The 72,089-nt window shown below is 40.0% G+C and overlaps 1 pseudogene; it reads right to left on the reverse strand.

The window, feature by feature from the left end:
• Positions 1-27,208: 27,208 nt before the first annotated feature.
• Positions 27,209-29,016, reverse strand: LOC144129110 (uncharacterized; annotated as a pseudogene).
• Between the last annotated feature and the right edge of the window lie 43,073 nt (positions 29,017-72,089).

The following is a 72,089-nucleotide window of genomic DNA, read 5'->3' on the forward strand; positions in this document are numbered from 1 at the left end:
GCGCACCTTACGAGTTCAGCAGAGGTAGAATAAACAGGCCGCAACAAACGTTTTTTACTTCAAACGCGCACCTTACGAATTCTGCGGATATATATAAAATAGGCAACAACAAACTTTATTTTACTTAAAACGCGCACTTATGAATTTATCGGATGAAGAATACTTAGGCCGCAACAATGTTTTTTTACTTCCAACGCTCACCTTACGAGTTCAGCGGATGTAGATTAAAGACCGTAAAATTTTTTTTAACTTCAAACGCGCACCACGCGTTCAGCGGATGAAGAATAAATAGGCTGCAACTAACATTTTTTTTCACTTCAAACACGCACCTTACGAGTTCAGCGGATGAATGTTAAATCGGCCGCAAAATTTTTTTTACTTCCAACGCTCACCTTACGAGTTCAGCGGATGTAGATTATAGGCGGTACAAACTTTTCTTTACACCAAACGCGCACCTTACGAGATTTGCGGATGTAAATTAAACAGGCCGCAATAAACTTTTTTTTACATAAAATGCGCACCTTAGAGTTCAGCGGATGTAGCATAAGTAGGCCGCAACAAACTTTTTTCTACTTCAAACGCGCACCTTACGAGTTCAGCGCTTGTATATTAAATAGGCCGCAACAAACGTTTTTTCTACATCAAACGCGCACCTTACGAGTTCAGCGGATGTAGAATAAATAGGCCGCAACTAAAATTTTTTTTACTCCAAACGCCCACCTTATGATTTCAGCGGATGTAGATTATAGGCCGCAACAAATTTATTTTTTACTTCAAACGCCAGCTTAAGAGTATAGCAGATGTAGAATAAATAGGGCGCAACAAACTTTTTTACTTCTAACACTCACCTTACGAGTTCAGCGGATGTAGAAAAAATACGCCGCAACAATCTTTTTTTACTTCCAAAGCGCAACTAACCATATCTTCATATGTAGAATAAATACGCCGCCACAAACTTTGTTTACTTCAAACGCGCACCTTACGTGTTCAGCGGATGTAGATTGAATAGGCCGCAACAAACATTTTTTACATCAAATGCGCACCTTACGATTTCAGCGGATTAAGAATAAATAGGCCGCAACAAATATTTTTTTACTTCAAACACGCACCTTACAAGATCAGCGGTTTTAGATTATATAGACCGCAACAAACGTTTTTCTTACATCAAACGCGCACCTTACGTGTTCAGCGGATGTTGATTAAATAGGTCGCAACAAACGTTTTTTACATCAAACGAGCACATTACGAGTTTAGCGGATGCAGATTAAATACGCCGCAACAAACTTTTTTATTCAAACGCGCAACTTACGAGTTCAGCGCATGTAGAATAAATGCGCCGCAACAAACTTTTTTTTACTTCAACGCTCACCTTACGAGTTCAGCGGATGTAGATTAAAGGCCGTAAAATTTTTTTTAACTTCAAACGCGCACCTACGAGTTCAGGGGATGAAGAATAAATAGGCCGAAAGTAACATTTTTTTCACTTCAAACGCGCACCTTACGAGTTCAGCGGATGAATGTAAATCGGCCGCAAAAAGTTTTTTTTACTTCCAACGCTCACCTCATGAGTTCAGCGGATGTAGATTATAGGCCGTAACAAACTTTTCTTTACTCCAAACGCGCACCTTACGAGATTTGCGGATGTAAATTAAATAGGCCGCAATAAACTTTTTTTACATAAAACGCGCACCTTAGAGTTCAGCGGATGCAGAATAAGTAGGCCACAACAAACTTTTTTTCTACAACAAACGCGCACCTTACGAGTTCAGCGGATGTAGAATAAATAGGCCGCAACAAGCTTTTTTACTTCAAATGCGCACCTTACGAATTCAGCGGATATAAATAAATAGGCAACAACAAACTTTTTTTTACTTCAAACGCGCACCTTACGAATTCAGCGAATGAAGATTACATAGGCCGTAAAAATTTTTTTTAACTTCAAGCGCGCCTACGAGTTCAGCAGATGAAGATTAAATACGCCGCAACTAACATTTTTTTACTCCAAATGCGCACCTTATGATTTCAGCGGATGTAGATTATAGGCCGCAACAAACTTATTTTTTACTTCAAACGCCAGCTTACGAGTTCAGCAGATGTAGAATAAAAAGGCCGCAACAAACTTTGTTTACTTCAAACGCGCACCTTACGAATTCAGCGAATGAAGAATACATAGGCCTTAAAAATTTTTTTAACTTCAAGCGCGCCTACGAGTTCAGCAGATGAAGATTAAATACGCCGCAACTAACATTTTTTACTCCAAATGCGCACCTTATGATTTCAGCGGATGTAGATTATAGGCCGCAACAAACTTATTTTTTACTTCAAACGCGCACCTTACAAATTCAGCGGATGAAGATTAAATAGGCCGCAACAATGTTTCTACTTCCAACAAGCACCTTACGAGATCAGCGGATGAAGAATAAATAGGCCGCAACAAATATTTTTTACTTCAAACCCGCACCTTACAAGATCAGCGGTTTTAGATTATATAGACCGCAACAAACGTTTTTCTTACATTAAACGCGCACCTTACGTGTTCAGCGGATGTTGATTAAATAGGTCGCAACAAACGTTTTTTCTACATCAAACGCGCACCTTACGAGTTCAGCGGATGTAGAATAAATAGGCCGCCACAATGTTTTTTTTACTTCCAACGCTCACCTAACGAGTTCAGCGGATGTAGATTGTAGGCCGTAACAAACTTTTTTTTACTTCAAACGTGCACCTTATGAGATCAGCAAATGTAGAATAAAAAAGCCGCAACAAACCTTTTTTACTTCAAACGCGCACTTTACGAGTTCAGCGGACGTAAAATAAATATGCCGCAACTTTTTTTTACTTCAAACGCGCACCTAACGAGATCAGCGGATGTAGATTAAATTCCATAAAAAAAATTTTTCACTCCAAACGCGCACCTACGAGTTCTGCGGATGTAGAATAAATAGGCCGCAAAAAGCTATTTTACTTCAAATGCGCACCTTACGAATTCAGCGGATATAAATTAAATAGGCAACAACAAACTTTTTTTACTTCAAACGCGCACCTTACGAATTCAGCGGATGAAGATTATATAGGCCGCAACTAACATTTTTTTAACTCCAAAGGCGCACCTTATGATTTCAGCGGATGTAGATTATTGCCGCAACAAACTTCTTTTTTACTTCAAACGCCAGCTTACGAGTTCAGCAGATGTAGAATAAATAGGCCGCAACAAACTTTTTTTTACTTCTAACGCTCACCTTACGAGTTCAGCGGATGTAGATTAAATACGCCGCAACAAGCGTTTTTTTACATCAAACGCGCACCTTACGAGGTCAGCTGTTGTAGATTATATAGGCCGCAACAATCTTTTTTTTTACATCAAACGCTCACTTTAAGAGTTCAGCGGATGTAGATTAAATAAGCCGCAACAAATTTTTTTACTACTTCAACCGCGCACCTTACGAGTTCAGCGGATGTAGAATAAATAGGCCGGAACAAACTTTTTTACTTCAAACGCGCAACTTAAGAGTTCAGTGGAGGTAGATTAAACCGGCCGCAACAAACGTTTTTACTTTAAACGCGCACCTTACGAATTCTGCGGATATAGATAAATAGGCAACAACAAACTTTATTTTACTTCAAACGCGCACTTACGAATTTAGCGGACGAAAATTACATAGGCCGCAACAATGTTTTTTTACTTCCAACGCTCACCTTACGAGTTCAGCGGATGTAGATTAAAGGCCGTAAAAGTTTTTTCAACTTCAAACGCGCAACTACGAGCTCAGCGGATGAAGAATAAATAGGCCGCAACTAACATTTTTTTCACTTTAAACGCTCACCTTACGAGTTCAGCGAATGAATGTTAAATCGGCCGCAAAAAGTTTTTTTACTTCCAACGCTCACCTTACGAGTTGAGCGGATGTAAATTATAAACCGTAACAAAATTGTCTTTACTCCAAACGCGCACCTTACGAGATTTGCGGATATAAATTAAATAGGCCACAATAAACTTTTTTTTACATAAAACGCGCACCTTAGAGTTCAGCGGATGTAGAATAAGAAGGCCGCAACAAGCTTTTTCACTTCAAATGCGCACCTTACGAATTCAGCGGATATAAATTAAATAGGCAACAACAAACTTTTTTTTACTTCAAAGGCGCACCTTATGAGATCGTCGGTTGTAGATTATATAGGCCGCAACAAACGTTTTTTTTTTACATCAAACGCGCACTTTACGTGTTCAGCGGATGTAGATTAAATAGGCCGCAACAAACTTTTTTTTTACTTCCGATGCTCACCTTACGAGTTGAGCGGATGTAGATTAAATACATCGCCACAAACTTTTTTTACTTCAAACGCGCACCTTATGAGTTCAGCGCATGTGGAATAAATAGGCCGCAACAAACTTTTTCACATCAAACGCGCACCTTACGAGTTCAAAGGATGTAGAATAAATAGGCCGCAACACTTTTTTTTTACTTCAAACGAGCAGCTTACGAGATCGTCGGTTGTAGATTATATAGGCCGCAACAAGCGTTTTTTTAACATCAAACGCGCACCTTACGAGTTCAGAGGATGCAGATTAATAAGGCCGCAACAAACTTTTTTTTTTACTTCAAACGCGCACCTTACGAGATCGTCGGTTGTAGATTATATAGGCCGCAACAAACGTTTTTTTTACATCAAACGCGCACCTTACGAGTTCAGCGGATGTTGAATAAATGGGCCGCAACAATCTTTTTTTTACTTCAAACGCGCACCTTATGAATTCAGCGGAAGTAGATTATAGGCCGTAAAAAACTTTTTTTACTTCAAATGCGCACCTTACAAGTTCAGCGGATGGAGAATAAAAAGGCCGCAACAAACATATTTTTACTTCAAACGCGCACCTTACGAGTTCAGAGAATGTATATTAAATAGGCAGCAACAAACTTTTTTTACTTCCAATGCTAACCTTACGAGTTCAGGGGATGTACACAAAATAGTCTGCAACAAACTTTTTTTACTTTAAACGTGCACCTTACGAGATCAGCTGTTGTAGATTATATAGGCCGCAACAAACGTTTTTTTACATCAAACGCGCACTTTAGGTGTTCTGCGGATGTAGATTTAATAGGCCGCTACAAACTTTTTTACTTCAAACGCGCACTTACGAGATCAGTGGATGTAGAAGAAATAGGCCGCAACAAACTTTTTTACTTCCAACGCTCACTTTAAGAGTTCAGCGGAAGTAGAATAAATACGCCGCAACAAATTTTTTTACTACTTCAAACGCGCACCTTACGAGTTCAGCGGATGTAGAATATAGGCCGTAACAAACTTTTCTTTACTCCAAACGCGCACCTTACGAGATTTGCGGATGTAAATTATATAGGCCGCAATAAACTTTTTTTTACTTCAAACGCGCACCTTACGAATACAGCGGATATAGATTAAGTAGGCAACAATAATGTTCTTTTACTTCCAACGCTCACCTAACGAGTTCAGCGGATGTAGATTATAGGCCGTAACAAACTTTTTTACTTCAAACGCGCACCTTACGAATTCAGCGGATAGAGAATAAACAGGCCGCACAAGCAATTTTTTACTTCAAACGCGCACCTTACGAGTTCAGTGGATGTAGATTAAATAGGCTGCAACAAACTTTTTTTACCTCAAACGCGCACCTTACGAGAGAAGCGGTTGTAGATTATATAGGCCGCAAGAAACGTTTTTTTACATCAAACGCGCAGTTTATGTGTTCAGCTGATGTAGATTGAATAGGCCGCAACAAACTTTTTTTACTTCAAACGCGCACCTTACGAGTTCAGCGCAGGTGGAATAAATAGGCCGTAACAAACGTTTTTTCTACTTCAAACGCGCACCTTACGAGTTCAGCGCTTGTATATTAAATAGGCCGCAACAAACGTTTTTTCTACATCAAACGCGCACCTTACGAGTTCAGCGGATGTAGAATAAATAGGCCGCAAAAAGCTTTTTTACTTCAAATGCGCACCTTACGAATTCAGCGGATATAAATTAAATAGGCAACAACAAACTTTTTTTTACTTCAAACGCGCACCTTACGAATTCAGCGGATGAAGATTATATAGGCCGTAAATTTTTTTTTTAACTTCAAGCGCGCACCTACGAGTTCAGCGGATGAAGAATAAATAGGCCGCAACTAACATTTTTTTAACTCCAAAGGCGCACCTTATGATTTCAGCGGATGTAGATTATTGCCGCAACAAACTTCTTTTTTACTTCAAACGCCAGCTTACGAGTTCAGCAGATGTAGAATAAATAGGCCGCAACAAACTTTTTTTTACTTCTAACGCTCACCTTACGAGTTCAGCGGATGTAGATTAAATACGCCGCAACAAGCGTTTTTTTACATCAAACGCGCACCTTACGAGGTCAGCTGTTGTAGATTATATAGGCCGCAACAATCTTTTTTTTACATCAAACGCTCACTTTAAGAGTTCAGCGGATGTAGATTAAATAAGCCGCAACAAATTTTTTTACTACTTCAAACGCGCACCTTACGAGTTCAGCGGATGTAGAATAAATAGGCCGGAACAAACTTTTTTACTTCAAACGCGCAACTTAAGAGTTCAGTGGAGGTAGATTAAACCGGCCGCAACAAACGTTTTTACTTTAAACGCGCACCTTACGAATTCTGCGGATATAGATAAAATAGGCAACAACAAACTTTATTTTACTTCAAACGCGCACTTACGAATTTAGCGGAAGAAAATTACATAGGCCGCAACAATCTTTTTTTACTTCCAACGCTCACCTTACGAGTTCAGCGGATGTAGATTAAAGGCCGTAAAAGTTTTTTCAACTTCAAACGCGCAACTACGAGCTCAGCGGATGAAGAATAAATAGGCCGCAACTAACATTTTTTTCACTTTAAACGCTCACCTTACGAGTTCAGCGGATGAATGTTAAATCGGCCGCAAAAAGATTTTTTACTTCCAACGCTCACCTTACGAGTTGAGCGGATGTAAATTATAAACCGTAACAAAATTTTCTTTACTCCAAACGCGCACCTTACGAGATTTGCGGATATAAATTAAATAGGCCACAATAAACTTTTTTTTACATAAAACGCGCACCTTAGAGTTCAGCGGATGTAGAATAAGAAGGCCGCAACAAGCTTTTTCACTTCAAATGCGCACCTTACGAATTCAGCGGAAATAAATTAAATAGGCAACAACAAACTTTTTTTTACTTCAAAGGCGCACCTTATGAGATCGTCGGTTGTAGATTATATAGGCCGCAACAAACGTTTTTTTTTACATCAAACGCGCACTTTACGTGTTCAGCGGATGTAGATTAAATAGGCCGCAACAAACTTTTTTTTTACTTCCGATGCTCACCTTACGAGTTGAGCGGATGTAGATTAAATACACCGCAACAAACTTTTTTTACTTCAAACGCGCACCTTATGAGTTCAGCGCATGTGGAATAAATAGGCCGCAACAAACTTTTTTTACATCAAACGCGCACCTTACGAGTTCAAAGGATGTAGAATAAATAGGCCGCAACATTTTTTTTTTACTTCAAACGAGCAGCTTACGAGATCGTCGGTTGTATATTATATAGGCCGCAACAAGCGTTTTTTTAACATCAAACGCGCACCTTACGAGTTCAGAGGATGCAGATTAATAAGGCCGCAATAAAATTTTTTTTACTTCAAACGCGCACCTTACGAGATCGTCGGTTGTAGATTATATAGGCCGCAACAAACGTTTTTTTTACATCAAACGCGCACCTTACGAGTTCAGCGGATGTTGAATAAATGGGCCGCAACAATCTTTTTTTTACTTCAAACGCGCACCTTATGAATTCAGCGGAAGTAGATTATAGGCCGTAAAAAACTTTTTTTACTTCAAATGCGCACCTTACAAGTTCAGCGGATGGAGAATAAAAAGGCCGCAACAAACATATTTTTACTTCAAACGCGCACCTTACGAGTTCAGAGAATGTATATTAAATAGGCAGCAACAAACTTTTTTTACTTCCAATGCTAACCTTACGAGTTCAGGGGATGTACACAAAATAGTCTGCAACAAACTTTTTTTACTTTAAACGGGCACCTTACGAGATCAGCTGTTGTAGATTATATAGGCCGCAACAAACGTTTTTTTACATCAAACGCGCACTTTAGGTGTTCTGCGGATGTAGATTTAATAGGCCGCTACAAACTTTTTTACTTCAAACGCGCACTTACGAGATCAGTGGATGTAGAATAAATAGGCCGCAACAAACTTTTTTACTTCCAACGCTCACTTTAAGAGTTCAGCGGAAGTAGAATAAATACGCCGCAACAAATTTTTTTACTACTTCAAACTCGCACCTTACGAGTTCAGCGGATGTAGAATATAGGCCGTAACAAACTTTTCTTTACTCCAAACGCGCACCTTACGAGATTTGCGGATGTAAATTATATAGGCCGCAATAAACTTTTTTTTACTTCAAACGCGCACCTTACGAATACAGCGGATATAGATTAAGTAGGCAACAATAATGTTCTTTTACTTCCAACGCTCACCTAACGAGTTCAGCGGATGTAGATTATAGGCCGTAACAAACTTTTTTACTTCAAACGCGCACCTTACGAATTCAGCGGATAGAGAATAAACAGGCCGCACAAGCAATTTTTTACTTGAAACGCGCACCTTACGAGTTCAGTGGATGTAGATTAAATAGGCTGCAACAAACTTTTTTTACCTCAAACGCGCACCTTACGAGATAAGCGGTTGTAGATTATATAGGCCGCAACAAACGTTTTTTTACATCAAACGCGTAGTTTATGTGTTCAGCGGATGTAGATTGAATAGGCCGCAACAAACTTTTTTTACTTCAAACGCGCACCTTACGAGTTCAGCGCAGGTGGAATAAATAGGCCGTAACAAACGTTTTTTCTACATCAAACGTGCCCCTACGAGTTCAGCGGATGCAGATTAAAAAGGCTGCAACAAACGTTTTTTACTTCAAATGCGCACCTTACGATATCAGCGGATATAGATTGAATAGGCAACAACAAACTTTTTTTACTTCAAACGCGCACCTTATGAGATCAGCTGTTGTAGATTATATAGGCCGCAACAAACTTTTTTTACTTCAAACGCGCACCTTATGATTTCAGCGGATGTAGATTATAGGCCGCAAAAACTTATTTTTTACTTCAAACGCCAGCTTACGCGTTCAGCAGATGTAGAATAAAAAGGCCGCAACAAACTTTGTTTACTTCAAACGCGCACCTTACGTGTTCAGCGGATGTAGATTGAATAGGCCGCAACAAACATTTTTTACATCAAATGCGCACCTTACGATTTCAGCGGATTAAGAATAAATAGGCCGCAACAAATATTTTTTTTACTTCAAACACGCACCTTACAAGATCAGCGGTTTTAGATTATATAGACCGCAACAAACGTTTTTCTTACATCAAACGCGCACCTTACGTGTTCAGCGGATGTTGAATAAATAGGTCGCAACAAACGTTTTTTACATCAAACGAGCACATTACGAGTTCAGCGGATGTAGATTAAATACCCCGCAACAAACTTTTTTATTCAAACGCGCAACTTACGAGTTCAGCGCATGTAGAATAAATGCGCCGCAACAAATTTTTTTTTCTTCAACGCTCACCTTACGAGTTCAGCGGATGTAGATTAAAGGCCGTAAAATTTTTTTAACTTCAAACGCGCACCTACGAGTTCAGGGGATGAAGAATAAATAGGCCGAAAGTAACATTTTTTTCACTTCAAACGCGCACCTTACGAGTTCAGCGGATGAATGTTAAATCGGCCGCAAAAAGTTTTTTTTACTTCCAACGCTCACCTCATGAGTTCAGCGGATGTAGATTATATGCCGTAACAAACTTTTCTTTACTCCAAACGCGCACCTTACGAGATTTGCGGATGTAAATTAAATAGGCCGCAATAAACTTTTTTTTACATAAAACGCGCACCTTAGAGTTCAGCGGATGCAGAATAAGTAGGCCACAACAAACGTTTTTTTACTTCACACGCGCACCTTATGAATTCAGCGGATGTAGATTATAAGAAGTAAAAAACTTTTTTTTACTTCAAACGCGCACCTTACAAGTTCAGCGAATGGAGAATAAAAAGGCCGCAGCAAACATATTTTTATTTCAAACGCGCACCTTACGAGTTCAGCGGATGTATATTAAATAGGCCGCCACAAACTTTTTTACTTCCAATGCTAACCTTACGAGTTCAGCGGATGTAGACAAAATAGTCGGCAACACAATTTTTTACTTTAAACGCGCACCTTACGAGATCAGCTGTTGTAGATTATATAGGCCGCAACAAACTTTTTTTACATCAAACGCGCACTTTAGGTTTTCAGCGGATGTAGAATAAATAGGCCGCAACAAACTTTTTTACTTCAAACGCGCACTTACGAGATCAGTAGATTTAGAATAAATAGGCCGCAACAAACTTTTTTACTTCCAACGCTCACTTTAAGAGTTCAGCGGATGTAGATTAAATACGCCGCAACAAATTTTTTTACTACTTCAAACGCGCACCTTACGAGTTCAGCGGATGTAAATTAAATAGGCCGAAACAAACTTTTTAACTTCAAACGCGCACCTTACGAGTTCAGCAGAGGTAGATTAAACAGGCCGCAACAAACGTTTTTTACTTCAAACGCGCACCTTACGAATTCTGCGGATATATATAAAATAGGCAACAACAAACTTTATTTTACTTCAAACGCGCACTTATGAATTTAGCGGATGAAGAATACTTAGGCCGCAACAATGTTTTTTTACTTCCAACGCTCACCTTACGAGTTCAGCGGATGTAGATTAAAGACCGTAAAATTTTTTTTAACTTCAAACGCGCACCCACGAGTTCAGCGGATGAAGAATAAATAGGCCGCAACTAACATTTTTTTTCACTTCAAACACGCACCTTACGAGTTCAGCGGATGAATGTTAAATCGGCCGCAAAATTTTTTTTACTTCCAACGCTCACCTTACGAGTTCACCGGATGTAGATTATAGGCGGTACAAACTTTTCTTTACACCAAACGCGCACCTTACGAGATTTGCGGATGTAAATTAAACAGGCCGCAATAAACTTTTTTTTTACATAAAATGCGCACCTTAGAGTTCAGCGGATGTAGCATAAGTAGGCCGCAACAAACTTTTTTCTACTTCAAACGCGCACCTTACGAGTTCAGCGCTTGTATATTAAATTGGCCGCAACAAACGTTTTTTCTACATCAAACGCGCACCTTACGAGTTCAGCGGATGTAGATTGAATAGGCCGCAACAAACATTTTCTACATCAAATGCGCACCTTACGATTTCAGCGGATTAAGAATAAATAGGCCGCAACAAATATTTTTTTACTTCAAACACGCACCTTACAAGATCAGCGGTTTTAGATTATATAGACCGCAACAAACGTTTTTCTTACATCAAACGCGCACCTTACGTGTTCAGCGGATGTTGATTAAATAGGTCGCAACAAACGTTTTTTACATCAAACGAGCACATTACGAGTTCAGCGGATGTAGATTAAATACGCCGCAACAAACTTTTTTATTCAAACGCGCAACTTACGAGTTCAGCGCATGTAGAATAAATGCGCCGCAACAAACTTTTTTTTTACTTCAACGCTCACCTTACGAGTTCAGCGGATGTAGAATAAAGGCCGTAAAATTTTTTTAACTTCAAACGCGCACCTACGAGTTCAGGGGATGAAGAATAAATAGGCCGAAAGTAACATTTTTTTCACTTCAAACGCGCACCTTACGAGTTCAGCGGATGAATGTTAAATCGGCCGCAAAAAGTTTTTTTTACTTCCAACGCTCACCTCATGAGTTCAGCGGATGTAGATTATAGGCCGTAACAAACTTTTCTTTACTCCAAACGCGCACCTTACGAGATTTGCGGATGTAAATAAATAGGCCGCAATAAACTTTTTTTTACATAAAACGCGCACCTTAGAGTTCAGCGGATGCAGAATAAGTAGGCCACAACAAACTTTTTTTCTACAACAAACGCGCACCTTACGAGTTCAGCGGATGTAGATTAAATAGGCCGCAACAAGCTTTTTTACTTCAAATGCGCACCTTACGAATTCAGCGGATATAAATAAATAGGCAACAACAAACTTTTCTTTTACTTCAAACGCGCACCTTACGAATTCAGCGAATGAAGATTACATAGGCCGTAAAAATTTTTTTTAACTTCAAGCGCGCCTACGAGTTCAGCGGATGATGATTAAATACGCCGCAACTAACGTTTTTTTTACTCCAAATGCGCACCTTATGATTTCAGCGGATGTAGATTATAGGCCGCAACAAACTTATTTTTTACTTCAAACGCCAGCTTACGAGTTCAGCAGATGTAGAATAAAAAGGCCGCAACAAACTTTGTTTACTTCAAACGCGCACCTTAGGAGATCAGCGAATGAAGATTAAAAAGGCCGCAACAATTTTTTTTACTTCCAACGCTCACCTTCCGAGTCAGGGAATGAAGAATAAATAGGCCACAACAACTTTTTTACTTTCAACGCGCACCTTACGAGTTCATTGAATGAAGAATAAATAGGCCGCAACCAACTTTTTTTTTACTTCAAACGCGCACCTTACGAGTTCTCTAATTGAAGAATAAATAGGCCGCAACGAACTTTTTTTACTTCTTACGCGCACCTTACGAGTTCAGAGGATGTAGAATAAATAGGCCGCAACAAACTTTTTTTTTACTTCAAATGGTCACCTTCCGAGATGGTCGGTTGTAGATTATATAGGCCGCAACAAGCGTTTTTTAACATCAAACGCGCATCTTACGAGTTCAGAGGATGTATATTAAATAGGCCGCAACAAACTTTTTTTTTACTTCAAACGCGCACCTTACGAGATCGTCGGTTGTAGATTATATAGGCCGCAACAAGCGTTTTTTTTTTACATCAAACGCGCACCTTACGAGTTCAGCGGATGTTGAATAAATAGGCCGCAACAAACTTTTTTTTACTTCACACGCGCACCTTATGAATTCAGCGGATGTAGATTATAGGAAGTAAAAAACTTTTTTTTACTTCAAACGCGCACCTTACAAGTTCAGCGAATGGAGAATAAAAAGGCCGCAGCAAACATATTTTTATTTCAAACGCGCACCTTACGAGTTCAGCGGATGTATATTAAATAGGCCGCCACAAACTTTTTTACTTCCAATGCTAACCTTACGAGTTCAGCGGATGTAGACAAAATAGTCGGCAACACAATTTTTTACTTTAAACGCGCACCTTACGAGATCAGCTGTTGTAGATTATATAGGCCGCAACAAACTTTTTTTTACATCAAACGCGCACTTTAGGTTTTCAGCGGATGTAGAATAAATAGGCCGCAACAAACTTTTTTACTTCAAACGCGCACTTACGAGATCAGTAGATGTAGAATAAATAGGCCGCAACAAACTTTTTTACTTCCAACGCTTACTTTAAGAGTTCAGCGGATGTAGATTAAATACGCCGCAACAAATTTTTTTACTACTTCAAACGCGCACCTTACGAGTTCAGCGGATGTAAATTAAATAGGCCGAAACAAACTTTTTAACTTCAAACGCGCACCTTACGAGTTCAGCAGAGGTAGAATAAACAGGCCGCAACAAACGTTTTTTACTTCAAACGCGCACCTTACGAATTCTGCGGATATATATAAAATAGGCAACAACAAACTTTATTTTACTTCAAACGCGCACTTATGAATTTAGCGGATGAAGAATACTTAGGCCGCAACAATGTTTTTTTACTTCCAACGCTCACCTTACGAGTTCAGCGGATGTAGATTAAAGACCGTAAAATTTTTTTTAACTTCAAACGCGCACCCACGAGTTCAGCGGATGAAGAATAAATAGGCCGCAACTAACATTTTTTTTTCACTTCAAACACGCACCTTACGAGTTCAGCGGATGTAGATTATAGACGGTACAAACTTTTCTTTACACCAAACGCGCACCTTACGAGATTTGCGGATGTAAATTAAACAGGCCGCAATAAATTTTTTTTTTACATAAAATGCGCACCTTAGAGTTCAGCGGATGTAGCATATGTAGGCCGCAACAAACTTTTTTCTACTTCAAACGCGCACCTTACGAGTTCAGCGCTTGTATATTAAATAGGCCGCAACAAACGTTTTTTCTACATCAAACGCGCACCTTACGAGTTCAGCGGATGTAGAATAAATAGGCCGCAACTAAAATTTTTTTTACTCCAAACGCGCACCTTATGATTTCAGCGGATGTAGATTATAGGCCGCAACAAATTTATTTTTTACTTCAAACGCCAGCTTAAGAGTATAGCAGATGTAGAATAAATAGGGCGCAACAAACTTTTTTACTTCTAACACTCACCTTACGAGTTCAGCGGATGTAGAAAAAATACGCCGCAACAATCTTTTTTTACTTCCAACGCGCAACTAACCATATCTTAATATGTAGAATAAATACGCCGCCACAAACTTTGTTTACTTCAAACGCGCACCTTACGTGTTCAGCGGATGTAGATTGAATAGGCCGCAACAAACATTTTTTACATCAAATGCGCACCTTACGATTTCAGCGGATTAAGAATAAATAGGCCGCAGCAAATATTTTTTTACTTCAAACACGCACCTTACAAGATCAGCGGTTTTAGATTATATAGACCGCAACAAACGTTTTTCTTACATCAAACGCGCACCTTACGTGTTCAGCGGATGTTGATTAAATAGGTCGCAACAAACGTTTTTTACATCAAACGAGCACATTACGAGTTCAGCGGATGTAGATTAAATACGCCGCAACAAACTTTTTTATTCAAACGCGCAACTTACGAGTTCAGCGCATGTAGAATAAATGCGCCGCAACAAATTTTTTTTTTACTTCAACGCTCACCTTACGAGTTCAGCGGATGTTGATTAAAGGCCGTAAAATTTTTTTAACTTCAAACGCGCACCTACGAGTTCAGGGGATGAAGAATAAATAGGCCGAAAGTAACATTTTTTTCACTTCAAACGCGCACCTTACGAGTTCAGCGGATGAATGTTAAATCGGCCGCAAAAAGTTTTTTTTACTTCCAACGCTCGCCTCATGAGTTCAGCGGGTGTAGATTATAGGCCGTAACAAACTTTTCTTTACTCCAAACGCGCACCTTACGAGATTTGCGGATGTAAATTAAATAGGCCGCAATAAACTTTTTTTTACATAAAACGCGCACCTTAGAGTTCAGCGGATGCAGAATAAGTAGGCCACAACAAACTTTTTTTCTACAAGAAACACGCACCTTACGAGTTCAGCGGATGTAGATTAAATAGGCCGCAACAAGCTTTTTTACTTCAAATGCGCACCTTACGAATTCAGCGGATATAAATAAATAGGCAACAACAAACTTTTTTTACTTCAAACGCGCACCTTACGAATTCAGCGAATGAAGATTACATAGGCCGTAAAAATTTTTTTTAACTTCAAGCGCGCCTACGAGTTCAGCAGATGAAGATTAAATACGCCGCAACTAACATTTTTTTACTCCAAATGCGCACCTTATGATTTCAGCGGATGTAGATGATAGGCCGCAACAAACTTATATTTTACTTCAAACGCCAGCTTAGGAGTTCAGCAGATGTAGAATAAAAAGGCCGAAACAAACTTTGTTTACTTCAAACGCGCACCTTAGGAGATCAGCGAATGAAGATTAAAAAGGCCGCAACAATTTTTTTTACTTCCAACGCTCACCTTCCGAGTCAGGGAATGAAGAATAAATAGGCCACAACAACTTTTTTACTTTCAACGCGCACCTTACGAGTTCATTGAATGAAGAATAAATAGGCCGCAACCAACTTTTTTTTTACTTCAAACGCGCACCTTACGAGTTCAGCGCTTGTATATTAAATAGGCCGCAACAAACGTTTTTTTTACTCCAAACGCGCACCTTATGATTTCAGCGGATGTAGATTATAGGCCGCAACAAATTTATTTTTTACTTCAAACGCCAGCTTAAGAGTATAGCAGATGTAGAATAAATAGGGCGCAACAAACTTTCTTACTTCTAACACTCACCTTACGAGTTCAGCGGATGTAGAAAAAATACGCCGCAACAATCTTTTTTTACTTCCAACGCGCAACTAACCATATCTTCATATGTAGAATAAATACGCCGCCACAAACTTTGTTTACTTCAAACGCGCACCTTACGAGATCAGCGGATGAAGATTAAAAAGGCCGCAACAATTTTTTTACTTCCAACGCTCACCTTCCGAGTTCAGGGAATGAAGAATAAATAGGCCGCAACAAATTTTTTACTTTCAACGCGCACCTTACGAGTTCATTGAATGAAGAATAAATAGGCCGCAACCAACTTTTTTTTACTTCAAACGCGCAGTTTACGTGTTCAGCGGATGTAGATTGAATAGGCCGCAACAAACATTTTTTACTTCAAACGCGCACCTTACGAGTTCAGCGCAGGTGGAATAAATAGGCCGTAACAAACGTTTTTTCTACATCAAACGTGCCCCTTACGAGTTCAGCGGATGCAGATTAAAAGGGCTGCAACAAACGTTTTTTACTTCAAATGCGCACATTACGATATCAGCGGATATAGATTGATAGGCAACAACAAACTTTTTTTACTTCAAACGCGCACCTTTCGAATACAGGGGATGAAGATTACATAGGCCGCAAAAATGTTTTTTTATTTCCAACGCTCACCTTACTAGCTCAGCGGATGTAGATTAAAGGCCGTAAAAATTTTATTAACTTCAAACGCGCACCTACGAGTTCAGCGGATGAAGAATAAATAGGCCGCAACTAACATTTTTTTACTTCAAACGCGTACGTTACGATTTCAGCGGATGTAGATTATAGGCCGCAACAAACTTATTTTTTACTTCAAACGCGCAGCTTACGAGTTCAGCGGATGTAGATTAAATAGGCCGCAACAAACATTTTTTTACTTTCAACGCTCACCTTACGAGTTCAGCGGATGTAGAATAAATGCGCCGCAACAAACGTTTTTTTACTTCAACGCTCACCTTACGAGTTCAGCGGATGAAGATTAAATAGGCCGCAGCAAACGTTTTGTTTACTTCAAACGCGCACCTTACGAGATCGTCGGTTGTAGATTTTATAGGCCGCATCAAGCGATTTTTTACATCAAACGCGCACCTTACGAGTTCAGCGCATGTAGAATAAATAGGCCGCAACAAACATTTTTTTTACACCTAACGCGCACCTTGCGAGTTAGCGGATGTAGAATAAATAGGCCACAACAACCATTTTTTTACTTCAAACGCGCACCTTACGAGATCGTCGGTTGTAGATTATATAGGCCGCAACAAGCGTTTTTTACATCAAACGCGCACCTTACGAGTTCAGCGGATGTGGATTAAATAGGATGCAACAAACATTTTTTTACTTCAAACGCGCAGCTTACGTGTTCAGCGGATGTAGATTAAATAGGATGCAACAAACATTTTTTTTACTTCAAACGCGCACCTTACGAGGCCAGCGCATGTAGATTAAATAGGCCGCAAGAAACGTTTTTTTACACCAAACGCGCACTTTACGAGTTCAGCGGATGTAGATAAAATAGGCTGCAACAAACTTTTTTTTACTTTAAACGCGCACCTTATGAGATCAGCTGTTGTAGATTATATGGGCCGCAACAAACTTTTTTTTTACTTCAAACGCGCACCTTACGAGTTCAGCGCATTGTAGATTAAATAGGCCGCACCAAACTTTTTGTTATATCAAAGACGCACCATAGAGTACAGCGGATGTAGAACAAATAGGCCACACCAAACTTTTCTTACATCAAACGCGCACCTTAGAGTTCAGCGGATGTAAAATAAATAGGCCGAAAAAAAGTTTTTTTCTACTTCAAACGCGCACCTTACGAGTTCAGCGCATGTATATTAAATAGGCCACAACAATGTTCTTACATCCAACGCGCACCTTACGAGTTCAGCGGATGAAGAATAAATAGGCCGCAACAAACGTTTGTCTTACATCAAACGCGCACCTCACGAGTTCAGCAGATTGAGATTAAATAGGCCGCAACAAACTTTTTTTACTTCAAACGCGCACCTTATGAATTCAGCGGATATAGATTAAATTGGCCGCAACAAACGTTTTTTTTACATCAAACGCGCACCTTACGAGTTCAGCGGATGTAGAATATATAGGCGGCAACAAACGTTTTTTTACTTACAACGCGCACCTTGCAAATTCAGCGGATGAAGATTAAATAGGCCGCAACAATGTTTTGTACTTTCAACAAGCACCTTACGAGATCAGCGGATTAAGAATAAATAGGCCGCAACAAATATTTTTTTACTTCAAACACGCACCTTACAAGATCAGCGGTTTTAGATCATATAGACCGCAACAAACGTTTTTCTTACATCAAACGCGCACCTTACGTGTTCTGCGGATGTTGATTAAATAGGTCGCAACAAACGTTTTTTACATCAAACGAGCACATTACGAGTTCAGCGGATGTAGATTAAATACGCCGCAACAATCTTTTTTATTCAAACGCGCAACTTACGAGTTCAGCGGATGTAAAATAAATGCGCCGCAACAAACGTTTTTTTTACTTCAACGCTCACCTTACGAGTTCAGCGGATGTAGAATAAATAGGCCGCAACACACTTTTTTTACTTCAAACGCGCAACATACAAGGTAATCATATGTAGAATAAATACGCCGCCACAAATTTTTTTTAATTCAAACGCGCACCTTACGAGATCAGCGGATGAAGATTAAATAGGCCGCAACAAACGTTTTTTTTTACTTCAAACGCGCACCTTACGAGATCGTCGGTTGTAGATTTTATAGGCCGCATCAAGCGATTTTTTACATCAAACGCGCACGTTACGAGTTCAGCGCATGTAGAATAAATAGGCCGCAACAAACGTTTTTTTACACCTAACGCGCACCTTACGAGTTAGCGGATGTAGAATAAATAGGCCGCAACAACCATTTTTTTACTTCAAACGCGCACCTTACGAGATCGTCGGTTGTGGATTATATAGGCCGCAACAAGCGTTTTTTACATCAAACGCGCACCTTACGAGTTCAGCGGATGTGGATTAAATAGGATGCAAGAAACATTTTTTTACTTCAAACACGCACCTTACGTGTTCAGCGGATGTAGATTAAATAGGATGCAACAAACATTCTTTTTACTTCAAACGCGCACCTTACGAGGCCAGCGCATGTAGATTAAATAGGCCGCAACAAACGCTTTTTTTACATCAAACGCGCACCTTTCGAGTTCAGCGGATGTGGATTAAATAGGATGCAACAAACATTTTTTTACTTTAAACGCGCACCTTATGAGATCAGCTGTTGTAGATTATATAGGCCGCAACAAACTTTTTTTTTTACTTCAAACGCGCACCTTACGAGTTCAGCGCATTGTAGATTAAATAGGCCGCACCAAACTTTCTTTTATATCAAACACGCACCATAGAGTTCAGCGGATGTAGAACAAATAGGCCACACCAAACTTTTCTTACATCAAACGCACACCTTAGAGTTCAGCGGATGTAAAATAAATAGGCCGCAAAAAACTTTTTTCTACTTCAAACGCGCACCTTACGAGTTCAGCGCATGTATAATAAATAGGCCACAACAATGTTCTTACTTCCAACGCGCACCTTACGAGTTCAGCGGATGAAGAATAAATAGGCCGCAACAAACGTTTGTTTTACATCAAACGCGCACCTCACGAATTCAGCAGATTGAGATTAAATAGGCCGCAACAAACGTTTTTACTTCAAACGCGCACCTTATGAATTCAGCGGATATAGATTAAATTGGCCGCAACAAACGTTTTTTTTTTACATCAAACGCGCACCTTACGAGTTCAGCGGATGTAGAATATACAGGCGGCAACAAACGTTTTTTTACTTACAACGCGCACCTTGCAAATTCAGCGGATGAAGATTAAATAGGCCGCAAAAATATTTTGTACTTCCAACAAGCACCTTACGAGATCAGCGGATTAAGAATAAATAGGCCGCAACAAATATTTTTTTACTTCAAATACGCACCTTACAAGATCAGCGGTTTTAGATTATATAGACCGCAACAAACGTTTTTCTTACATCAAACGCGCACCTTACGTGTTCAGTGGATGTTGAATTAATAGGTCGCAACAAACGTTTTTTACATCAAACGAGCACATTACGAGTTCAGCGGATGTAGAATAAATACGCCGCAACAAACTTGTTTGTTCAAACGCGCAACTTACGAGTTCAGCGCATGTAGAATAAATGCGCAGCAACAAAGTTTTTTTTTACTTCAACGCTCACCTTACGAGTTCAGCGAATGTAGATTAAAGGCCGTAAAATTTTTTTAACTTCAAACGCGCACCTACGAGTTCAGGGGATGAAGAATAAATAGGCCGAAAGTAACATTTTTTTCACTTCAAACGCGCACCTTACGAGTTCAGCGGATGAATGTTAAATCGGCCGCAAAAAGTTTTTTACTTCCAACGCTCACCTCAATAGTTCAGCGGATGTAGATTATAGGGCGTAACAAACTTTTCTTTACTACAAACGTGCACCTTACGAGATTTGCGGATGTAAATTAAATAGGCCGCAAAAAACTTTTTTTTACATAAAACGCGCACCTTAGAGTTCAGCGGATGCAGAATAAATAGGCCACAACAAACTTTTTTCTACTTCAAACGCGCACCTTACGAGTTCAGCGCTTGTATATTAAATAGGCCGCAACAAATATTTTTTTTCTACAACAAACGCGCACCTTACGAGTTCAGCGGATGTAGATTAAATAGGCCGCAACAAGCTTTTTAGTTCAAATGCGCACCTTACGAATTCAGCGGATATAAATAAATAGGCAACAACAAACTTTTTTTTACTTCAAACGCGCACCTTACGAATTAAAGCGATTGAAGATTACATAGGCCGTAAAAATTTTTTTAACTTCAAGCGCGCACCTACGAGTTCAGCGGATGAAGATTAAATAGGCCGCAACTAACATTTTTTTACTCCAAATGCGCACCTTATGATTTCAGCGGATGTAGATTATAGGCCGCAACAAACTTATTTTTTACTTCAAACGCCAGCTTACGAGTTCAGCAGATGTAGAATAAAAAGGCCGCAACAAAGTTTGTTTACTTCAAACGCGCACCTTACGAGATCAGCGAATGAAGATTAAAAAGGCCGCAACAATTTTTTTTACTTCCAACGCTCACCTTCCGAGTCAGGGAATGAAGAATAAATAGGCCACAACAAATTTTTACTTTCAACGCGCACCTTACGAGTTCATTGAATGAAGAATAAATAGGCCGCAACCAACTTTTTTTTTACTTCAAACGCGCACCTTACGAGTTCTCTGATTGAAGAATAAATAGGCCGCAACGAACTTTTTTTACTTCAAACGCGCACCTAACGAGTTCAGAGGATGTAGAATAAATAGGCCGCAACAAACTTTTTTTTTACTTCAAACGGTCACCTTCCGAGATGGTCGGTTGTAGATTATATAGGCCGCAACAAGCGTTTTTTTAAATGAAACGCGCACCTTACGAGTTCAGGGGATGTAGATGAAATTGGCCGCAACAAACTTATTTTACTTCTAAACGCGCACCTTACGAGATCGTCGGTTGTAGATTATATAGGCCGCAACAAGCGTTTTTTTAACATCAAACGCGCACCTTACGAGTTCAGAGGATGTAGATTAAATAGGCCGCAACAAACTTTTTTTTACTTCAAACGCGCACCTTACGAGATTGTCGGTTGTAGATTACATAGGCCGCAACAAACGTTTTTTTTTACATCAAACGCGCACCTTACGAGTTCAGCGGATGTTGAATAAATGGGCCGCAACAAACTTTTTTTTACTTCAAACGCGCACCTTATGAATTCAGCGGAAGTAGATTATAGGCCGTAAAAAACTTTTTTTACTTCAAATGCGCACCTTACAAGTTCAGCGGATGGAGAATAAAAAGGCCGCAACAAACATATTTTTACTTCAAACGCGCACCTTACGAGTTCAGAGAATGTATATTAAATAGGCAGCAACAAACTTTTTTTACTTCCAATGCTAACCTTACGAGTTCAGCGGATGTACACAAAATAGCCTGCAACAAACTTTTTTTACTTCAAACGCGCACTTACGAGATCAGTGGATGTAGAATAAATAGGCCGCAACAAACTTTTTTACTTCCAACGCTCGCTTTAAGAGTTCAGCGGAAGTAGATTAAATACGCCGCAACAAATTTTTTTACTACTTCAAACGCGCACCTTACGAGTTCAGCGGATGTAGATTATAGGCCGTAACAAGCTTTTCTTTACTCCAAACGCGCACCTTACGAGATTTGCGGATGTAAATTAAATAAGCCGCAATAAACTTTTTTTTACATAAAACGCGCACCTTAGAGTTCAGCGGATGTAGAATTGGTAGGCCGCAACAAACGTTTTTACTACTTCAAACGCGCACCTTACGAGTTCAGCGCTTGTATATTAAAAGGGCCGCAACAAACGTTTTTTCTACATCAAACGCGCACCTTACGAGTTCAGCGGATGTAGATTAAATAGGCCGCAAAAAGCTTTTGTACTTCAAATGCGCACCTTACGAATTCAGCGGATATAAATTAAATAGGCAACAACAAACTTTTTTTACTTCAAACGCGCACCTTACGAATTCAGCGGATGAAGATTATATAGGCCGTAAAAATTTTTTTTAACTTCAAGCGCGCACCTACGAGTTCAGGGGATGAAGAATAAATAGGCCGCAACAAACTTCTTTTTTACTTCAAGCGGCGCACATTACGAGATCAGCGGATGCAGATTAAATACGCCACAACAAACTATTTCTTACTTCAAACGCCAGCTTACGAGTTCAGCAGATGTAGAATAAATAGGCCGCAACAAACTTTTTTTTACTTCTAACGCTCACCTTACGAGTTCAGCGGATGTAGATTAAATACGCCGCAACAAGCGTTTTTTTACATCAAACGCGCACCTTACGAGATCAGCTGTCGTAGATTATATAGGCCGCAACAATCTTTTTTTTACATCAAACGCTCACTTTAAGAGTTCAGCGGATGTAGAATAAATACGCCGCAACAAATTTTTTTACTACTTCAAACGCGCACCTTACGAGTTCAGCGGATGTAGAATAAATAGGCCGGAACAAACTTTTTTACTTCAAACGCGCAGCTTAAGAGTTCAGTGGAGGTAGATTAAACCGGCCGCAACAAACGTTTTTACTTTAAACGCGCACCTTACGAATTCTGCGGATACAGATAAAATAGGCAACAACAAACTTTATTTTACTTCAAACGCGCACTTACGAATTTAGCGGACGAAAATTACATAGGCCGCAACAATGTTTTTTTACTTCCAACGCTCACCTTACGAATTCAGTGGATGTAGATTTAAGGCCGTAAAAGTTTTTTCAACTTCAAACGCGCAACTACGAGTTCAGCGGATGAAGAATAAATAGGCCGCAACAAACATTTATTTCACTTTAAAAGCGCACCTTAGGAGTTGAGCGGATGTAAATTATAGACCGTAACAAAATTTTCTTTACTCCAAACGCGCACCTTACGAGATTTGCGGATGTAAATTAAATAGGCCACAATAAACTTTTTTTACATAAAACGCGCACCTTAGAGTTCAGCGGATGTAGAATAAGTAGGCCGCAACAAGCTTTTTTACTTCAAATGCGCACCTTACGAATTCAGCGATATAATTTAAATAGGCAACAACAAACTTTTTTTTACTTCAAAGGCGCACCTTACGAGATCGTCGGTTGTAGATTATATAGGCCGCAACAAACGTTTTTTTTTACATCAAACGCGCACTTTACGTGTTCAGCGGATGTAGATTAAATAGGCCGCAACAAACTTTTTTTTACTTCCGATGCTCACCTTACGAGTTGAGCGGATGTAGATTAAATACACCGCAACAAACTTTTTTTACTTCAAACGCGCACCTTATGAGTTCAGCGCATGTGGATTAAATAGGCCGCAACAAACGTTTTTTACATCAAACGCGCACCTTACGAGTTCAAAGGATGTAGAATAAATAGGCCGCAACACACTTTTTTTTTACTTCAAACGAGCACCTTACGAGATCGTCGGTTGTAGATTATATAGGTAGCCACAAGCGTTTTTTTACATGAAACGCACACCTTACGAGTTCAGAGGATGTAGATGAAATAGGCCGCAACAAACGTATTTTACTTTAAACGCGCACCTTACGAGATCGTCGGTTGTAGATTATATAGGCCGCAACAAGCGTTTTTTTAACATCAAACGCGCACCTTACGAGTTCAGAGGATGTAGATTAAATAGGCCGCTACAAAGTTTTTTTTACTTCAACGCGCACCTTACGAGATCGTCGGTTGTAGATTATATAGGCCGCAACAAACGTTTTTTTTACATCAAATGCGCACCTTACGAGTTCAGCGGATGTTGAATAAATGGACCGCAACAATCTTTTTTTTACTTCAAACGCGCACCTTACAAGTTCAGCGGATGGAGAATAAAAAGGCCGCAACAAACATATTTTTACTTCACTTCACTTCACTTCACTTTATTACCTTAAAGACCCCACTTTGGGGGTGTTACATAAGGGGTGGGAGTACAAATATGGGTTGAATATGGTTGCTTACATGATATTTATGAAATGCATATTTAAATTGTTCACAAAACTTGATTGGCAGGTGATGGCATCAACGTCGTGGGGAAGGCCATTCCAGTCTTTAGCAGTGCGAAGAAAAAAGGATGCGGAAAAAGTGACGGTGCGGGAGCGTTGGCATGACACTTGCAGTGGATGGCCGGTGCGATGAGATATGCGAGCGGGCGGTGTGATGTAGGGTGGTTGTCCGAGGGAACTGTAAAAAAACTTATGAAACAGAATAAGAGAAGCAATGCGACGACGATGGGCAAGAGTTGATAAACCTGATTGTCGTTTAAGTGACGATACACTGATGTCGTATGAATAGGCAGAATGAATGAACCTCGTGGCGCGATTTTGGACAGATTCTAGTGAACTGATGAGATATGCTTGTTGCGGGCTCCAGATAGCAGATGCGTATTCTAGTTTTGGTCGAATGAGTGATTGGTAGGCGAGAAGTTTAATACTTTGAGGGGCGTGCCGTAGGTGACGTTTCAAAAAACCCAATGACCGGTTAGCTGATGCGACGATGTTCGTTACATGAGAGCGCCAGGAGAGATCCTGGCACAAGGTGACACCTAGGTACTTGTATGAGTATACAGATTCTAGTGGAACGTTAGCAACGGAGTAAGAGAAAATATGGGGGTTACGCCGGCGGTGAAAAGATACGAGTTTACATTTATTAGGATTAAGCGACATTAGCCAGTCATAGCACCAGGCATGCACTGTGTCAATGTCGTTTTGCAGCTGTGATTGGTCAAAGGTGTTGGAAATCGTGTGGTAAATAACGCAGTCGTCTGCAAACAGACGAACATTGCAAACCAGGTTTGAGGGTAAGTCGTTTATGTAGATTAAGAATAGGAGGGGAGCAAGTACAGAACCTTGGGGTACGCCTGATGTTACTGGAAGAGGGTTGGAACTCTGTCTGTTAACGAGAACAAACTGGGAGCGCTTAGAAAGGAATTCTTCGATCCACAATAAGACGTTAGGATGCAGTTTTAGCATGGTTAGTTTTAGCAGTAAACGCCTGTGGGGAACTTTATCAAATGCTTTAGCAAAGTCTGGAAAAATAGCGTCAGTTTGTAAATTTAGGTCGAGGTTAGAGTGAACGTCATGAAGAAAGACGGCCAGTTGAGTTTCACATGACAAACCCTTGCGAAACCCGTGTTGTGAGGGATGAAAGAAGTTGATAGCGTCAAGAAAGTCCATGATTTGAGAATAGATGACGTGTTCCATGATTTTGCAAGGTATGCTGGTTAATGATATCGGACGGTAATTTAAAGGAGAATCTTTGTTACCGGACTTAAAGACGGGAATGACCTTTCCCACTTTCCAGTCATCCGGAATGGAACCTGTAGAAAGCGACTGTGAAAACAATAACAATAAGTACATTGCAGAAATATTATTAGTGTTGCGCAGTATTTTGGAGTTCATTTCGTCGACGCCGGCCGATGATGAAGTTTTAAGGTGTTCAATGAGCGAGGTAATGCCGGCTTCAGAAAACGCGATAGCAGGCATGCTGGACTCTATATTGACGGCGAAAGTTGCAGTTGGTGGGTGAATTTCATTAGTGAACACAGATGAAAAGGCGTTATTAAAAATGTCAGCGCACTCAATGTCATCAGCTTCCTCTCCAGACTCTTTAGTTAGAGTGATGGTATGTGCCGGGTGCTCACTTATGACCTGCCAAAACTTTCTGGGATTGGAAGTCAACAATTTGGGGAGGTCGTTGTGAAGGAAAGAGTATTTTGCGTAGCGAATTTCTGATAGGTAGGTGCGTTCGGCTGTATAGTATTTTTCCCATGCGCACTCGTCGTATTGCTTTATTTTGCCGCACGGAAAAGGCGCTTCTTTTTATTGTCGAGTCTTTTTATCGTTTTGGTATACCATGGTTTCTGGCGGTCCGAGTGGAAGCTTATTTTGGGGATGTATCTATCGGTTAGTTCGCTAACCTTTTTCTTAAAACGGGACCAATTGTCATTTACTGAATTATCGTGAAAAGATGCTTCAAATGTTGTGAGATATTGGTTTAATTCAAGACTAAAGGCTTCATAGTTTCCTTTGTCGTAGAGGCGAATAGTTTTGTTTTGATTCTGGCGTCGTGATGGGTGGAACTCAAATGTGGCGTGGATTACTTTATGGTCGCTGATTTCGCGTAGATAAGTGATAGATGAGAGGGCTTCCGGGTGGGTAGTCAGGATTAGATCTAGGATGTTTGCACCGCGGGTCGGTTCAGATACCACTTGAGTTAAGTTGAAGTTTAGGCAGACCTCGATAAAATCATTCGCTTCCCTGTTGCCGACATCTGTCTGTGTCTGCCAGTGGATTTCTGGAAAATTGAAGTCTCCAAAAAGAATGATATGCGCTTTTGGGTATTTCCTCGTTAATTGGCTGATCACCTCGTTAAGAATTCGAGAGAAATCGGTGTTGGTATTTGGCGCTCTATAACAAACGTCCAGCAGTACGGTTTGGGGCGCAGCGCGACAAAGTAGCCATACTATCTCAAGGTCTGATGGAATATTAATAACTGTACACGAGAACTGATTGCTAACTGCAATGAAAACGCCTCCACCTCGAGCGGATGTGCGATCTTTGCGAAGAAGGTTAAAATTCGGTAAGTCAGCAAGAACTTCAGTATCGGTGATGCCATTAGTGAGCCATGTTTCGGTAAGTATCAGCAAGTTACTAGCAGATGAACACACAAGATTGGAGATGATTTCACGTTTCGGAAGAAAACTACGTATGTTTGTGAAAATCGCCGAAAAGGAAAGATTAGGCTGGGGGGTGGTAGGTACATGAGCGGCTGGGGGCTGGCGGCGCAGCAACCGCTATGGTATCTCTTTTACAGATTGCGATGGTTCGTCGAAGATATATCGTCGGGAACCGATGAACAGGGTTTTGTATCGCAAAGAAAAACGGTTAGCCTTGCTTTTGGCAAATGTAACTAGATGTTTGCGCACATTGCGAACGCGGCGTGAAAAATCTTCACCGACGGAGTAGTCAGTGTTCTTGAATTTGCGGCCATTAGCTAGAATTTCGTCCTTCGTTTTGAAAAGTGCGAATTTGGCAATTAACGGACGGCAGCGATCAGGTTCGTGGCGCCCAAGACGGTGAGTGCGGTCTATTGTTTTGGGGTCGAGGGTGATGTCCAAAAATTCGGAGCAATGGCGAATTAGTAGCTTTTCAGAGTCGGCCCACGTTTCAGATGGGTCAGGGTCCGGAATGTTGTAGAATATGAGGTTGTTTCTTCGTGATTGGTTTTCTGCTTCGTCTATGCGATCCTCGAGATCACAGAGCTGGCGAGTTGCCTGTGTGGTGTGAGTGCTTAGGCCTTCTATCTCTGTGCGTAGTGACTGTATGGTTTGGTAATGACCTTCAAGAGCGCTGATGCGCCTGCTTAGATCAGAATAAGGTTGTCTGTTGTTAGTAACTGGTTTTTGAGGTCTGTAACTTCCGCGATTAATGTCGACTGACCGGCGGACAATTTTTTAAGTTCCGTAACTTACAGTTTCGAGTGAGGCAGGGCTGGGTTAGTCTCTATGTCGCCGGACAACAAAAGCAAGGAAATAATGACATCAGAACACTCAGTAACAATGGCAAGGCAGCATTGCGGGCTCGGCAGCTGTATCAAAAAGTAATCACTAGATTTCTTAGCGTAAAGACAACATGGCTTACTAACCTGCATGGCGAGGCAGAACGGGTTAAGCGACCGCATCGTGGCACAGCCACCGAGCCCACAAAGCGACGCCGGTGGCCGAAGCTGCTTAAAAGCTGGAGCGGGAGAGGATGTTGATGGCGATGGTGTTTCCAACTGTCTGTCGAGGGTGCAGTGCACTGGTGAGGTCAGAGCACGATCGGGCGAAGCGGTGATGGCGCAAGGCTGGCACATATCGGTTCGGTTGAGAGCGGGCGTCCATTCCGGCGAGATGTCCGGTGGACAGGCAGCAAGAGGGGCGGGGAAAAGCGTGGTAATCCAGAGGGGAGCGATCACCTGCATGGCGAGGCAGAACGGGGTAAGCGACCGCATCGTGGCACAGCCACGCGCACCTTACGAGTTCAGAGAATGTATATTAAATAGGCAGCAACAAACTTTTTTTACTTCCAATGCTAACCTTACGAGTTCAACGGATGTATACAAAATAGTCTGCAACAAACTTTTTTTACTTTAAACGCGCACCTTACGAGATCAGCTGTTGTAGATTATATAGGCCGCAACAAACGTTTTTTTTTACATCAAACGCGCACTTTAGGTGTTCTGCGGATGTAGATTTAATAGGCCGCTACAAACTTTTTTACTTCAAACGCGCACTTACGAGATCAGTGGATGTAAATAAATAGGCCGCAACAAACTTTTTTACTTCCAACGCTCATTTTAAGAGTTCAGCGGAAGTAGATTATATACGCCGCAACAAATTTTTTTACTACTTCAAACGCGCACCTTACGAGTTCAGCGGATGTAGATTATAGGCCGTAACAAACTTTTCTTTACTCCAAACGCGCACCTTACGAGATTTGCGGATCTAAATTATATAGGCCGCAATAAACTTTTTTTACTTCAAATGCGCACCTTACGAATACAGCGGATATAGATAAAGTAGGCAACAACAAACTTTTTTACTTAAAACGCGAACCTTACGAATTCAGCGGATGAAGATTAAATAGGCCGCAACAATGTTCTTTTACTTCCAACGCTCACCTAACGAGTTCAGCGGATGTAGATTATAGGCCGTAACAAACTTTTTTACTTCAAACGCGCACCTTACGATTCAGCGGATAGAGAATAAACAGGCCGCCACAAGCAATTTTTTACTTCAAACGCGCACCTTACGAGTTCAGTGGATGTAGATTAAATAGGCTGAAACAAACTTTTTTTACCTCGAATGCGCTCCTTACGAGATAAGCGGTTGTAGATTATATAGGAAGCAACAAACAATTTTTTACTTCAAACGCGCACCTTACGAGTTCAGAGGATGTAGATTATATAGGCCGCAACAAACTTTTTTTTACATCAATCGCGCACCTTACGAGATCGCAGGTTGTAGATTATATAGGCCGCAACAAACGTTTTTTTTTACATCAAACGCGCACCTTACGAGTTCAGCGGATGTTGAATAAATGGGCCGCAACAAACTTTTTTTTACTTCAAACGCGCACCTTATGAATTCAGCGGAAGTAGATTATTGGCCGTAAAAAACTTTTTTTACTTCAAATGCGCACCTTACAAGTTCAGCGGATGGAGACTAAAAAGGCCGCAACAAACATATTTTTACTTCAAACGCGCACCTTACGAGTTCAGAGAATGTATAATAAATAGGCAGCAACAAACTTTTTTTACTTCCAATGCTAACCTTACGAGTTCAACGGATGTACACAAAATGGTCTGCAACAAACTTTTTTTACTTTAAACGAGCACCTTACGAGATCAGCTGTTGTAGATTATATAGGCCGCAACAAACGTTTTTTTTACATCAAACGCGCACTTTAGGTGTTCTGCGGATGTAGATTTATTAGGCCGCTACAAACTTTTTTACTTCAAACGCGCACTTACGAGATCAGTGGATGTAGAATAAATAGGCCGCAACAAACTTTTTTACTTCCAACGCTCGCTTTAAGAGTTCAGCGGAAGTAGATTAAATACGCCGCAACAAATTTTTTTACTACTTCAAACGCGCACCTTACGAGTTCAGCAGATGTAAATTATAGGCCGTAACAAACTTTTCTTTACTCCAAACGCGCACCTTGCGAGATTTGCGGATGTAAATTAAATAAGCCGCAATAAACTTTTTTTTACATAAAACGCGCACCTTAGAGTTCAGCGGATGTAAAATTGGTAGGCCGCAACAAACGTTTTTTCTACTTCAAACGCGCACCTTACGATTTCAGCGCTTGTATATTAAATAGGCCGCAACAAACGTTTTTTCTACATCAAACGCGCACCTTACGAGTTCAGCGGATGTAGATTAAATAGGCCGCGAAAAGCTTTTTTACTTCAAATGCGCACCTTACGAATTCAGCGGATATAAATTAAATAGGCAACAACAAACTTTTTTTTACTTCAAACGCGCACCTTACGAGTTCAGCGGATGAAGAATAAATAGGCCGCAACTAACATCTTTTTAACTCCAAACGCGCACCTTATGATTTCAGCGGATGTAGATTATTGCCGCAACAAACTTCTTTTTTACTTCAAACGCCAGCTTACGAGTTCAGCAGATGTAGAATAAATAGGCCGCAACTTTTTTTTTTACTTCAAACGAGCACCTTACGAGATCGTCGGTTGTAGATTATATAGGCCGCCACAAGCGTTTTTTTTACATGAAACGCACACCTTACGAGTTCAGAGGATATAGATGAAATAGGCCGCAACAAACGTATTTTACTTTAAACGCGCACCTTACGAGATCGTCGGTTGTAGATTATATAGGCCGCAACAAGCGTTTTTTTAACATCAAACGCGCACCTTACGAGTTCAGAGGTTGTAGATTAAATAGGCCGCAACAAACTTTTTTTTACTTCAAACGCGCACCTTACGAGATCGTCGGTTGTAGATTATATAGGCCGCAACAAACGTTTTTTTTACATCAAACGCGCACCTTACGAGTTCAGCGGATGTTGAATAAATGGGCCGCAACAATATTTTTTTACTTCAAACGCGCACCTTATGAATTCAGCGGAAGTAGATTATAGGCCGTAAAAAACTTTTTTTACTTCAAATGCGCACCTTACAAGTTCAGCGGATGGAGAATAAAAAGGCCGCAACAAACATATTTTTACTTCAAACGCGCACCTTACGAGTTCAGAGAATGTATATTAAATAGGCAGCAACAAACTTTTTTTAATTCCAATGCTAACCTTACGAGTTCAGCGGATGTACACAAAATAGTCTGCAACAAACTTTTTTTACTTTAAACGCGCACCTTACGAGATCAGCTGTTGTAGATTATATAGGCCGCAACAAACGTTTTTTTACATCAAACGCGCACTTTAGGTGTTCTGCGGATGTAGATTTAATAGGCCGCTACAAACGTTTTTACTTCAAACGCGCACTTACGAGATCAGTGGATGTAGAATAAATAGGCCGCAACAAACTTTTTTACTTCCAACGCTCACTTTAAGAGTTCCGCGGAAGTAGATTAAATACGCCGCAACAAATTTTTTTACTACTTCAAAAGCGCACCGTACGAGTTCAGCGGATGTAGATTATAGGCTGTAACAAACTTTTCTTTACTCCAAACGCGCACCTTACGAGATTTGCGGATGTAAATTATATAGGCCGCAATAAAATTTTTTTTACTTCAAACGCGCACCTTACGAATACAGCGGATATAGATTAAGTAGGCAACAACAAACTTTTTTACTTAAAACGCGAACCTTACGAATTCAGCAGATGAAGATTAAATAGGCCGCAACAATGATCTTTTACTTCCAACGCTCACCTAACGAGTTCAGCGGATGTAGATTATAGGCCGTAACAAACTTTTTTACTTCAAACGCGCACCTTACGAATTCAGCGGATAGAGAATAAACAGGCCGCCACAAGCAATTTGTTACTTCAAACGCGCACCTTACGAGTTCAGCGGATGCAGATTAAAAAGGCTGCAACAAACGTTTTTTACTTCAAATGCGCACCTTATGATATCAGCGGATATAGATTGAATAGGCAACAACAAACTTTTTTTACTTTAAACGCGCGCCTTATGAGATCAGCTGTTTTAGATTATATAGGCCGCAACAAACTTTTTTTTTACTTCAAACGCGCACCTTATGATTTCAGCGGATGTAGATTATAGGCCGCAACAAACTTATTTTTGTACTTCAAACGCCAGCTTACGAGTTCAGCAGATGTAGAATAAAAAGGCCGCAACAAACTTTGTTTACTTCAAACGCGCACCTTAGGAGATCAGCGAATGAAAATTAAAAAGGCCGCAACAATTTTTTTTACTTACAACGCTCACCTTCCGAGTCAGGGAATGAAGAATATATAGGCCACAACAACTTTTTTACTTTCAACGCGCACCTTACGAGTTCATTGAATGAAGAATAAATAGGCCGCAACCAACTTTTTTTTTACTTCAAACGCGCACCTTACGAGATTTGCGGATGTAAATTATATAGGCCGCAATAAACTTTTTTTTACTTCAAACGCGCACCTTACGAATACAGCGGATATAGATTAAGTAGGCAACAACAAATTTTTTTACTTAAAACACGAACCTTACGAATTCAGCGGATGAAGATTAAATAGGCCGCAACAAGGTTCTTTTACTTCCAACGCTCACCTAACGAGTTCAGCGGATGTAGATTATAGGCCGTAACAAACTTTTTTACTTCAAACGCGCACCTTACGAATTCAGCGGATAGAGAATAAACAGGCTGCCACAAGCAATTTTTTTACTTCAAACGCGCACCTTACGATTTCAGTGGATGTAGATTAAATAGGCTGAAACAAACTTTTTTTTACCTCGAATGCGCTCCTTACGAGATAAGCGGTTGTAGATTATATATTAGGCAACAAACAATTTTTTACTTCCAACGCGCACCTTACGAGTTCAGCGGATGAAGAATAAATAGGCCGCAACAAACGTTTCTTTTACATCAAACGCGCACCTCACGAGTTCAGCAGATTGAGAATATATAGGCCGCAACAAACTTTTTTCTTCAAACGCGCACCTTAAGAATTCAGCGAATATAGATTAAATTGGCCGCAACAAACGTTTTTTTTACATCAAACGCGCACCTTACGATTTCAGCGGATTAAGAATAAATAGGCCGCAACAAATATTTTTTTACTTCAAACACGCACCTTACAAGATCAGCGGTTTTAGATTATATAGACCGCAACAAACGTTTTTCCTACATCAAACGCGCACCTTACGTGTTCAGCGGATGTTGATTAAATAGGTCGCAACAAACGTTTTTTACATCAAACGAGCACATTACGAGTTCAGCGGATGTAGATTAAATATGCCGCAACAAACTTTTTTATTCAAACGCGCAACTTACGAGTTCAGCGCATGTAGAATAAATGCGCCGCAACAAACTTTTTTTTTACTTCAACGCTCACCTTACGAGTTCAGCGGATGTAGATTAAAGGCCGTAAAATTTTTTTAACTTCAAACGCGCACCTACGAGTTCAGGGGATGAAGAATAAATAGGCCGAAAGTAACATTTTTTTCACTTCAAACGCGCACCTTACGAGTTCAGCGGATGAATGTTAAATCGGCCGCAAAAAGTTTTTTTTACTTCCAACGCTCACCTCATGAGTTCAGCGGATGTAGATTATAGGCCGTAACAAACTTTTCTTTACTCCAAACGCGCACCTTACGAGATTTGCGGATGTAAATTAAATAGGCCGCAATAAACTTTTTTTTACATAAAACGCGCACCTTAGAGTTCAGCGGATGCAGAATAAGTAGGCCACAACAAACTTTTTTTCTACAACAAACGCGCACCTTACGAGTTCAGCGGATGTAGATTAAATAGGCCGCAACAAGCTTTTTTACTTCAAATGCGCACCTTACGAATTCAGCGGATATAAATAAATAGGCAACAACAAACTTTTTTTTACTTCAAACGCGCACCTTACGAATTCAGCGAATGAAGATTACATAGGCCGTAAAAATTTTTTTTAACTTCAAGCGCGCACCTACGAGTTCAGCGGATGAAGATTAAATACGCCGCAACTAACATTTTTTTACTCCAAATGCGCACCTTATGATTTCAGCGGATGTAGATTATAGGCCGCAACAAACTTATTTTTTACTTCAAACGCCAGCTTACGAGTTCAGCAGATGTAGAATAAAAAGGCCGCAACAAACTTTGTTTACTTCAAACGCGCACCTTAGGAGATCAGCGAATGAAGATTAAAAAGGCCGCAACAATTTTTTTTACTTCCAACGCTCAACTTCCGAGTCAGGGAATGAAGAATAAATAAGCCACAACTTTTTTACTTTCAACGCGCACCTTACGAGTTCATTGAATGAAGAATAAATAGGCCGCAACCAACTTTTTTTTTACTTCAAACGCGCACCTTACGAGTTCTCTGATTGAAGAATAAATAGGCCGCAACGAACTTTTTTTACTTCAAACGCGCACCTTACGAGTTCAGAGGATGTAGAATAAATAGGCCGCAACAAACTTTTTTTTTAGTTCAAACGGTCACCTTCCGAGATGGTCGGTTGTAGATTATATAGGCCGCAACAAGCGTTTTTTAACATCAAACGCGCACATTACGAGTTCAGAGGATGTATATAAAATAGGCCGCAACAAATTTTTTTTTACTTCAAACGCGCACCTTACGAGATCGTCGGTTGTAGATTATATAGGCCGCAACAAGTGTTTTTTTACATCAAACGTGCACCTTACGAGTTCAGCGGATGTTGAATAAATAGGCCGCAACAATCTTTTTTTTACTTCACACGCGCACCTTATGAATTCAGCGGATGTAGATTATAGGAAGTAAAAAACTTTTTTTTACTTCAAACGCGCACCTTACAAGTTCAGCGAATGGAAAATAAAAAGGCCGCAGCAAACATATTTTTATTTCAAACGCGCACCTTACGAGTTCAGCGGATGTATATTAAATAGGCCGCCACAAACTTTTTTTACTTCCAATGCTAACCTTACGAGTTCAGCGGATGTAGACAAAATAGTCGGCAACACAATTTTTTACTTTAAACGCCACCTTACGAGATCAGCTGTTGTAGCTTATATAGGCTGCAACAAACTTTTTTTTACATCAAACGCGCACTTTAGGTTTTCAGCGGATGTAGAATAAATAGGCCACAACAAACTTTTTTTTCTACTTCAAACGCGCACCTTACGAGTTCAGCGCTTGTATAATAAATAGGCCGCAACAAACGTTTTTTCTACTTCAAACGCGCACCTTACGAGTTCAGCGGATGTAGAATAAATAGGCCGCAACTTACATTTTTTTTACTCCAAACGCGCACCTTATGATTTCAGCGGATGTAGATTATAGGCCGCAACAAATTTATTTTTTACTTCAAACGCCAGCTTAAGAGTCTAGCAGATGTAGAATAAATAGGCCGCAACAAACTTTTTTACTTCTAACACTCACCTTACGAGTTCAGCGGATGTAGAAAAAATACGCCGCAACAATCTTTTTTTACTTCCAACGCGCAACTAACCATATCTTCATATGTAGAATAAATACGCCGCCACAAACTTTGTTTTCTTCAAACGCGCACCTTACGAGATCAGCGGATGAAGAATAAAAAGGCCGCCACAATTTTTTTTACTTCCAACGCTCACCTTCCGAGTTCAGGGAATGAAGAATAAATAGGCCGCAACAACTTTTTTACTTTCAACGCGCACCTTACGAGTTCATTGAATGAAGATTAAATAGGCCGCAACCAACTTTTTTTTACTTCAAACGCGCAGTTTACGTGTTCAGCGGATGTAGATTGAATAGGCCGCAACAAACTTTTTTTACTTCAAACGCGCACCTTACGAGTTCAGCGCAGGTGGAATAAATAGGCCGTAACAAACGTTTTTTCTACATCAAACGCGCAGCTTACGAGTTCAGCGGATGTAGAATAAATAGGCCGCAACAAACATTTTTTTACTTCCAACGCGCAACATACAATGTAATCATAAGTAGAATAAATACGCCGCCACAAACTTTTTTTTACTTCAAACGCGCACCTTACGAGATCAGCGGATGAAGATTAAATAGGCCGCAACAAACGTTTTGTTTACTTCAAACGCGCACCTTACGAGATCGTCGGTTGTAGATTTTATAGGCCGCATCAAGCGATTTTTTACATCAAACGCGCACCTTACGAGTTCAGCGCATGTAGAATAAATAGGCCGCAACAAACATTTTTTTGACACCTAACGCGCACCTTACGAGTTAGCGGATGTAGAATAAATAGGCCGCAACAAGCATTTTTGTACTTCAAACGCGCACCTTACGAGATCGTCGGTTGTTGATTATATAGGCCGCAACAAGCGTTTTTTACATCAAACGCGCACCTTACGAGTTCAGCGGATGTGGATTAAATAGGATGCAACAAACATTTTTTTACTTCAAACGCGCACCTTACGTGTTCAGCGGATGTAGATGAAATAGGATGCAACAAACATTTTTTTACTTCAAACGCGCACCTTACGAGGCCAGCGCATGTAGATTAAATAGGCCGCAACAAACGTTTTTTTACACCAAACGCGCACTTTACGAGTTCAGCGGATGTAGAAAAAATAGGCTGCAACAAACTTTTTTTTACTTTAAACGCGCACCTTATGAGATCAGCTGTTGTAGATTATATGGGCCGCAACAAACTTTTTTTTTTTACTTCAAACGCGCAAGTTACGAGTTCAGCGCATTGTAGATTAAATAGGCCGCAGCAAACTTTTTTTATATCAAAGACGCACCATAGAGTACAGCGGTTGTAGAACAAATAGGCCACACCAAACTTTTCTTACATCAAACGCGCACCTTAGAGTTCAGCGGATGTAAAATAAATAGGCCGCAAAAAACTTTTTTTCTACTTCAAACGCGCACCTTACGAGTTCAGCGCATGTATATTAAATAGGCCACAACAATGTTCTTACTTCCAACGCGCACCTTACGAGTTCAGCGGATGAAGAATAAATAGGCCGCAACAAACGTTTGTTTTACATCAAACGCGCACCTCACGAATTCAGCAGATTGAGATTAAATAGGCCGCAACAAACGTTTTTACTTCAAACGCGCACCTTATGAATTCAGCGGATATAGATTAAATTGGCCGCAACAAACGTTTTTTTTACATCAAACGCGCACCTTACGAGTTCAGCGGATGTAGAATATATAGGCGGCAACAAACGTTTTTTTACTTACAACGCGCACCTTGCAAATTCAGCGGATGAAGATTAAATAGGCCGCAAAAATATTTTGTACTTCCAACAAGCACCTTACGAGATCAGCGGATTAAGAATAAATAGGCCGCAACAAATATTTTTTTACTTCAAATACGCACCTTACAAGATCAGCGATTTTAAATTATATAGACCGCAACAAACGTTTTTCTTACATCAAACGCGCACCTTACGTGTTCAGTGGATGTTGATTAAATAGGTCGCAACAAACGTTTTTTACATCAAACGCGCAACTTACGAGTTCAGCGCATGTAGATTAAAGGCCGTAAAATTTTTTTAACTTCAAACGCGCACCTACGAGTTCAGGGGATGAAGAATAAATAGGCCGAAAGTAACATTTTTTTCACTTCAAACGCGCACTTACGAGTTCAGCGGATCAATGTTAAATCGGCCGCAAAAAGTTTTTTTACTTCCAACGCTCACCTCATGAGTTCAGCGGATGTAGATTATAGGCCGTAACAAACTTTTCTTTACTACAAACGTGCACCTTACGAATTAAAGCGAATGAAGATTACATAGGCCGTAAAATTTTTTTTTTAACTTCAAGCGCGCACCTACGAGTTCAGCGGATGAAGATTAAATAGGCCGCAACTAACATTTTTTTACTCCAAATGCGCACCTTATGATTTCAGCGGATGTAGATTATAGGCCGCAACAAACAAATTTTTTACTTCAAACGCCAGCTTACGAGTTCAGCAGATGTAGAATAAAAAGGCCGCAACAAACTTTGTTTACTTCAAACGCGCACCTTAGGAGATCAGCGAATGAAGATTAAAAAGGCCGCAACAATTTTTTTTACTTCCAACGCTCACCTTCCGAGTCAGGGAATGAAGAATAAATAGGCCACAACTTTTTTACTTTCAACGCGCACCTTACGAGTTCATTGAATGAAGAATAAATAGGCCGCAACCAACTTTTTTTACTTCAAACGCGCACCTTACGAGTTCTTTGATTGAAGAATAAATAGGCCGCAACGAACTTTTTTTACTTCAAACGCGCACCTAACGAGTTCAGAGGATGTAGAATAAATAGGCCGCAACAAACCTTTTTTTTACTTCAAACGGTCACCTTCCGAGATGGTCGGTTGTAGATTATATAGGCCTCAACAAGCGTTTTTTTAAATGAAACGCGCACCTTACGAGTTCAGAGGATGTAGATGAAATAAGCCGCAACAAACTTATTTTACTTCTAAACGCGCACCTTACGAGATCGTCGGTTGTAGATTATATAGGCCGCAACAAGCGTTTTTTTAACATCAAACGCGCACCTTACGAGTTCACAGGATAGAGAATAAACAGGCTGCCACAAGCAATTTTTTTACTTCAAACGCGCACCTTACGAGTTCAGTGGATGTAGATTAAATAGGCTGAAACAAACTTTTTTTACCTCGAATGCGCTCCTTACGAGATAAGCGGTTGTAGATTATATATTAAGCAACAAACAATTTTTTACTTCCAACGCGCACCTTACGAGTTCAGCGGATGAAGAATAAATAGGCCGCAACAAACGTTTCTTTTACATCAAACGCGCACCTCACGAGTTCAGCAGATTGAGAATAAATAGGCCGCAACAAACTTTTTTTCTTCAAACGCGCACCTTAAGAATTCAGCGAATATAGATTAAATTGGCCGCAACAAACGTTTTTTTTACATCAAACGCGCACCTTACGATTTCAGCGGATTAAGAATAAATAGGCCGCAACAAATATTTTTTTACTTCAAACACGCACCTTACAAGATCAGCGGATTTAGATTATATAGACCGCAACAAACGTTTTTCTTACATCAAACGCGCACCTTACGTGTTCAGCGGATGTTGATTAAATAGGTCGCAACAAACGTTTTTTACATCAAACGAGCACATTACGAGTTCAGCGGATGTAGAATAAATACGCCGCAACAAACTTTTTTATTCAAACGCGCAACTTGCGAGTTCAGCGCATGTAGAATAAATGCGCCGGAACAAACTTTTTTTTTACTTCAACGCTCACCTTACGAGTTCAGCGGATGTAGATTAAAGGCCGTAAAATTTTTTTAACTTCAAACGCGCACCTACGAGTTCAGGGGATGAAGAATAAATAGGCCGAAAGTAACATTTTTTTCACTTCAAACGCGCACCTTACGAGTTCAGCGGATGAATGTAAATCGGCCGCAAAAAGTTTTTTTTACTTCCAACGCTCACCTCATGAGTTCAGCGGATGTAGATTATAGGCCGTAACAAACTTTTCTTTACTCCAAACGCGCACCTTACGAGATTTGCGGATGTAAATTAAATAGGCCGCAATAAACTTTTTTTTACATAAAACGCGCACCTTAGAGTTCAGCGGATGCAGAATAAGTAGGCCACAACAAACTTTTTTCTACAACAAACGCGCACCTTACGAGTTCAGCGGATGTAGATTAAATAGGCCGCAACAAGCTTTTTACTTCAAATGCGCACCTTACGAATTCAGCGGATATAAATAAATAGGCAACAACAAACTTTTTTTTACTTCAAACGCGCACCTTACGAATTCAGCGAATGAAGATTACATAGGCCGTAAAATTTTTTTTTAACTTCAAGCGCGCACCTACGAGTTCAGCGGATGAAGATTAAATACGCCGCAACTAACATTTTTTTACTCCAAATGCGCACCTTATGATTTCAGCGGATGTAGATTATAGGCCGCAACAAACTTATTTTTTACTTCAAACGCCAGCTTACGAGTTCAGCAGATGTAGAATAAAAAGGCCGCAACAAACTTTGTTTACTTCAAACGCGCACCTTAGGAGATCAGCGAATGAAGATTAAAAAGGCCGCAACAATTTTTTTTACTTCCAACGCTCAACTTCCGAGTCAGGGAATGAAGAATAAATAAGCCACAACAACTTTTTTACTTTCAACGCGCACCTTACGAGTTCATTGAATGAAGAATAAATAGGCCGCAACCAACTTTTTTTTTACTTCAAACGCGCACCTTACGAGTTCTCTGATTGAAGAATAAATAGGCCGCAACGAACTTTTTTTACTTCAAACGCGCACCTTACGAGTTCAGAGGATGTAGAATAAATAGGCCGCAACAAACTTTTTTTTTAGTTCAAACGGTCACCTTCCGAGATGGTCGGTTGTAGATTATATAGGCCGCAACAAGCGTTTTTTAACATCAAACGCGCACATTACGAGTTCAGAGGATGTATATAAAATAGGCCGCAACAAATTTTTTTTTACTTCAAACGCGCACCTTACGAGATCGTCGGTTGTAGATTATATAGGCCGCAACAAGTGTTTTTTTACATCAAACGTGCACCTTACGAGTTCAGCGGATGTTGAATAAATAGGCCGCAACAAACTTTTTTTTACTTCACACGCGCACCTTATGAATTCAGCGGATGTAGATTATAGGAAGTAAAAAACTTTTTTTTACTTCAAACGCGCACCTTACAAGTTCAGCGAATGGAAAATAAAAAGGCCGCAGCAAACATATTTTTATTTCAAACGCGCACCTTACGAGTTCAGCGGATGTATATTAAATAGGCCGCCACAAACTTTTTTTACTTCCAATGCTAACCTTACGAGTTCAGCGGATGTAGACAAAATAGTCGGCAACACAATTTTTTACTTTAAACGCCACCTTACGAGATCAGCTGTTGTAGCTTATATAGGCCGCAACAAACTTTTTTTTACATCAAACGCGCACTTTAGGTTTTCAGCGGATGTAGAATAAATAGGCCGCAACAAACTTTTTTTTCTACTTCAAACGCGCACCTTACGAGTTCAGCGCTTGTATAATAAATAGGCCGCAACAAACGTTTTTTCTACTTCAAACGCGCACCTTACGAGTTCAGCGGATGTAGAATAAATAGGCCGCAACTTACATTTTTTTTACTCCAAACGCGCACCTTATGATTTCAGCGGATGTAGATTATAGGCCGCAACAAATTTATTTTTTACTTCAAACGCCAGCTTAAGAGTTTAGCAGATGTAGAATAAATAGGCCGCAACAAACTTTTTTACTTCTAACACTCACCTTACGAGTTCAGCGGATGTAGAAAAAATACGCCGCAACAATCTTTTTTTACTTCCAACGCGCACCTTACGAGTTAGCGGATGTAGAATAAATAGGCCGCAACAAGCATTTTTTTACTTCAAACGCGCACCTTACGAGATCGTCGGTTGTAGATTATATAGGCCGCAACAAGCGTTTTTTACATCAAACGCGCACCTTACGAGTTCAGCGGATGTGGATTAAATAGGATGCAACAAACATTTTTTTACTTCAAACGCGCACCTTACGAGGCCAGCGCATGTAGATTAAATAGGCCGCAACAAACGTTTTTTTACACCAAACGCGCACTTTACGAGTTCAGCGGATGTAGAAAAAATAGGCTGCAACAAACTTTTTTTTACTTTAAACGCGCACCTTATGAGATCAGCTGTTGTAGATTATATGGGCCGCAACAAACTTTTTTTTTACTTCAAACGCGCACCTTACGAGTTCAGCGCATTGTAGATTAAATAGGCCGCACCAAACTTTTTTTATATCAAAGACGCACCATAGAGTACAGCGGTTGTAGAACAAATAGGCCACACCAAACTTTTCTTACATCAAACGCGCACCTTAGAGTTCAGCGGATGTAAAATAAATAGGCCGCAACAAACCTTTTTTTTACTTCAAACGGTCACCTTCCGAGATGGTCGGTTGTAGATTATATAGGCCTCAACAAGCGTTTTTTTAAATGAAACGCGCACCTTACGAGTTCAGAGGATGTAGATGAAATAAGCCGCAACAAACTTATTTTACTTCTAAACGCGCACCTTACGAGATCGTCGGTTGTAGATTATATAGGCCGCAACAAGCGTTTTTTTAACATCAAACGCGCACCTTACGAGTTCACAGGATAGAGAATAAACAGGCTGCCACAAGCAATTTTTTTACTTCAAACGCGCACCTTACGAGTTCAGTGGATGTAGATTAAATAGGCTGAAACAAACTTTTTTTACCTCGAATGCGCTCCTTACGAGATAAGCGGTTGTAGATTATATATTAAGCAACAAACAATTTTTTACTTCCAACGCGCACCTTACGAGTTCAGCGGATGAAGAATAAATAGGCCGCAACAAACGTTTCTTTTACATCAAACGCGCACCTCACGAGTTCAGCAGATTGAGAATAAATAGGCCGCAACAAACTTTTTTTCTTCAAACGCGCACCTTAAGAATTCAGCGAATATAGATTAAATTGGCCGCAACAAACGTTTTTTTTACATCAAACGCGCACCTTACGATTTCAGCGGATTAAGAATAAATAGGCCGCAACAAATATTTTTTTACTTCAAACACGCACCTTACAAGATCAGCGGATTTAGATTATATAGACCGCAACAAACGTTTTTCTTACATCAAACGCGCACCTTACGTGTTCAGCGGATGTTGATTAAATAGGTCGCAACAAACGTTTTTTACATCAAACGAGCACATTACGAGTTCAGCGGATGTAGAATAAATACGCCGCAACAAACTTTTTTATTCAAACGCGCAACTTGCGAGTTCAGCGCATGTAGAATAAATGCGCCGGAACAAACTTTTTTTTTACTTCAACGCTCACCTTACGAGTTCAGCGGATGTAGATTAAAGGCCGTAAAATTTTTTTAACTTCAAACGCGCACCTACGAGTTCAGGGGATGAAGAATAAATAGGCCGAAAGTAACATTTTTTTCACTTCAAACGCGCACCTTACGAGTTCAGCGGATGAATGTAAATCGGCCGCAAAAAGTTTTTTTTACTTCCAACGCTCACCTCATGAGTTCAGCGGATGTAGATTATAGGCCGTAACAAACTTTTCTTTACTCCAAACGCGCACCTTACGAGATTTGCGGATGTAAATTAAATAGGCCGCAATAAACTTTTTTTTACATAAAACGCGCACCTTAGAGTTCAGCGGATGCAGAATAAGTAGGCCACAACAAACTTTTTTTCTACAACAAACGCGCACCTTACGAGTTCAGCGGATGTAGATTAAATAGGCCGCAACAAGCTTTTTACTTCAAATGCGCACCTTACGAATTCAGCGGATATAAATAAATAGGCAACAACAAACTTTTTTTTACTTCAAACGCGCACCTTACGAATTCAGCGAATGAAGATTACATAGGCCGTAAAATTTTTTTTTAACTTCAAGCGCGCACCTACGAGTTCAGCGGATGAAGATTAAATACGCCGCAACTAACATTTTTTTACTCCAAATGCGCACCTTATGATTTCAGCGGATGTAGATTATAGGCCGCAACAAACTTATTTTTTACTTCAAACGCCAGCTTACGAGTTCAGCAGATGTAGAATAAAAAGGCCGCAACAAACTTTGTTTACTTCAAACGCGCACCTTAGGAGATCAGCGAATGAAGATTAAAAAGGCCGCAACAATTTTTTTTACTTCCAACGCTCAACTTCCGAGTCAGGGAATGAAGAATAAATAAGCCACAACAACTTTTTTACTTTCAACGCGCACCTTACGAGTTCATTGAATGAAGAATAAATAGGCCGCAACCAACTTTTTTTTTACTTCAAACGCGCACCTTACGAGTTCTCTGATTGAAGAATAAATAGGCCGCAACGAACTTTTTTTACTTCAAACGCGCACCTTACGAGTTCAGAGGATGTAGAATAAATAGGCCGCAACAAACTTTTTTTTTAGTTCAAACGGTCACCTTCCGAGATGGTCGGTTGTAGATTATATAGGCCGCAACAAGCGTTTTTTAACATCAAACGCGCACATTACGAGTTCAGAGGATGTATATAAAATAGGCCGCAAGAAATTTTTTTTTACTTCAAACGCGCACCTTACGAGATCGTCGGTTGTAGATTATATAGGCCGCAACAAGTGTTTTTTTACATCAAACGTGCACCTTACGAGTTCAGCGGATGTTGAATAAATAGGCCGCAACAAACTTTTTTTTACTTCACACGCGCACCTTATGAATTCAGCGGATGTAGATTATAGGAAGTAAAAAACTTTTTTTTACTTCAAACGCGCACCTTACAAGTTCAGCGAATGGAAAATAAAAAGGCCGCAGCAAACATATTTTTATTTCAAACGCGCACCTTACGAGTTCAGCGGATGTATATTAAATAGGCCGCCACAAACTTTTTTTACTTCCAATGCTAACCTTACGAGTTCAGCGGATGTAGACAAAATAGTCGGCAACACAATTTTTTACTTTAAACGCCACCTTACGAGATCAGCTGCTGTAGCTTATATAGGCCGCAACAAACTTTTTTTTACATCAAACGCGCACTTTAGGTTTTCAGCGGATGTAGAATAAATAGGCCGCAACAAACTTTTTTTTCTACTTCAAACGCGCACCTTACGAGTTCAGCGCTTGTATAATAAATAGGCCGCAACAAACGTTTTTTCTACTTCAAACGCGCACCTTACGAGTTCAGCGGATGTAGAATAAATAGGCCGCAACTTACATTTTTTTTACTCCAAACGCGCACCTTATGATTTCAGCGGATGTAGATTATAGGCCGCAACAAATTTATTTTTTACTTCAAACGCCAGCTTAAGAGTTTAGCAGATGTAGAATAAATAGGCCGCAACAAACTTTTTTACTTCTAACACTCACCTTACGAGTTCAGCGGATGTAGAAAAAATACGCCGCAACAATCTTTTTTTACTTCCAACGCGCACCTTACGAGTTAGCGGATGTAGAATAAATAGGCCGCAACAAGCATTTTTTTACTTCAAACGCGCACCTTACGAGATCGTCGGTTGTAGATTATATAGGCCGCAACAAGCGTTTTTTACATCAAACGCGCACCTTACGAGTTCAGCGGATGTGGATTAAATAGGATGCAACAAACATTTTTTTACTTCAAACGCGCACCTTACGTGTTCAGCGGATGTAGATGAAATAGGATGCAACAAACATTTTTTTACTTCAAACGCGCACCTTACGAGGCCAGCGCATGTAGATTAAATAGGCCGCAACAAACGTTTTTTTACACCAAACGCGCACTTTACGAGTTCAGCGGATGTAGAAAAAATAGGCTGCAACAAACTTTTTTTTACTTTAAACGCGCACCTTATGAGATCAGCTGTTGTAGATTATATGGGCCGCAACAAACTTTTTTTTTACTTCAAACGCGCACCTTACGAGTTCAGCGCATTGTAGATTAAATAGGCCGCACCAAACTTTTTTTATATCAAAGACGCACCATAGAGTACAGCGGTTGTAGAACAAATAGGCCACACCGAACTTTTCTTACATCAAACGCGCACCTTAGAGTTCAGCGGATGTAAAATAAATAGGCCGCAAAAAACTTTTTTTCTACTTCAAACGCGCACCTTACGAGTTCAGCGCATGTATATTAAATAGGCCACAACAATGTTCTTACTTCCAACGCGCACCTTACGAGTTCAGCGGATGAAGAATAAATAGGCCGCAACAAACGTTTGTTTTACATCAAACGCGCACCTCACGAATTCAGCAGATTGAGAATAAATAGGCCGCAACAAACGTTTTTACTTCAAACGCGCACCTTATGAATTCAGCGGATATAGATTAAATTGGCCGCAACAAACGTTTTTTTTACATCAAACGCGCACCTTACGAGTTCAGCGGATGTAGAATATATAGGCGGCAACAAACGTTTTTTTACTTACAACGCGCACCTTGCAAATTCAGCGGATGAAGATTAAATAGGCCGCAAAAATATTTTGTACTTCCAACAAGCACCTTACGAGATCAGCGGATTAAGAATAAATAGGCCGCAACAAATATTTTTTTACTTCAAATACGCACCTTACAAGATCAGCGATTTTAAATTATATAGACCGCAACAAACGTTTTTCTTACATCAAACGCGCACCTTACGTGTTCAGTGGATGTTGATTAAATAGGTCGCAACAAACGTTTTTTACATCAAACGCGCAACTTACGAGTTCAGCGCATGTAGATTAAAGGCCGTAAAATTTTTTTAACTTCAAACGCGCACCTACGAGTTCAGGGGATGAAGAATAAATAGGCCGAAAGTAACATTTTTTTCACTTCAAACGCGCACTTACGAGTTCAGCGGATCAATGTTAAATCGGCCGCAAAAAGTTTTTTTACTTCCAACGCTCACCTCAAGAGTTCAGCGGATGTAGATTATAGGCCGTAACAAACTTTTCTTTACTACAAACGTGCACCTTACGAATTAAAGCGAATGAAGATTACATAGGCCGTAAAATTTTTTTTTTAACTTCAAGCGCGCACCTACGAGTTCAGCGGATGAAGATTAAATAGGCCGCAACTAACATTTTTTTACTCCAAATGCGCACCTTATGATTTCAGCGGATGTAGATTATAGGCCGCAACAAACAAATTTTTTACTTCAAACGCCAGCTTACGAGTTCAGCAGATGTAGAATAAAGAGGCCGCAACAAACTTTGTTTACTTCAAACGCGCACCTTACGAGATCAGCGAATGAAGATTAAAAAGGCCGCAACAATTTTTTTTACTTCCAACGCTCACCTTCCGAGTCAGGGAATGAAGAATAAATAGGCCACAACTTTTTTACTTTCAACGCGCACCTTACGAGTTCATTGAATGAAGAATAAATAGGCCGCAACCAACTTTTTTTACTTCAAACGCGCACCTTACGAGTTCTTTGATTGAAGAATAAATAGGCCGCAACGAACTTTTTTTACTTCAAACGCGCACCTAACGAGTTCAGAGGATGTAGAATAAATAGGCCGCAACAAACTTTTTTTTTACTTCAAACGGTCACCTTCCGAGATGGTCGGTTGTAGATTATATAGGCCTCAACAAGCGTTTTTTTAAATGAAACGCGCACCTTACGAGTTCAGAGGATGTAGATGAAATAAGCCGCAACAAACTTATTTTACTTCTAAACGCGCACCTTACGAGATCGTCGGTTGTAGATTATATAGGCCGCAACAAGCGTTTTTTAACATCAAACGCGCACCTTACGAGTTCACAGGATAGAGAATAAACAGGCTCCCACAAGCAATTTTTTTACTTCAAACGCGCACCTTACGAGTTCAGTGGATGTAGATTAAATAGGCTGAAACAAACTTTTTTTACCTCGAATGCGCTCCTTACGAGATAAGCGGTTGTAGATTATATATTAAGCAACAAACAATTTTTTACTTCCAACGCGCACCTTACGAGTTCAGCGGATGAAGAATAAATAGGCCGCAACAAACGTTTCTTTTACATCAAACGCGCACCTCACGAGTTCTGCAGATTGAGAATAAATAGGCCGCAACAAACTTTTTTTCTTCAAACGCGCACCTTAAGAATTCAGCGAATATAGATTAAATTGGCCGCAACAAACGTTTTTTTTACATCAAACGCGCACCTTACGATTTCAGCGGATTAAGAATAAATAGGCCGCAACAAATATTTTTTTACTTCAAACACGCACCTTACAAGATCAGCGGTTTTAGATTATATAGACCGCAACAAACGTTTTTCTTACATCAAACGCGCACCTTACGTGTTCAGCGGATGTTGATTAAATAGGTCGCAACAAACGTTTTTTACATCAAACGAGCACATTACGAGTTCAGCGGATGTAGATTAAATACGCCGCAACAAACTTTTTTATTCAAACGCGCAACTTACGAGTTCAGCGCATGTAGAATAAATGCGCCGCAACAAACTTTTTTTTACTTCAACGCTCACCTTACGAGTTCAGCGGATGTAGATTAAAGGCCGTAAAATTTTTTTAACTTCAAACGCGCACCTACGAGTTCAGGGGATGAAGAATAAATAGGCCGAAAGTAACATTTTTTTCACTTCAAACGCGCACCTTACGAGTTCAGCGGATGAATGTTAAATCGGCCGCAAAAAGTTTTTTTTACTTCCAACGCTCACCTCATGAGTTCAGCGGATGTAGATTATAGGCCGTAACAAACTTTTCTTTACTCCAAACGCGCACCTTACGAGATTTGCGGATGTAAATTAAATAGGCCGCAATAAACTTTTTTTTACATAAAACGCGCACCTTAGAGTTCAGCGGATGCAGAATAAGTAGGCCACAACAAACTTTTTTTCTACAACAAACGCGCACCTTACGAGTTCAGCGGATGTAGATTAAATAGGCCGCAACAAGCTTTTTTACTTCAAATGCGCACCTTACGAATTCAGCGGATATAAATAAATAGGCAACAACAAACTTTTTTTTTACTTCAAACGCGCACCTTACGAATTCAGCGAATGAAGATTACATAGGCCGTAAAAATTTTTTTTAACTTCAAGCGCGCACCTACGAGTTCAGCGGATGAAGATTAAATACGCCGCAACTAACATTTTTTTACTCCAAATGCGCACCTTATGATTTCAGCGGATGTAGATTATAGGCCGCAACAAACTTATTTTTTACTTCAAACGCCAGCTTACGAGTTCAGCAGATGTAGAATAAAAAGGCCGCAACAAACTTTGTTTACTTCAAACGCGCACCTTAGGAGATCAGCGAATGAAGAATAAAAAGGCCGCAACAATTTTTTTTACTTCCAACGCTCAACTTCCGAGTCAGGGAATGAAGAATAAATAAGCCACAACAACTTTTTTACTTTCAACGCGCACCTTACGAGTTCATTGAATGAAGAATAAATAGGCCGCAACCAACTTTTTTTTTACTTCAAACGCGCACCTTACGAGTTCTCTGATTGAAGAATAAATAGGCCGCAACGAACTTTTTTTACTTCAAACGCGCACCTTACGAGTTCAGAGGATGTAGAATAAATAGGCCGCAACAAACTTTTTTTTTAGTTCAAACGGTCACCTTCCGAGATGGTCGGTTGTATATTATAAAGGCCGCAACAAGCGTTTTTAACATCAAACGCGCACATTACGAGTTCAGAGGATGTATATAAAATAGGCCGCAACAAATTTTTTTTTACTTCAAACGCGCACCTTACGAGATCGTCGGTTGTAGATTATATAGGCCGCAACAAGTGTTTTTTTACATCAAACGTGCACCTTACGAGTTCAGCGGATGTTGAATAAATAGGCCGCAACAATCTTTTTTTTACTTCACACGCGCACCTTATGAATTCAGCGGATGTAGATTATAGGAAGTAAAAAACTTTTTTTTACTTCAAACGCGCACCTTACAAGTTCAGCGAATGGAAAATAAAAAGGCCGCAGCAAACATATTTTTATTTCAAACGCGCACCTTACGAGTTCAGCGGATGTATATTAAATAGGCCGCCACAAACTTGTTTTACTTCCAATGCTAACCTTACGAGTTCAGCGGATGTAGACAAAATAGTCGGCAACACAATTTTTTACTTTAAACGCCACCTTACGAGATCAGCTGTTGTAGCTTATATAGGCCGCAACAAACTTTTTTTTACATCAAACGCGCACTTTAGGTTTTCAGCGGATGTAGAATAAATAGGCCGCAACAAACTTTTTTTTCTACTTCAAACGCGCACCTTACGAGTTCAGCGCTTGTATAATAAATAGGCCGCAACAAACGTTTTTTCTACTTCAAACGCGCACCTTACGAGTTCAGCGGATGTAGAATAAATAGGCCGCAACTTACATTTTTTTTACTCCAAACGCGCACCTTATGATTTCAGCGGATGTAGATTATAGGCCGCAACAAATTTATTTTTTACTTCAAACGCCAGCTTAAGAGTTTAGCAGATGTAGAATAAATAGGCCGCAACAAACTTTTTTACTTCTAACACTCACCTTACGAGTTCAGCGGATGTAGAAAAAATACGCCGCAACAATCTTTTTTTACTTCCAACGCGCAACTAACCATATCTTCATATGTAGAATAAATACGCCGCCACAAACTTTGTTTTCTTCAAACGCGCACCTTACGAGATCAGCGGATGAAGATTAAAAAGGCCGCCACAATTTTTTTTACTTCCAACGCTCACCTTCCGAGTTCAGGGAATGAAGAATAAATAGGCCGCAACAACTTTTTTACTTTCAACGCGCACCTTACGAGTTCATTGAATGAAGATTAAATAGGCCGCAACCAACTTTTTTTTACTTCAAACGCGCAGTTTACGTGTTCAGCGGATGTAGATTGAATAGGCCGCAACAAACTTTTTTTACTTCAAACGCGCACCTTACGAGTTCAGCGCAGGTGGAATAAATAGGCCGTAACAAACGTTTTTTCTACATCAAACGCGCAGCTTACGAGTTCAGCGGATGTAGAATAAATAGGCCGCAACAAACGTTTTGTTTACTTCAAACGCGCACCTTACGAGATCGTCGGTTGTAGATTTTATAGGCCGCATCAAGCGATTTTTTACATCAAACGCGCACCTTACGAGTTCAGCGCATGTAGAATAAATAGGCCGCAACAAACATTTTTTTTACACCTAACGCGCACCTTACGAGTTAGCGGATGTAGAATAAATAGGCCGCAACAAGCATTTTTTTACTTCAAACGCGCACCTTACGAGATCGTCGGTTGTAGATTATATAGGCCGCAACAAGCGTTTTTTACATCAAACGCGCACCTTACGAGTTCAGCGGATGTGGATTAAATAGGATGCAACAAACATTTTTTTACTTCAAACGCGCACCTTACGTGTTCAGCGGATGTAGATGAAATAGGATGCAACAAACATTTTTTTACTTCAAACGCGCACCTTACGAGGCCAGCGCATGTAGATTAAATAGGCCGCAACAAACGTTTTTTTACACCAAACGCGCACTTTACGAGTTCAGCGGATGTAGAAAAAATAGGCTGCAACAAACTTTTTTTTACTTTAAACGCGCACCTTATGAGATCAGCTGTTGTAGATTATATGGGCCGCAACAAACTTTTTTTTTACTTCAAACGCGCACCTTACGAGTTCAGCGCATTGTAGATTAAATAGGCCGCACCAAACTTTTTTTATATCAAAGACGCACCATAGAGTACAGCGGTTGTAGAACAAATAGGCCACACCAAACTTTTCTTACATCAAACGCGCACCTTAGAGTTCAGCGGATGTAAAATAAATAGGCCGCAAAAAACTTTTTTCTACTTCAAACGCGCACCTTACGAGTTCAGCGCATGTATATTAAATAGGCCACAACAATGTTCTTACTTCCAACGCGCACCTTACGAGTTCAGCGGATGAAGAATAAATAGGCCGCAACAAACGTTTGTTTTACATCAAACGCGCACCTCACGAATTCAGCAGATTGAGATTAAATAGGCCGCAACAAACGTTTTTACTTCAAACGCGCACCTTATGAATTCAGCGGATATAGATTAAATTGGCCGCAACAAACGTTTTTTTTACATCAAACGCGCACCTTACGAGTTCAGCGGATGTAGAATATATAGGCGGCAACAAACGTTTTTTTACTTACAACGCGCACCTTGCAAATTCAGCGGATGAAGATTAAATAGGCCGCAAAAATATTTTGTACTTCCAACAAGCACCTTACGAGATCAGCGGATTAAGAATAAATAGGCCGCAACAAATATTTTTTTACTTCAAATACGCACCTTACAAGATCAGCGATTTTAAATTATATAGACCGCAACAAACGTTTTTCTTACATCAAACGCGCACCTTACGTGTTCAGTGGATGTTGATTAAATAGGTCGCAACAAACGTTTTTTACATCAAACGCGCAACTTACGAGTTCAGCGCATGTAGATTAAAGGCCGTAAAATTTTTTTAACTTCAAACGCGCACCTACGAGTTCAGGGGATGAAGAATAAATAGGCCGAAAGTAACATTTTTTTCACTTCAAACGCGCACTTACGAGTTCAGCGGATCAATGTTAAATCGGCCGCAAAAGTTTTTTTACTTCCAACGCTCACCTCATGAGTTCAGCGGATGTAGATTATAGGCCGTAACAAACTTTTCTTTACTACAAACGTGCACCTTACGAATTAAAGCGAATGAAGATTACATAGGCCGTAAAATTTTTTTTTAACTTCAAGCGCGCACCTACGAGTTCAGCGGATGAAGATTAAATAGGCCGCAACTAACATTTTTTTACTCCAAATGCGCACCTTATGATTTCAGCGGATGTAGATTATAGGCCGCAACAAACAAATTTTTTACTTCAAACGCCAGCTTACGAGTTCAGCAGATGTAGAATAAAGAGGCCGCAACAAACTTTGTTTACTTCAAACGCGCACCTTACGAGATCAGCGAATGAAGATTAAAAAGGCCGCAACAATTTTTTTTACTTCCAACGCTCACCTTCCGAGTCAGGGAATGAAGAATAAATAGGCCACAACTTTTTTACTTTCAACGCGCACCTTACGAGTTCATTGAATGAAGAATAAATAGGCCGCAACCAACTTTTTTTACTTCGAACGCGCACCTTACGAGTTCTTTGATTGAAGAATAAATAGGCCGCAACGAACTTTTTTTACTTCAAACGCGCACCTAACGAGTTCAGAGGATGTAGAATAAATAGGCCGCAACAAACTTTTTTTTTACTTCAAACGGTCACCTTCCGAGATGGTCGGTTGTAGATTATATAGGCCTCAACAAGCGTTTTTTTAAATGAAACGCGCACCTTACGAGTTCAGAGGATGTAGATGAAATAAGCCGCAACAAACTTATTTTACTTCTAAACGCGCACCTTACGAGATCGTCGGTTGTAGATTATATAGGCCGCAACAAGCGTTTTTTAACATCAAACGCGCACCTTACGAGTTCACAGGATAGAGAATAAACAGGCTGCCACAAGCAATTTTTTTACTTCAAACGCGCACCTTACGAGTTCAGTGGATGTAGATTAAATAGGCTGAAACAAACTTTTTTTACCTCGAATGCGCTCCTTACGAGATAAGCGGTTGTAGATTATATATTAAGCAACAAACAATTTTTTACTTCCAACGCGCACCTTACGAGTTCAGCGGATGAAGAATAAATAGGCCGCAACAAACGTTTCTTTTACATCAAACGCGCACCTCACGAGTTCTGCAGATTGAGAATAAATAGGCCGCAACAAACTTTTTTTCTTCAAACGCGCACCTTAAGAATTCAGCGAATATAGATTAAATTGGCCGCAACAAACGTTTTTTTTACATCAAACGCGCACCTTACGATTTCAGCGGATTAAGAATAAATAGGCCGCAACAAATATTTTTTTACTTCAAACACGCACCTTACAAGATCAGCGGTTTTAGATTATATAGACCGCAACAAACGTTTTTCTTACATCAAACGCGCACCTTACGTGTTCAGCGGATGTTGATTAAATAGGTCGCAACAAACGTTTTTTACATCAAACGAGCACATTACGAGTTCAGCGGATGTAGATTAAATACGCCGCAACAAACTTTTTTATTCAAACGCGCAACTTACGAGTTCAGCGCATGTAGAATAAATGCGCCGCAACAAACTTTTTTTTTACTTCAACGCTCACCTTACGAGTTCAGCGGATGTAGATTAAAGGCCGTAAAATTTTTTTAACTTCAAACGCGCACCTACGAGTTCAGGGGATGAAGAATAAATAGGCCGAAAGTAACATTTTTTTCACTTCAAACGCGCACCTTACGAGTTCAGCGGATGAATGTTAAATCGGCCGCAAAAAGTTTTTTTTACTTCCAACGCTCACCTCATGAGTTCAGCGGATGTAGATTATAGGCCGTAACAAACTTTTCTTTACTCCAAACGCGCACCTTACGAGATTTGCGGATGTAAATTAAATAGGCCGCAATAAACTTTTTTTACATAAAACGCGCACCTTAGAGTTCAGCGGATGCAGAATAAGTAGGCCACAACAAACTTTTTTTCTACAACAAACGCGCACCTTACGAGTTCAGCGGATGTAGATTAAATAGGCCGCAACAAGCTTTTTTACTTCAAATGCGCACCTTACGAATTCAGCGGATATAAATAAATAGGCAACAACAAACTTTTTTTTACTTCAAACGCGCACCTTACGAATTCAGCGAATGAAGATTACATAGGCCGTAAAAATTTTTTTTAACTTCAAGCGCGCACCTACGAGTTCAGCGGATGAAGATTAAATACGCCGCAACTAACATTTTTTTACTCCAAATGCGCACCTTATGATTTCAGCGGATGTAGATTATAGGCCGCAACAAACTTATTTTTTACTTCAAACGCCAGCTTACGAGTTCAGCAGATGTAGAATAAAAAGGCCGCAACAAACTTTGTTTACTTCAAACGCGCACCTTAGGAGATCAGCGAATGAAGATTAAAAAGGCCGCAACAATTTTTTTTACTTCCAACGCTCAACTTCCGAGTCAGGGAATGAAGAATAAATAAGCCACAACAACTTTTTTACTTTCAACGCGCACCTTACGAGTTCATTGAATGAAGAATAAATAGGCCGCAACCAACTTTTTTTTTACTTCAAACGCGCACCTTACGAGTTCTCTGATTGAAGAATAAATAGGCCGCAACGAACTTTTTTTACTTCAAACGCGCACCTTACGAGTTCAGAGGATGTAGAATAAATAGGCCGCAACAAACTTTTTTTTTAGTTCAAACGGTCACCTTCCGAGATGGTCGGTTGTAGATTATAAAGGCCGCAACAAGCGTTTTTTAACATCAAACGCGCACATTACGAGTTCAGAGGATGTATATAAAATAGGCCGCAACAAATTTTTTTTTACTTCAAACGCGCACCTTACGAGATCGTCGGTTGTAGATTATATAGGCCGCAACAAGTGTTTTTTTACATCAAACGTGCACCTTACGAGTTCAGCGGATGTTGAATAAATAGGCCGCAACAATCTTTTTTTACTTCACACGCGCACCTTATGAATTCAGCGGATGTAGATTATAGGAAGTAAAAAACTTTTTTTTACTTCAAACGCGCACCTTACAAGTTCAGCGAATGGAAAATAAAAAGGCCGCAGCAAACATATTTTTATTTCAAACGCGCACCTTACGAGTTCAGCGGATGTATATTAAATAGGCCGCCACAAACTTTTTTTACTTCCAATGCTAACCTTACGAGTTCAGCGGATGTAGACAAAATAGTCGGCAACACAATTTTTTACTTTAAACGCCACCTTACGAGATCAGCTGTTGTAGCTTATATAGGCCGCAACAAACTTTTTTTTACATCAAACGCGCACTTTAGGTTTTCAGCGGATGTAGAATAAATAGGCCGCAACAAACTTTTTTTTCTACTTCAAACGCGCACCTTACGAGTTCAGCGCTTGTATAATAAATAGGCCGCAACAAACGTTTTTTCTACTTCAAACGCGCACCTTACGAGTTCAGCGGATGTAGAATAAATAGGCCGCAACTTACATTTTTTTTACTCCAAACGCGCACCTTATGATTTCAGCGGATGTAGATTATAGGCCGCAACAAATTTATTTTTTACTTCAAACGCCAGCTTAAGAGTTTAGCAGATGTAGAATAAATAGGCCGCAACAAACTTTTTTACTTCTAACACTCACCTTACGAGTTCAGCGGATGTAGAAAAAATACGCCGCAACAATCTTTTTTTACTTCCAACGCGCAACTAACCATATCTTCATATGTAGAATAAATACGCCGCCACAAACTTTGTTTTCTTCAAACGCGCACCTTACGAGATCAGCGGATGAAGATTAAAAAGGCCGCCACAATTTTTTTTACTTCCAACGCTCACCTTCCGAGTTCAGGGAATGAAGAATAAATAGGCCGCAACAACTTTTTTACTTTCAACGCGCACCTTACGAGTTCATTGAATGAAGATTAAATAGGCCGCAACCAACTTTTTTTTACTTCAAACGCGCAGTTTACGTGTTCAGCGGATGTAGATTGAATAGGCCGCAACAAACTTTTTTTACTTCAAACGCGCACCTTACGAGTTCAGCGCAGGTGGAATAAATAGGCCGTAACAAACGTTTTTTCTACATCAAACGCGCAGCTTACGAGTTCAGCGGATGTAGAATAAATAGGCCGCAACAAACATTTTTTTACTTCCAACGCGCAACATACAATGTAATCATAAGTAGAATAAATACGCCGCCACAAACTTTTTTTTACTTCAAACGCGCACCTTACGAGATCAGCGGATGAAGATTAAATAGGCCGCAACAAACGTTTTGTTTACTTCAAACGCGCACCTTACGAGATCGTCGGTTGTAGATTTTATAGGCCGCATCAAGCGATTTTTTACATCAAACGCGCACCTTACGAGTTCAGCGCATGTAGAATAAATAGGCCGCAACAAACATTTTTTTGACACCTAACGCGCACCTTACGAGTTAGCGGATGTAGAATAAATAGGCCGCAACAAGCATTTTTTTACTTCAAACGCGCACCTTACGAGATCGTCGGTTGTTGATTATATAGGCCGCAACAAGCGTTTTTTACATCAAACGCGCACCTTACGAGTTCAGCGGATGTGGATTAAATAGGATGCAACAAACATTTTTTTACTTCAAACGCGCACCTTACGTGTTCAGCGGATGTAGATGAAATAGGATGCAACAAACATTTTTTTACTTCAAACGCGCACCTTACGAGGCCAGCGCATGTAGAATAAATAGGCCGCAACAAACGTTTTTTTACACCAAACGCGCACTTTACGAGTTCAGCGGATGTAGAAAAAATAGGCTGCAACAAACTTTTTTTTACTTTAAACGCGCACCTTATGAGATCAGCTGTTGTAGATTATATCGGCCGCAACAAACTTTTTTTTTTTACTTCAAACGCGCAAGTTACGAGTTCAGCGCATTGTAGATTAAATAGGCCGCACCAAACTTTTTTTATATCAAAGACGCACCATAGAGTACAGCGGTTGTAGAACAAATAGGCCACACCAAACTTTTCTTACATCAAACGCGCACCTTAGAGTTCAGCGGATGTAAAATAAATAGGCCGCAAAAAACTTTTTTTCTACTTCAAACGCGCACCTTACGAGTTCAGCGCATGTATATTAAATAGGCCACAACAATGTTCTTACTTCCAACGCGCACCTTACGAGTTCAGCGGATGAAGAATAAATAGGCCGCAACAAACGTTTGTTTTACATCAAACGCGCACCTCACGAATTCAGCAGATTGAGATTAAATAGGCCGCAACAAACGTTTTTACTTCAAACGCGCACCTTATGAATTCAGCGGATATAGATTAAATTGGCCGCAACAAACGTTTTTTTTTACATCAAACGCGCACCTTACGAGTTCAGCGGATGTAGAATATATAGGCGGCAACAAACGTTTTTTTACTTACAACGCGCACCTTGCAAATTCAGCGGATGAAGATTAAATAGGCCGCAAAAATATTTTGTACTTCCAACAAGCACCTTACGAGATCAGCGGATTAAGAATAAATAGGCCGCAACAAATATTTTTTTACTTCAAATACGCACCTTACAAGATCAGCGATTTTAAATTATATAGACCGCAACAAACGTTTTTCTTACATCAAACGCGCACCTTACGTGTTCAGTGGATGTTGATTAAATAGGTCGCAACAAACGTTTTTTAGATCAAACGCGCAACTTACGAGTTCAGCGCATGTAGATTAAAGGCCGTAAAATTTTTTTAACTTCAAACGCGCACCTACGAGTTCAGGGGATGAAGAATAAATAGGCCGAAAGTAACATTTTTTTCACTTCAAACGCGCACCTTACGAGTTCAGCGGATCAATGTTAAATCGGCCGCAAAAAGTTTTTTTACTTCCAACGCTCACCTCATGAGTTCAGCGGATGTAGATTATAGGCCGTAACAAACTTTTCTTTACTACAAACGTGCACCTTACGAATTAAAGCGAATGAAGATTACATAGGCCGTAAAATTTTTTTTTTAACTTCAAGCGCGCACCTACGAGTTCAGCGGATGAAGATTAAATAGGCCGCAACTAACATTTTTTTACTCCAAATGCGCACCTTATGATTTCAGCGGATGTAGATTATAGGCCGCAACAAACAAATTTTTTACTTCAAACGCCAGCTTACGAGTTCAGCAGATGTAGAATAAAAAGGCCGCAACAAACTTTGTTTACTTCAAACGCGCACCTTACGAGATCAGCGAATGAAGATTAAAAAGGCCGCAACAATTTTTTTTACTTCCAACGCTCACCTTCCGAGTCAGGGAATGAAGAATAAATAGGCCACAACTTTTTTACTTTCAACGCGCACCTTACGAGTTCATTGAATGAAGAATAAATAGGCCGCAACCAACTTTTTTTACTTCAAACGCGCACCTTACGAGTTCTTTGATTGATGAATAAATAGGCCGCAACGAACTTCTTTTACTTCAAACGCGCACCTAACGAGTTCAGAGGATGTAGAATAAATAGGCCGCAACAAACTTTTTTTTTTACTTCAAACGGTCACCTTCCGAGATGGTCGGTTGTAGATTATATAGGCCTCAACAAGCGTTTTTTTAAATGAAACGCGCACCTTACGAGTTCAGAGGATGTAGATGAAATAAGCCGCAACAAACTTATTTTACTTCTAAACGCGCACCTTACGAGATCGTCGGTTGTAGATTATATAGGCCGCAACAAGCGTTTTTTTAACATCAAACGCGCACCTTACGAGTTCACAGGATAGAGAATAAACAGGCTGCCACAAGCAATTTTTTTACTTCAAACGCGCACCTTACGAGTTCAGTGGATGTAGATTAAATAGGCTGAAACAAACTTTTTTTACCTCGAATGCGCTCCTTACGAGATAAGCGGTTGTAGATTATATATTAAGCAACAAACAATTTTTTACTTCCAACGCGCACCTTACGAGTTCAGCGGATGAAGAATAAATAGGCCGCAACAAACGTTTCTTTTACATCAAACGCGCACCTCACGAGTTCAGCAGATTGAGAATAAATAGGCCGCAACAAACTTTTTTTCTTCAAACGCGCACCTTAAGAATTCAGCGAATATAGATTAAATTGGCCGCAACAAACGTTTTTTTTACATCAAACGCGCACCTTACGATTTCAGCGGATTAAGAATAAATAGGCCGCAACAAATATTTTTTTACTTCAAACACGCACCTTACAAGATCAGCGGTTTTAGATTATATAGACCGCAACAAACGTTTTTCTTACATCAAACGCGCACCTTACGTGTTCAGCGGATGTTGATTAAATAGGTCGCAACAAACGTTTTTTACATCAAACGAGCACATTACGAGTTCAGCGGATGTAGAATAAATACGCCGCAACAAACTTTTTTATTCAAACGCGCAACTTGCGAGTTCAGCGCATGTAGAATAAATGCGCCGGAACAAACTTTTTTTTTACTTCAACGCTCACCTTACGAGTTCAGCGGATGTAGATTAAAGGCCGTAAAATTTTTTTAACTTCAAACGCGCACCTACGAGTTCAGGGGATGAAGAATAAATAGGCCGAAAGTAACATTTTTTTCACTTCAAACGCGCACCTTACGAGTTCAGCGGATGAATGTAAATCGGCCGCAAAAAGTTTTTTTTACTTCCAACGCTCACCTCATGAGTTCAGCGGATGTAGATTATAGGCCGTAACAAACTTTTCTTTACTCCAAACGCGCACCTTACGAGATTTGCGGATGTAAATTAAATAGGCCGCAATAAACTTTTTTTTACATAAAACGCGCACCTTAGAGTTCAGCGGATGCAGAATAAGTAGGCCACAACAAACTTTTTTTCTACAACAAACGCGCACCTTACGAGTTCAGCGGATGTAGATTAAATAGGCCGCAACAAGCTTTTTACTTCAAATGCGCACCTTACGAATTCAGCGGATATAAATAAATAGGCAACAACAAACTTTTTTTTACTTCAAACGCGCACCTTACGAATTCAGCGAATGAAGATTACATAGGCCGTAAAATTTTTTTTTAACTTCAAGCGCGCACCTACGAGTTCAGCGGATGAAGATTAAATACGCCGCAACTAACATTTTTTTACTCCAAATGCGCACCTTATGATTTCAGCGGATGTAGATTATAGGCCGCAACAAACTTATTTTTTACTTCAAACGCCAGCTTACGAGTTCAGCAGATGTAGAATAAAAAGGCCGCAACAAACTTTGTTTACTTCAAACGCGCACCTTAGGAGATCAGCGAATGAAGATTAAAAAGGCCGCAACAATTTTTTTTACTTCCAACGCTCAACTTCCGAGTCAGGGAATGAAGAATAAATAAGCCACAACAACTTTTTTACTTTCAACGCGCACCTTACGAGTTCATTGAATGAAGAATAAATAGGCCGCAACCAACTTTTTTTTTACTTCAAACGCGCACCTTACGAGTTCTCTGATTGAAGAATAAATAGGCCGCAACGAACTTTTTTTACTTCAAACGCGCACCTTACGAGTTCAGAGGATGTAGAATAAATAGGCCGCAACAAACTTTTTTTTTAGTTCAAACGGTCACCTTCCGAGATGGTCGGTTGTAGATTATATAGGCCGCAACAAGCGTTTTTTAACATCAAACGCGCACATTACGAGTTCAGAGGATGTATATAAAATAGGCCGCAACAAATTTTTTTTTACTTCAAACGCGCACCTTACGAGATCGTCGGTTGTAGATTATATAGGCCGCAACAAGTGTTTTTTTACATCAAACGTGCACCTTACGAGTTCAGCGGATGTTGAATAAATAGGCCGCAACAAACTTTTTTTTACTTCACACGCGCACCTTATGAATTCAGCGGATGTAGATTATAGGAAGTAAAAAACTTTTTTTTACTTCAAACGCGCACCTTACAAGTTCAGCGAATGGAAAATAAAAAGGCCGCAGCAAACATATTTTTATTTCAAACGCGCACCTTACGAGTTCAGCGGATGTATATTAAATAGGCCGCCACAAACTTTTTTTACTTCCAATGCTAACCTTACGAGTTCAGCGGATGTAGACAAAATAGTCGGCAACACAATTTTTTACTTTAAACGCCACCTTACGAGATCAGCTGTTGTAGCTTATATAGGCCGCAACAAACTTTTTTTTACATCAAACGCGCACTTTAGGTTTTCAGCGGATGTAGAATAAATAGGCCGCAACAAACTTTTTTTTCTACTTCAAACGCGCACCTTACGAGTTCAGCGCTTGTATAATAAATAGGCCGCAACAAACGTTTTTTCTACTTCAAACGCGCACCTTACGAGTTCAGCGGATGTAGAATAAATAGGCCGCAACTTACATTTTTTTTACTCCAAACGCGCACCTTATGATTTCAGCGGATGTAGATTATAGGCCGCAACAAATTTATTTTTTACTTCAAACGCCAGCTTAAGAGTTTAGCAGATGTAGAATAAATAGGCCGCAACAAACTTTTTTACTTCTAACACTCACCTTACGAGTTCAGCGGATGTAGAAAAAATACGCCGCAACAATCTTTTTTTACTTCCAACGCGCAACTAACCATATCTTCATATGTAGAATAAATACGCCGCCACAAACTTTGTTTTCTTCAAACGCGCACCTTACGAGATCAGCGGATGAAGATTAAAAAGGCCGCCACAATTTTTTTTACTTCCAACGCTCACCTTCCGAGTTCAGGGAATGAAGAATAAATAGGCCGCAACAACTTTTTTACTTTCAACGCGCACCTTACGAGTTCATTGAATGAAGATTAAATAGGCCGCAACCAACTTTTTTTACTTCAAACGCGCACCTTAGGAGTTCAGCGCAGGTGGAATAAATAGGCCGTAACAAACGTTTTTTCTACATCAAACGCGCAGCTTACGAGTTCAGCGGATGTAGAATAAATAGGCCGCAACAAACATTTTTTTACTTCCAACGCGCAACATACAATGTAATCATAAGTAGAATAAATACGCCGCCACAAACTTTTTTTTACTTCAAACGCGCACCTTACGAGATCAGCGGATGAAGATTAAATAGGCCGCAACAAACGTTTTGTTTACTTCAAACGCGCACCTTACGAGATCGTCGGTTGTAGATTTTATAGGCCGCATCAAGCGATTTTTTACATCAAACGCGCACCTTACGAGTTCAGCGCATGTAGAATAAATAGGCCGCAACAAACATTTTTTTTACACCTAACGCGCACCTTACGAGTTAGCGGATGTAGAATAAATAGGCCGCAACAAGCATTTTTTTACTTCAAACGCGCACCTTACGAGATCGTCGGTTGTAGATTATATAGGCCGCAACAAGCGTTTTTTACATCAAACGCGCACCTTACGAGTTCAGCGGATGTGGATTAAATAGGATGCAACAAACATTTTTTTACTTCAAACGCGCACCTTACGTGTTCAGCGGATGTAGATGAAATAGGATGCAACAAACATTTTTTTACTTCAAACGCGCACCTTACGAGGCCAGCGCATGTAGATTAAATAGGCCGCAACAAACGTTTTTTTACACCAAACGCGCACTTTACGAGTTCAGCGGATGTAGAAAAAATAGGCTGCAACAAACTTTTTTTTACTTTAAACGCGCACCTTATGAGATCAGCTGTTGTAGATTATATGGGCCGCAACAAACTTTTTTTTTACTTCAAACGCGCACCTTACGAGTTCAGCGCATTGTAGATTAAATAGGCCGCACCAAACTTTTTTTATATCAAAGACGCACCATAGAGTACAGCGGTTGTAGAACAAATAGGCCACACCAAACTTTTCTTACATCAAACGCGCACCTTAGAGTTCAGCGGATGTAAAATAAATAGGCCGCAAAAAACTTTTTTTCTACTTCAAACGCGCACCTTACGAGTTCAGCGCATGTATATTAAATAGGCCACAACAATGTTCTTACTTCCAACGCGCACCTTACGAGTTCAGCGGATGAAGAATAAATAGGCCGCAACAAACGTTTGTTTTACATCAAACGCGCACCTCACGAATTCAGCAGATTGAGAATAAATAGGCCGCAACAAACGTTTTTACTTCAAACGCGCACCTTATGAATTCAGCGGATATAGATTAAATTGGCCGCAACAAACGTTTTTTTTACATCAAACGCGCACCTTACGAGTTCAGCGGATGTAGAATATATAGGCGGCAACAAACGTTTTTTTACTTACAACGCGCACCTTGCAAATTCAGCGGATGAAGATTAAATAGGCCGCAAAAATATTTTGTACTTCCAACAAGCACCTTACGAGATCAGCGGATTAAGAATAAATAGGCCGCAACAAATATTTTTTTACTTCAAATACGCACCTTACAAGATCAGCGATTTTAAATTATATAGACCGCAACAAACGTTTTTCTTACATCAAACGCGCACCTTACGTGTTCAGTGGATGTTGAATAAATAGGTCGCAACAAACGTTTTTTACATCAAACGCGCAACTTACGAGTTCAGCGCATGTAGATTAAAGGCCGTAAAATTTTTTTAACTTCAAACGCGCACCTACGAGTTCAGGGGATGAAGAATAAATAGGCCGAAAGTAACATTTTTTTCACTTCAAACGCGCACTTACGAGTTCAGCGGATCAATGTTAAATCGGCCGCAAAAAGTTTTTTTACTTCCAACGCTCACCTCATGAGTTCAGCGGATGTAGATTATAGGCCGTAACAAACTTTTCTTTACTACAAACGTGCACCTTACGAATTAAAGCGAATGAAGATTACATAGGCCGTAAAATTTTTTTTTTAACTTCAAGCGCGCACCTACGAGTTCAGCGGATGAAGATTAAATAGGCCGCAACTAACATTTTTTTACTCCAAATGCGCACCTTATGATTTCAGCGGATGTAGATTATAGGCCGCAACAAACTTATTTTTTACTTCAAACGCCAGCTTACGAGTTCAGCAGATGTAGAATAAAAAGGCCGCAACAAACTTTGTTTACTTCAAACGCGCACCTTAGGAGATCAGCGAATGAAGATTAAAAAGGCCGCAACAATTTTTTTTACTTCCAACGCTCAACTTCCGAGTCAGGGAATGAAGAATAAATAAGCCACAACAACTTTTTTACTTTCAACGCGCACCTTACGAGTTCATTGAATGAAGAATAAATAGGCCGCAACCAACTTTTTTTTTACTTCAAACGCGCACCTTACGAGTTCTCTGATTGAAGAATAAATAGGCCGCAACGAACTTTTTTTACTTCAAACGCGCACCTTACGAGTTCAGAGGATGTAGAATAAATAGGCCGCAACAAACTTTTTTTTTAGTTCAAACGGTCACCTTCCGAGATGGTCGGTTGTAGATTATATAGGCCGCAACAAGCGTTTTTTAACATCAAACGCGCACATTACGAGTTCAGAGGATGTATATAAAATAGGCCGCAACAAATTTTTTTTTACTTCAAACGCGCACCTTACGAGATCGTCGGTTGTAGATTATATAGGCCGCAACAAGTGTTTTTTTACATCAAACGTGCACCTTACGAGTTCAGCGGATGTTGAATAAATAGGCCGCAACAAACTTTTTTTTACTTCACACGCGCACCTTATGAATTCAGCGGATGTAGATTATAGGAAGTAAAAAACTTTTTTTTACTTCAAACGCGCACCTTACAAGTTCAGCGAATGGAAAATAAAAAGGCCGCAGCAAACATATTTTTATTTCAAACGCGCACCTTACGAGTTCAGCGGATGTATATTAAATAGGCCGCCACAAACTTTTTTTACTTCCAATGCTAACCTTACGAGTTCAGCGGATGTAGACAAAATAGTCGGCAACACAATTTTTTACTTTAAACGCCACCTTACGAGATCAGCTGTTGTAGCTTATATAGGCCGCAACAAACTTTTTTTTACATCAAACGCGCACTTTAGGTTTTCAGCGGATGTAGAATAAATAGGCCGCAACAAACTTTTTTTTCTACTTCAAACGCGCACCTTACGAGTTCAGCGCTTGTATAATAAATAGGCCGCAACAAACGTTTTTTCTACTTCAAACGCGCACCTTACGAGTTCAGCGGATGTAGAATAAATAGGCCGCAACTTACATTTTTTTTACTCCAAACGCGCACCTTATGATTTCAGCGGATGTAGATTATAGGCCGCAACAAATTTATTTTTTACTTCAAACGCCAGCTTAAGAGTTTAGCAGATGTAGAATAAATAGGCCGCAACAAACTTTTTTACTTCTAACACTCACCTTACGAGTTCAGCGGATGTAGAAAAAATACGCCGCAACAATCTTTTTTTACTTCCAACGCGCAACTAACCATATCTTCATATGTAGAATAAATACGCCGCCACAAACTTTGTTTTCTTCAAACGCGCACCTTACGAGATCAGCGGATGAAGATTAAAAAGGCCGCCACAATTTTTTTTACTTCCAACGCTCACCTTCCGAGTTCAGGGAATGAAGAATAAATAGGCCGCAACAACTTTTTTACTTTCAACGCGCACCTTACGAGTTCATTGAATGAAGATTAAATAGGCCGCAACCAACTTTTTTTACTTCAAACGCGCACCTTAGGAGTTCAGCGCAGGTGGAATAAATAGGCCGTAACAAACGTTTTTTCTACATCAAACGCGCAGCTTACGAGTTCAGCGGATGTAGAATAAATAGGCCGCAACAAACATTTTTTTACTTCCAACGCGCAACATACAATGTAATCATAAGTAGAATAAATACGCCGCCACAAACTTTTTTTTACTTCAAACGCGCACCTTACGAGATCAGCGGATGAAGATTAAATAGGCCGCAACAAACGTTTTGTTTACTTCAAACGCGCACCTTACGAGATCGTCGGTTGTAGATTTTATAGGCCGCATCAAGCGATTTTTTACATCAAACGCGCACCTTACGAGTTCAGCGCATGTAGAATAAATAGGCCGCAACAAACATTTTTTTTACACCTAACGCGCACCTTACGAGTTAGCGGATGTAGAATAAATAGGCCGCAACAAGCATTTTTTTACTTCAAACGCGCACCTTACGAGATCGTCGGTTGTAGATTATATAGGCCGCAACAAGCGTTTTTTACATCAAACGCGCACCTTACGAGTTCAGCGGATGTGGATTAAATAGGATGCAACAAACATTTTTTTACTTCAAACGCGCACCTTACGTGTTCAGCGGATGTAGATGAAATAGGATGCAACAAACATTTTTTTACTTCAAACGCGCACCTTACGAGGCCAGCGCATGTAGATTAAATAGGCCGCAACAAACGTTTTTTTACACCAAACGCGCACTTTACGAGTTCAGCGGATGTAGAAAAAATAGGCTGCAACAAACTTTTTTTTACTTTAAACGCGCACCTTATGAGATCAGCTGTTGTAGATTATATGGGCCGCAACAAACTTTTTTTTTACTTCAAACGCGCACCTTACGAGTTCAGCGCATTGTAGATTAAATAGGCCGCACCAAACTTTTTTTATATCAAAGACGCACCATAGAGTACAGCGGTTGTAGAACAAATAGGCCACACCAAACTTTTCTTACATCAAACGCGCACCTTAGAGTTCAGCGGATGTAAAATAAATAGGCCGCAAAAAACTTTTTTTCTACTTCAAACGCGCACCTTACGAGTTCAGCGCATGTATATTAAATAGGCCACAACAATGTTCTTACTTCCAACGCGCACCTTACGAGTTCAGCGGATGAAGAATAAATAGGCCGCAACAAACGTTTGTTTTACATCAAACGCGCACCTCACGAATTCAGCAGATTGAGAATAAATAGGCCGCAACAAACGTTTTTACTTCAAACGCGCACCTTATGAATTCAGCGGATATAGATTAAATTGGCCGCAACAAACGTTTTTTTTACATCAAACGCGCACCTTACGAGTTCAGCGGATGTAGAATATATAGGCGGCAACAAACGTTTTTTTACTTACAACGCGCACCTTGCAAATTCAGCGGATGAAGATTAAATAGGCCGCAAAAATATTTTGTACTTCCAACAAGCACCTTACGAGATCAGCGGATTAAGAATAAATAGGCCGCAACAAATATTTTTTTACTTCAAATACGCACCTTACAAGATCAGCGATTTTAAATTATATAGACCGCAACAAACGTTTTTCTTACATCAAACGCGCACCTTACGTGTTCAGTGGATGTTGAATAAATAGGTCGCAACAAACGTTTTTTACATCAAACGCGCAACTTACGAGTTCAGCGCATGTAGATTAAAGGCCGTAAAATTTTTTTAACTTCAAACGCGCACCTACGAGTTCAGGGGATGAAGAATAAATAGGCCGAAAGTAACATTTTTTTCACTTCAAACGCGCACTTACGAGTTCAGCGGATCAATGTTAAATCGGCCGCAAAAAGTTTTTTTACTTCCAACGCTCACCTCATGAGTTCAGCGGATGTAGATTATAGGCCGTAACAAACTTTTCTTTACTACAAACGTGCACCTTACGAATTAAAGCGAATGAAGATTACATAGGCCGTAAAATTTTTTTTTTAACTTCAAGCGCGCACCTACGAGTTCAGCGGATGAAGATTAAATAGGCCGCAACTAACATTTTTTTACTCCAAATGCGCACCTTATGATTTCAGCGGATGTAGATTATAGGCCGCAACAAACAAATTTTTTACTTCAAACGCCAGCTTACGAGTTCAGCAGATGTAGAATAAAGAGGCCGCAACAAACTTTATTTACTTCAAACGCGCACCTTACGAGATCAGCGAATGAAGATTAAAAAGGCCGCAACAATTTTTTTTACTTCCAACGCTCACCTTCCGAGTCAGGGAATGAAGAATAAATAGGCCACAACTTTTTTACTTTCAACGCGCACCTTACGAGTTCATTGAATGAAGAATAAATAGGCCGCAACCAACTTTTTTTACTTCAAACGCGCACCTTACGAGTTCTTTGATTGAAGAATAAATAGGCCGCAACGAACTTTTTTTACTTCAAACGCGCACCTAACGAGTTCAGAGGATGTAGAATAAATAGGCCGCAACAAACTTTTTTTTTACTTCAAACGGTCACCTTCCGAGATGGTCGGTTGTAGATTATATAGGCCTCAACAAGCGTTTTTTTAAATGAAACGCGCACCTTACGAGTTCAGAGGATGTAGATGAAATAAGCCACAACAAACTTATTTTACTTCTAAACGCGCACCTTACGAGATCGTCGGTTGTAGATTATATAGGCCGCAACAAGCGTTTTTGAACATCAAACGCGCACCTTACGAGTTCACAGGATAGAGAATAAACAGGCTGCCACAAGCAATTTTTTTACTTCAAACGCGCACCTTACGAGTTCAGTGGATGTAGATTAAATAGGCTGAAACAAACTTTTTTTACCTCGAATGCGCTCCTTACGAGATAAGCGGTTGTAGATTATATATTAAGCAACAAACAATTTTTTACTTCCAACGCGCACCTTACGAGTTCAGCGGATGAAGAATAAATAGGCCGCAACAAACGTTTCTTTTACATCAAACGCGCACCTCACGAGTTCTGCAGATTGAGAATAAATAGGCCGCAACAAACTTTTTTTCTTCAAACGCGCACCTTAAGAATTCAGCGAATATAGATTAAATTGGCCGCAACAAACGTTTTTTTTACATCAAACGCGCACCTTACGATTTCAGCGGATTAAGAATAAATAGGCCGCAACAAATATTTTTTTACTTCAAACACGCACCTTACAAGATCAGCGGTTTTAGATTATATAGACCGCAACAAACGTTTTTCTTACATCAAACGCGCACCTTACGTGTTCAGCGGATGTTGATTAAATAGGTCGCAACAAACGTTTTTTACATCAAACGAGCACATTACGAGTTCAGCGGATGTAGATTAAATACGCCGCAACAAACTTTTTTATTCAAACGCGCAACTTACGAGTTCAGCGCATGTAGAATAAATGCGCCGCAACAAACTTTTTTTTTACTTCAACGCTCACCTTACGAGTTCAGCGGATGTAGATTAAAGGCCGTAAAATTTTTTTAACTTCAAACGCGCACCTACGAGTTCAGGGGATGAAGAATAAATAGGCCGAAAGTAACATTTTTTTCACTTCAAACGCGCACCTTACGAGTTCAGCGGATGAATATTAAATCGGCCGCAAAAAGTTTTTTTTACTTCCAACGCTCACCTCATGAGTTCAGCGGATGTAGATTATAGGCCGTAACAAACTTTCTTTACTCCAAACGCGCACCTTACGAGATTTGCGGATGTAAATTAAATAGGCCGCAATAAACTTTTTTTTACATAAAACGCGCACCTTAGAGTTCAGCGGATGCAGAATAAGTAGGCCACAACAAACTTTTTTTCTACAACAAACGCGCACCTTACGAGTTCAGCGGATGTAGATTAAATAGGCCGCAACAAGCTTTTTTACTTCAAATGCGCACCTTACGAATTCAGCGGATATAAATAAATAGGCAACAACAAACTTTTTTTTTATTCAAACGCGCACCTTACGAATTCAGCGAATGAAGATTACATAGGCCGTAAAATTTTTTTTTAACTTCAAGCGCGCACCTTATGATTTCAGCGGATGTAGATTATAGGCCGCAACAAACTTATTTTTTACTTCAAACGCCAGCTTACGAGTTCAGCAGATGTAGAATAAAAAGGCCGCAACAAACTTTGTTTACTTCAAACGCGCACCTTAGGAGATCAGCGAATGAAGATTAAAAAGGCCGCAACAATTTTTTTTACTTCCAACGCTCAACTTCCGAGTCAGGGAATGAAGAATAAATAAGCCACAACAACTTTTTTACTTTCAACGCGCACCTTACGAGTTCATTGAATGAAGAATAAATAGGCCGCAACCAACTTTTTTTTTACTTCAAACGCGCACCTTACGAGTTCTCTGATTGAAGAATAAATAGGCCGCAACGAACTTTTTTTACTTCAAACGCGCACCTTACGAGTTCAGAGGATGTAGAATAAATAGGCCGCAACAAACTTTTTTTTTAGTTCAAACGGTCACCTTCCGAGATGGTCGGTTGTAGATTATATAGGCCGCAACAAGCGTTTTTTAACATCAAACGCGCACATTACGAGTTCAGAGGATGTATATAAAATAGGCCGCAACAAATTTTTTTTTTACTTCAAACGCGCACCTTACGAGATCGTCGGTTGTAGATTATATAGGCCGCAACAAGTGTTTTTTTACATCAAACGTGCACCTTACGAGTTCAGCGGATGTTGAATAAATAGGCCGCAACAAACTTTTTTTTACTTCACACGCGCACCTTATGAATTCAGCGGATGTATATTATAGGAAGTAAAAAACTTTTTTTTACTTCAAACGCGCACCTTACAAGTTCAGCGAATGGAAAATAAAAAGGCCGCAGCAAACATATTTTTATTTCAAACGCGCACCTTACGAGTTCAGCGGATGTATATTAAATAGGCCGCCACAAACTTTTTTTACTTCCAATGCTAACCTTACGAGTTCAGCGGATGTAGACAAAATAGTCGGCAACACAATTTTTTACTTTAAACGCCACCTTACGAGATCAGCTGTTGTAGCTTATATAGGCCGCGACAAACTTTTTTTTACATCAAACGCGCACTTTAGGTTTTCAGCGGATGTAGAATAAATAGGCCGCAACAAACTTTTTTTTCTACTTCAAACGCGCACCTTACGAGTTCAGCGCTTGTATAATAAATAGGCCGCAACAAACGTTTTTTCTACTTCAAACGCGCACCTTACGAGTTCAGCGGATGTAGAATAAATAGGCCGCAACTTACATTTTTTTTACTCCAAACGCGCACCTTATGATTTCAGCGGATGTAGATTATAGGCCGCAACAAATTTATTTTTTACTTCAAACGCCAGCTTAAGAGTTTAGCAGATGTAGAATAAATAGGCCGCAACAAACTTTTTTACTTCTAACACTCACCTTACGAGTTCAGCGGATGTAGAAAAAATACGCCGCAACAATCTTTTTTTACTTCCAACGCGCAACTAACCATATATTCATATGCAGAATAAATACGCCGCCACAAACTTTGTTTTCTTCAAACGCGCACCTTACGAGATCAGCGGATGAAGATTAAAAAGGCCGCAACAATTTTTTTTACTTCCAACGCTCACCTTCCGAGTTCAGGGAATGAAGAATAAATAGGCCGCAACAACTTTTTTACTTTCAACGCGCACCTTACGAGTTCATTGAATGAAGAATAAATAGGCCGCAACAAACTTTTTTTTACTTCAAACGCGCAGTTTACGTGTTCAGCGGATGTAGATTGAATAGGCCGCAACAAACTTTTTTTACTTCAAACGCGCACCTTACGAGTTCAGCGCAGGTGGAATAAATAGGCCGTAACAAACGTTTTTTCTACATCAAACGCGCAGCTTACGAGTTCAGCGGATGTAGAATAAATAGGCCGCAACAAACATTTTTTTACTTCCAACGCGCAACATACAATGTAATCATAAGTAGAATAAATACGCCGCCACAAACTTTTTTTTACTTCAAACGCGCACCTTACGAGATCAGCGGATGAAGATTAAATAGGCCGCAACAAACGTTTTGTTTACTTCAAACGCGCACCTTACGAGATCGTCGGTTGTAGATTTTATAGGCCGCATCAAGCAATTTTTTACATCAAACGCGCACCTTACGAGTTCAGCGCATGTAGAATAAATAGGCCGCAACAAACATTTTTTTTACACCTAACGCGCACCTTACGAGTTAGCGGATGTAGAATAAATAGGCCGCAACAACCATTTTTTTACTTCAAACGCGCACCTTACGAGATCGTCGGTTGTAGATTATATAGGCCGCAACAAGCGTTTTTTACATCAAACGCGCACCTTACGAGTTCAGCGGATGTGGATTAAATAGGATGCAACAAACATTTTTTTACTTCAAACGCGCACCTTACGTG

Source organism: Amblyomma americanum, chromosome 1 (assembly GCF_052857255.1).
Source record: "Amblyomma americanum isolate KBUSLIRL-KWMA chromosome 1, ASM5285725v1, whole genome shotgun sequence".
In the NCBI taxonomy this organism is placed as follows: Eukaryota; Metazoa; Arthropoda; class Arachnida; order Ixodida; family Ixodidae; genus Amblyomma; species Amblyomma americanum.